Genomic DNA, 72,089 nt, shown 5'->3' on the forward strand with positions numbered 1-72,089 from the left:
CTCTCGACGCTCCAATTCTCAGTCACCTGCTGGGTAACAGTCACCAGCTGGGTAACCAGAGGAGTTGATAATAAAACTCCGCGTCGCTATTAGTTTGCCTTGTTAGTATTTGTTTACCAGATTAGAGTGAACTATGAGATAGAGTGTGCCAAGCGAAAGCCGAAAAGAGAGGAAAAATAAGGGTAATTTCCGCTAGGAAATCGCTGCGAACGTTATCCTTCCCTAGGTGCCTTTTTAGAGGCGGTAGAACTCGCACGCTGCGTAGCGTAGAGGTTAGTAAACTCGCTTCACGCGCGGAAGACTAGGGTTGGATTCCCGCTGAACGAACAATTTGTTTTTTTATTTTTATTTGAATTTAAATCACAGTTTGTTTTCGTGCAAACAAGCTGTGGTAGCAAAAAAAAATAGTCAACCGAAACCGAAACTGAAGTTTGTGCAGCGTCGTCTGGTTGCTGCCAGGGCTTCAGGGCTGGAATCTCCGTTACTCCGTTACTCCGTTACTCCGTTCTCCGTTACTCTCCGACGTTACTCTCCAAGCTCCGATGTGTGCTTTCAGCGGATGAATAAGAGAAACACGCCATTCAAACAGTGCTGGGAATTGTTTCGTTCAGCTTGACGTCTGCGAGCTGCACAGAGTGCGTCACGCAGACGTGCGGTGTCACGGAACGAAGTTTTCCACTGCGAGGTGACTGTAGTGTTTTCTTTCAGCTTGTGAAAGGCGGAAAGTAAAGCACAACTGGATCAGCTTAGACTTGGCGGCGGCACACTGCACGCAGTGCAGAGAACGTTGCGTTGTCAAGGGTCCTGCAGCCACCGGTTAGGCATATGTCAGCCGATAGATGCCCGAGCTGCATGATTGTGAAGCATGGACGGCTCGGTCATAGACAAAGTGGGCACTCTTCGTTCTATTCACTGTGGAAGTATGAGTGAACACACAAGTGCAATCAGTCCGCCTTATGCCGAACTGCAGTGCAGCGTATGCAACAAGGATAGCTTAATTTATTCAGAAACATGGGCGCAGTTATACACTTAACTGCATGAAGAAAAATATTGCAGTAATGAAGACATAAGAGCATCTTCGCACATCAGGCTACAATGAGAGTGCATACATGTGTGCAGCAGAAATGGAAGAAAACGCGGCTAAAGTAGATATTGTTCATTATTTTCAACTCGAGAATGTTTTACATAAATATTATTTATTTCCTTTCAGTGTGCAGTCAATAGGAGGCAAGGAAAAAGGCTATTTTAATTCGGCTTGAGCCCCCCAAACTCCACAACTTCATCTTCAAAGGGGGAAGGAACAAAATTGCTGCGTTTCGCATTTTCTCATACATTGGTAAATATAGATAACTACGTGGTAATCAACTAGGTACCGGGTGAACAGACTATGATTTTGCGATCACGAAGACATACAGAAACTGCAATAGCTGTTTGTTCAGTCGCTGGCACTCCGGCTCATCGGGAAGGCTAGTATGGTTAAGAGGCACATGTTAATAAAACCGCAAAGAAGTCATTGCAAGTCTTTGTACATGTTACGTGAGCACTAAATTTACATTTCCTGTTTAACAAGCTCAAAGAAAGCACACTACAATCACCTCGGCAGTGACGGTGCCAAAAGTAGGCGAGTGGTGGCGGCCGCCACACCACAAATTTACTTGACCACATTGCAAATTTGCCTACCGTTTCAGGAGGAATGTAATTGGAAGAAAAGGGGCACATCTACAACCTTCACTTACCATGTGACACCACTTTTGTGATTACGATGTGGCTTTTATGATTAAAAAGAAGGGGATCACATGCATTAGTGATATAGATGTAGCTCTGCGACATGATGCATTTGCTATCTTGAAACGTTCTTATGAATACGTCGCTGTGCCGCCAAGACTTCTTTCTTCCTTTCCGGCGTCCGACTCCCAATTCTGGGTGGGGCTGTTGTTGTGGCTTTTATTATTTTGTTTGTTTTTTGTGGTTTTATTTTGGTTTTGTTCTCTTACGTTTCAGGTTTTGACTGCTTTTGCGTACGTCGAATTCATGGCACTGGTTTTGCTGCGATTGAGTGACAATGCTATTGCTAAGATTTTGTTTGGTTTATCTTTCTATTATAACCTAGTGCTTTGTGTAATCTTTACATAAGCCAGGGCTTTAAGCGAATCGTAGATAAGCCTTCTGCGCTTTGTTTTTAATCTTGTAATTTGCATATTACTTGTTACTGGGTTGTGAGCGATAGAGCGGTGGCATACGGTAAATGTGGGTTATAAATGTGCCCCTTTTGTTCCAATAAACAGTTGGTAGTGTGAGCATGTGTCGTCTTTTTCTTCCTTGCGTTGTCTTCATTGCGACGCTGTTTTTTCAGTCGTGCACCAACTCGCCCCGCAGGCCGTTATTCTAAAGTGAAAGTGCACGTCTGCATGACGCACACTGTGCAGCTCGCAGACGTCAAGCTGAACGAAACAGTTCCCAGCACTGTTTGAAGGGCATCTTTGTCTGGCTCATCTGCTAAAAGCACGATAGGAGCTTGGAGAGTAACGTCGGGTGTGCTCTAAACGCCCATTCATATTGGCGCTGCAGATGGCACGGAGGTTCCGGCCATTATATTTCAGCGGCAGGAGTAAGACGGTGCTGCACAAACTTCAGTTTTGTTTTCGTTTTACTTTCTCTTGCTACCACGGTTTGTTTGCACTGGAACAAACTCTGATTTTAATTAAAATAAAAATCAAATTCTTCATTCAAGAGGAATCGAACCCTACTCTTCCGCGTGTGAAGCGAGTTCGCTAATCACTACGCGACACAGCGCGCGGGTTCTGCCCCCAAACTACCACTTTGTTAAGATTGTGGTCATGATGGGTTTCTTTGATTTGGCTGCACTCTCTGCACTAGTTCTGTGAAGTTCCGCGGTGGTGCCAGCAGCGTGCAGCGTCAGTTCAGGCAGTTCAAATGCAGCTTGGCACTGGCCGCTTCCAAAACGAATGGTCGAGTGCAGGCCCGATTGTCTGATAGTCTTGCTGTCATCACGAAATTGCAGCCAACTGCACGCCGCTGACACCAACAGCCACCAAAATCCTGAAACTCTTGCAAAAATTTTCAAGCAGAAAGTCGCAATGAAGTTTCACCATCAACCTGCTCTAAGAAATCGTCATTTCACCGAAAAAAAAAAGTTTTATGTATACACACAGGCGACTTATGAATTAGCGCTGAGATGCTGCCCATGCGACTTGACCACTTAAGCTTTCATTACGACCCCTCAGTCACTCACTTCCTCCATGTGTAGGTCGAAGAAGCAGAGAAGGTATGGCACGAGGTACTTAATGAAATGATGACAGTTATTTGCTGAAATGTTATGGTTTATGGGGGGAGGGGAGGGGTTTAATGTCCCAAAGCAACTCGGGATATGAGGGACGCCGTAGTGAAGGGTTCCGGAAACTTTGACCACCTGGGGTTCTTTAAGGGAGCATAGACACCTAACTTTTTGGTGCGTGTTTTCTTCTTTGTAATGTAATCACGTCACTGCTGTGGCTCAGTGGTTATGACGCTCGGCTGCTGACCCGAAAAAGGTGGATTCGATCCCGGCCGCGGGGGTCGAATTCTGATGGAGGCGAAATTCTAGAGTCCCGTGCACTGTGCGATGTCAGTGCACGTTAAAGAACCCCAGGTGAGCGATATTTCCGGAGCCCTTCACTACGGTGTCCCTCATAGCCTTAGTCGCTTCGGCACGTTAAACCCCCATAAACCAAACCAATCTTTTTTTGTAATGAGGCGTAAGAAATTATTATACACTGATTACCACGTGGTATGCTCCTATGGCTGCTAAATAATTTATAACTGAATTTATTTCTCGCGCTGTTTAAGTATCAGTTTCAACAGCTGAATGATGACTATGACCTCAAAGACAGGTTGTAGTTCATGTGAGGTGTGAAACACTCCAATATAATTGGTGCTTCTACATTTGTTGTCATTCCTTCTCTTGTGTAAGGCTGGCTTCAGCACTGCAGTAAATTAAAATGATAAACCAGCAATTATATCAAATTTTTTCTGTGCCTTTTACGACCTAAAACCTCTCTTTGACGTCACAGCTCTCCTTCGGCTGTTGAAACCTGAACAGTATGACAGAAACATTCGATTATAAATTATTTAGCGGTCGTAGGCGAATACCAAATGGTGATTTATGCATAGTAGTGTCTTCTGTATCATTATAAAGAAGAAAATATGCCACCAAAATTAGGTCTCTATGCCCCTTTAACGTGCGCTGACATCGCACAGTACACGGGCCCCTAGAATTTCGCCTCCATCGAAATTCGACCGCCGCGGCCGGGATCGAACCCGCGTCTTTCGGGCCAGCAGCCGAGAGCCGTACCCATTCAGCCAGCGCGGCGGCTGATTATGATTATGTGACTATTTCCTTTGCATTGGGTGGGCGACAGTTTTTTGTACTAGCCATTACGTATAAAGAGGAAACAAAAAGGAAACGTGGAAATATTCACTATTAAGAGAACTGCTTTCACCTACAGACCCCAAATGAACAAAGCCTGCCTGTATAGTGAACAAAGCAACTAGGCTGTCCCGGATCTAGCAAATTATAATTTTGAAAGTGGGCCCCCTGCGGTGAAACTGGCAAAGTTTGTGCCCCTAGACACAAGCAGTGGCGAGAGGTGAGAAGCCACAGACAAATGTATGTAGGACAGGTAGCTGAGTGAGGAAGTAGTTCCCATAATTGAAGAATACGTGAAAAGACAAGGACGAGACATGTTTATGTTCTTCTTTCTATGTTTGTCCTTTTGTTTTCACAAGTTAGGAGTAGATCTTTGTTTTAGATTCAGTTTTTGAGGAAAATGGTGAGGGGATTGTTCTTCATCTTGAGACATGCAGCCGAAAAGACAGAGCACAGGAGTGACTCACACAACATTAGTGTTTGCGTTTTGTTGCTACTGTTCTGTGTACTTGCACTCCTTGCCCCCAAATGAGGCATTGGCATGATCTTGCATGGTGCTATGCTGGCAAAGGATGTGCGCTGCATGCATATGGGTGTGTGGCGTTCTGATTCAAGCACCAACACCCGGCTTCAAGTGCAGTAGGGATTATGGGAGGAAAAAAAGCCTCAAGGATGTAGATGAATAGTTTAGCTCTTCAGTTTGCCTTTTCTGAAAAATTCTGTGGCAGGAGGTTTTAATACATGTCAGCCCACCGCTCATGTAATACTCCCTTGTGGCCTTTGAGGTACAAATAAATAAAAAAGTAATGCCCTTTCAAACAGTATAATTCGCAGCTTTCGTGCAAGATTTTCGGTGGCCCCTTTAGGGAGTGTTTGCCCAGAGCTTGTAGTGATTGCTTAATGGCACTTTGTCCCAAGAACTAGAAAGTTAACCAATTGCCCTTGTGTCTCTTGATGAGAAAATCTGAGAGGTCAAAATGACAATTTACCATAGCTGTGAATAGAAATGATCTGGATGCATTGCCGAAGAGAACGGAGGACATCTACTTGACAGTGGTAAGAATTTGGGTTGGTTAGAGCATAGATGGCTTAACAGCATCTTCTATATCTTAATAGATGTGGCGTTGTTGACATGTGTAATTAAAAATTTGTTTCGGTGTGTGCTGCTGGTGAGCTGTCAACTCGGGCATGACAAAGTTGTAAGCTCAACCAGAAGTATCTGTGCTGTTTGAGCTCACGGCAAGAGCTTTAATCGAGGCCACTGCCCTACGTCCTTGTTGTACATTTGGCTTTCGTGGTGCTCCAACTTCTTCTTTTCCTCACCTCTGTTAGGAATTTCGCCATGGAGCTGAGCGGAAGTGAAGTGGTGTAATTAGAGCAGTGGCATGGCTGTAAAGTCCATCCGAACTGCCCTGCGTAAGGCTTGTTTCCTGGTTTGGGCCCGCTGTCAGAACTGAGGTGAGTTATGAGTGGGCCACCGTGGGAAAACACAGTAGAGCAGCGGAAAGCATGCCACGAACGGTGGAGAGCTACAGTTTGGAGGCAACCTCTGCTGCCTGTGTTGCCATTGTGGTCAAAGTTATCAGTGAGACCATCCAGGGCAGCACCTGTTCTGAACGTATCGCATAGCAATAGATCAGAACTTCAATTTTATAGTTGGCTCATGGGCCTTACTGCAGGAGGTGTATGAATCGGTTCAGATTTCACATTGCGGCGCATCAAATTCAGCAACCTTAGTACTCACAGGTACAGCGTCGTCCAATCTTTGTTAGAATGTCGCCCTGCGCTCCCGGGGTTCCGCGGGGCGCCACTGGCGGGCGCCGTAGAAACTATTACGCAGTAGCAGTGAGAGCCGTAGGCGGGGATTCGTGCGTGGTCTGCTACAGTGCAGGCGTTTCGCTTTGCTTTCAGCACGCACGACCTGCTTCTGTGAAGAAGTCCTTCTCTTTAGGCCAGCTTCGTAAAGGCCGCGCTTGATTGTAGTGGCAGAAATATGCTCCAAGGATAGCTCCACTTGCAGCTCCCGTACATAGGTCTTTGGGTCGGCCGCCACAGCAGCTTCTACCGCTTTGTCTTCTTCATCTTTTGTCACCCTGCGACGAGGCTGCCTAGGGGCATCTTGAAGCCGGCCTTCATTCCACTACGCCTTAAATATTCTGTTCACTGTATAAATTGCCCGATTAGTTTGCTCTGCGATTCGTTGCTGCGAGTATCCCCTAAGACAAAGATCCACAATTAGCCGCCTTTCGTCCTCAGGCACTCTTCACATTTCGGTTTAGCGCAGCCCACGAGCAGAAACCATTAAAGTGAACACAAGCACCTGTACTCTCGGTCTAGACAGGTTGAAATCACATTTTAGGTCGCAGTTGTGATAAAGCAACGTTCTTGTAATCTTAATCGCCGAATGACTCGAGAAAGCAGTTGCACTCACCGGCAGACAACAGGGCGACCTCACCATTTCCGTCTATAGGTAAACTTCGTCGTGGAAATTTCGCAGCCGGGAAGTTGCAATGTCACGGCACACCGGAGAAAAAGATTACACTTTTAGCGCTCCTCCGCAAGGCTTGATGAAACGGTTTGTGGTAGATTGAAAGGCGGCTTATTAAATTGTCCACATACCTGATTCAAAAGGTTCAGCCTCGATACGCCAGCCACACTTGGAACTTAGCGGGAGCAAAGTGCGGGATTCTTATGCTACGGCGACCTGTGAACCGTAATAAATATCCGTTTAGAAACTACTCAAAGCCATGCGAAGATGAATTGAGGTCCTGGTAATCCGTACGGATTGTTTTCAAATGCCGGTGAGTCCACCTGGCCGTCTGCCTCAACCCGTACGAAGCTAAAATAGCATTTATTACCCGCTGCTCAGCAAGAGGCCAAAGATTTAAAATGTTTGCTGATCCTAGTGCTGCTGCAGTATTAGAAAGCTTCGACTATTACGTGGCGCGCATTTTCTCCCAAGTGTTCTTATTTGTGGGTTTCAACTTAACCAGGCAAGCCGAAGACATTGCTACAGTTGCTGCAGCAAGATAAAAGCCGCTGATAGGCTTCTCAGCAGTCTTTTGGTTAGTCAGAAGCATTTCACCGATCGGCGTTTTCCGGACGCAGCGCAAAAATTGAAGCCCACTTTACCGCAATACAGGGCGCACTGCAGCAGACGATGCGCGAAGCCCCGCCTACAGCTCTCACTGCTCCTGCGCTAGTTTCTACGGCGCCCCGCGGAGCGTCGGCAGCACGGAGTGACATTCTAAGAGTGGACGACCCTATACAGTAAAACCTCGTTAAGGCGCACCTCGCGGCACTGCGGAAAAAACTATGTGCAAAGCGGCAATATTGCCACAAAGACGACGAAGTTGGCAGTGGTGCGGGAACGAAAATGTCGCGTTATAGTCGAGAGGCCATTAAAATCCCTTCGCTTGCATCATTCATCGCCGCTTATTATTCGGCCGTTCGCCACGTAACAATATGCCAAAACTGAATGCAGCCTCAGTATATCCGTTGACCTGGTAAAATATGATGCCTGAGGCATTTCAAAGAATGCGCAGGTGAAACCTTTTAATCGCATGGCTACTAGCGTAGCCTCGAAGGCACACCATCAAGGTCCCGGGTCCCGGGTCCCAGCTGCTCTATTAGGCCGTATTTGAATGAACAAGCAAGTGTCTAGCACGCATGCAGTTTTTTCCAACAGTACGGGTTTAGCTGTCTTCAGCTTCCATGTAGGCGTTACTTTCATTGGATGGTGTTCTGCGTTTGATGGAAGTAACAGTGTCAATATCAAATATTGGTGAAGAAGTCTTGGACTGCAGTGTCTAATACATCACCAATCATGCAAAAAAAAAAGACTCTGCACAATGCCTTCTCTGCAACAAAATTCATCCTGTAAACAGGAGATATTTAAGAATACCTGCTCTATTCCGAGGCCTGGATTGAGAACAGTTGGGGATAAGGGTTAATGGAGAACACCTTAGTAATCTGCGATTCGCAGGTGATATCGCTAAGTCGCTCAGGAGATGAACTGCAAAGCAAGATCAGTGAGCAGAATGGTGGGTGGCAGTGGGTTTAAAGAATTCAAGGAGTATAGACCCCTAACTTTCGGGTGCTTGTTTTTTTTTGTTTGTAATGATGCGTAGGGCGTTGTTATACATGGATTAACACCTGGTATTCTCCTATAACCACTAAATAATTTATAATCGCATTTCTTTCTCGTGCTGTTTCGGTCTCAGTTTCAGCAGCCGAATAAGGACTGTGACGCCAACGTGTGCCTACAGGTCACGTGATGCATAAAAAGACTGCAATATAATCGCTGCTAACACATTAGTTGTCATTCCGGCTCTTGAGAAAGGCTTGCTTCAGCACTGCAGTAAATTATAACGATAAAGCAGCGATTATATGGGCGTTTTTAAATGCCTCACGTGACACAAAAGTACTCTTTCACGTCGCAGCCATTTTTTGGCTGTTTATCCGAAACAGCATGACAGAAAGATTCAATTATAAATTATTTAACCGCCGCGGGCAAATATCACAAGGTGATTCATGCGTAGTAGTATTTTCCGCATCATTATAGAGAAGAAAACATGCCACTAAAAGTATGTGCCTATACTCCTTTAATATGAAGAAAACCAAATGGGAAATGCTCTTGGCCATTCCCTCCATGTGTGTGGTGTGTAATATTGTTACGTGTTGGCCGGCCAAAGAGTGAGGCGCGATGAACGATGGCAGAGATGTGATTTGCATGGAGGGAATGGCCGAGTTGTCTGTAGAGAGTGCTCTGTACCGCACCACCGCCAGCTTAGTCGTTTTCGTCACAATATTCCTTTTTCTTATGGAAATTGTCACATGTAGGAAACTGGGTGGTGCATCATCATTTGCGTAAGAACCTAAGGACACTGAAAAGTTTCCTAGGCAGCCGCTGACCACATGCCATACATAGCAAAATTACTGTTGAAAAGTAATTAAATTTCATTATTAATTTCTTTCCAAGAAATCTCACAGAAGGAAATAAATTATATTGAAAATTACTGCTCTCAAGAAAGTAATGACATGGCATTACAATTGCCTGCCTTAAGTAATGAAAATTATTTCTTAGTTTTCATGCTAAAATGTTCCGCATTGGTCATAGTTTGTGCAATATTTCCACAGTTTTTTGTTTGCAATGCCACTGAGCTTGAAAATGGGCGTCGGAAATTTGGCCCTATTTAGTCGATTTGAACAGCCGCTTTGCTGATGTAGATGAGGCCTCTTTCATATCACTCTTCAATCAGAAGTACATCATTCAATGTGTAATATGGTCCACCATTCTGATTTTGAAGAATTTGTCATCCGCGTTAACAGCTTGAGTACATTGACTGCTTATCCACGCATCATCCCAGAAGTGCACAGGGGCACAGAGAAGCTGCCAATTCTGCTGATGTTCAATTGATTTGTTCTGGAGGCAAGTTGGTGGAAATAAACTGCATGTCTCTGGGGCACTGTTGCCTGTGTTGCCCTTGAGTTAGCAATAGGGCCTCAAATGAGGCCGCAAAACACCGACAACTCATGACCAACTCTCATAGACGTGTCAGCTGAGACTTCTTCTCACTGTGGCGACGTCAAAGTACTTGCTCAAGCACTCGCAGTGCGTCTGTGCGAAGGTGTCATATGGCATGCCTTGGTCATGAATCTCTTCTGCTGGTCATGCAGTGCGTTTGTGTGCCAGACCGTATGCAGTGCAGGAAGATGCGTAGCAGTCCTGTGACTGATATGCAGACCTTTCACCAAAGCAGTGCTGACGCCTGCGTGCACATCACCTCTCGTCCGCGTGCGCCGCTTCCCTGGGGTGCTGGCAATTACTGGTTGCGCGCTTTCAAGGCAAAAGCCTTAAGTGACACATTAACTTCAATACTCGGCGTCGTTGTCGATGTCCTGGAAAGGTGGGCGACAACCCAGTGAGATCATCAGCAAAGAGAAAAATTTCTTCCTAGGGGGCATATAATTGAACCAAGGGCCTTCAGATTGCGAGGCGATCGCTTTGCTTCGAGGCGAGTAATGATTCATTTAATGTATGAGTTGCCCTATGACTGTATGCTAATGAGTAGGTGTGTCACTAGAAAGGAAGGAAACAATATAAATTAAAAAGTGAATGTTTTTCGCCTTCAAAGCATGGAAGTTGTCTCTAGTGCCCTCCGTAGTTTATTCTTGCTTTGGGAGTCGCCGCGGTGGCTCATTGGTTACATGGTGCTCGGCTGCTGACCCCAAAGACTGGTTTGATCCCGGCCGCAGCAGTCTCATTTCGGTGGAGGTGAAATGCTGTAGGCCCGTGTGCTGTGCGATGTCAGTGCACGTTAATGAACCACAGGTGATCAAAATTCCCGGAGCCCTTCACTACGGCGTCCCTCATAGCCCGAGTCGATTGATTTGGGACGTTAAACCCCCACAAACTGCATCTTTTCTTTGTATATGCTCATCTCAGCAAACGCGAGGCCAAAGCATGGCAGATACGTGGAGAAGCACTGACTCGGTGAGCAGCAAAAGTAATATCGATAGTAATTGATTACTTTTCCGTGAAATTACTGCTTTTAAGTAATGAATTACAATATAAATTACCGAGAAAAGTTATTTAGTTACAGTGATTTAATTACAGTAATTTAATTTTTGGCTAGTCTGCTACACACCCACTTCAAGGTGATTGCACACATTTTTGCAATGAATGCGAAAACCTGACATGATAGCATCTTCAAATGATACGAGACAAGGCCTTTGGGATTTTTAAAGCAAGGATTTTTGCCACCTTCCTTTTTATATTTTTGTCTCGCCCCCTCTCTCTTTTCCTCTCTTTCTTTTTGTTTTGACGTTATGAAGGCAGTGTTTTAGCAACAAGCTTGAATTAGCACCTTCAAAAAAATTTGTTTGCTGGTCTGCACGTGATTGTCTCTATGCCCAGGTTTTGCGCCATTTCCAAGTCCCCGGCATTTATACGCACTTCCCTTTCACTTTATTAAAACATTTGTAAATGTGCTGGTAAAAATTTCGGAAAGTTCCTTTTCTAGTGCTTGCAAGTTGTTTCCATATTTTCGTTTTCCGTGGGGTTGAAGTTTCATGGCACGTCCAGTCCGTCAACTATTTCTTAGCGTTTTCAGATACTTTGTCCCGTTACACTTCTGCATTGTGGAAGATCCGCAACTGCTCTTAATAAGCTTTGTCTTCTTGCCTTTGTGCAGAGCAGCAACGGCCTCTTTTTCGCAGTACTCGAGTGCATTTGGGCAAAGCATCCAAAAATGATGACTAGCTTGGCTGGCATTTTCTCATGGTCTCTGAATGCATCGTATGGTCAGAATTTGGCAAAATTATGGACATGTATACCAGGGAATCGTTTCAAAAAGTTATCCAGGATTTGTGTTGTGATTAAAATTCGCACAACACGCATATTCTTTGGATTTGTGAAACGGCACATTACACGAACCAAGAACAGAACAGGAAGGTCCTACTGTATTTCTTTGAAGGGCTGTGACGGTTTTAAAAGGTGTTTAGCAATCTAGAATTGTCAAAGGAATTTCGTTTACCTGAAAAGATCGGAGATTTTGAGAGATACCATCAAGAAAGTGGCCAAGTCTGGGAAATGGACGGACTGAAATCAACGCCGCGGTCTGGCATGAGTTTTAATGGCACTGTGAGTGTCCAGCACATGGTCCGTTCTCATTGGCATGACATATTTTTGCTTCTAACGAGTATTAGGCATGGGAGCCTGTCTGTTTTAGCTGTCTCTTTCTTGCCTTCAATTATGTGAGCAATGTATATACTGGTTGCTTCTGTAGAGGTTGCCACACTACTCATTAAATTTGGGCTGGTGCATATGAATAGACGCAGCTACGTTCAAAAGTATTTTCTGTGGAATAAGCCGTAGTCATAGTATTGTGCAGTATTCATGCACTTTCAGTACGCTGATGCGAGGTTCCACGCCACCCTAGCGTGGCATCAAAATTGACCTGTAAACCTCGCTCTCAGGCCTCGTCAATCTTGTAGGCTATTGCAGAAACAAACAAATAGAAGCTAGTTTCTCTACGGTTCGAGCTGTGATGACGAGGTTATCAAAAGCTGTTACTTTTTGTGGAAATCGCTTGGTGCTTGTCCCGCGGCATTGATGCTGCTGTCGAAAGGAATGCCAGAGTGTGCCTTCATTGGAAAGGCAGTAAAAGGCAGTGCTTCTCACTTAGGAGAAAACCAACCTTTGTCAGCCCTCTTGTTCAAGGGTTCCTTCTTGAAAGCCTGAAATATTCTTCGCAGTACAATGAGCAGTGTATGAGGCCCCTGAAAGCATGCAGAGTGTTCCGTTTAAAAATTTTCCAGAATTTTGAAAGAGTAGAGTTGTTTTTTTCTGCTGTTAATGTACATTTAATGTCAGCACTAGTGACCACCACTCTTATGAACCATTAAAAGAAGGCAAAAACTGATCAGCATAGCTTTAACAAACTTACAAATCTAAGAGTCCGGATCAGTAAGGGATTTTTCGTCCAGTGAGAAGGAAACAGCTGCTGAAATTCCTGCACAGATTCCCAGTTGAAACGTGCCATTATCTGTGGGTCCGTTACGGTCAGGGATTCCAGTGTGGTGAAACCCATACACCAGAGTTAAGCGGGCCATGTCCCGTGAATAATGCTGCATCTGGGGAAGCATTCCACGGCTGGAGGTGTCACAAGGGAGTGTGGGGATATCACGGAGCCTTGGGGTGTGCCTTTGCACGGGGTGGTGAAGGTGTCGCTTTTTAGCGCCCCCAGCCCTACCGTAGCCGTTCTGTTGGTTAGGAAGTCCTTGACGTAGTCGTGTACTTTCCTTACACAGTTGGTGTTGTTGAGGACTTCCATTATGGCCGCGTGGCTGACGTTGTCGAAGGCGCCTTTGATGTCGAGCGCCATCACAACGTTTTCGCCCGCCTTACGCATTGTGTCGAGTACCTCTTCTTTTAATTGTAGGAGGACGTCCTGCGTCAAGAGGTTCGCCCTGAAGCCGTACATGCTGTCGGGGTACCATCTTCCATTCTCCAGGTGTTGCTGGATTCTTTTGGTGACTACTCTCTCGTACCGTTTTCCCAGGCACGACGTGAGCGAAATTGACCTGAGGTTCTCGATTTGCAGTTTCTTGCCCGGCTTGGGTATCATGATCACAACGGCGTGTTTCCATTCCGCCGGGACCTTCCCCTCTTGCCAAAGCGTGTTGAGGTACGATGTCAGCTTATCGACTGCCTCGTCGTTTAAATTTCTTATGAGCGAGTTTCGAATCTTGTCCGCTCCCGCCGCCGTGTTCTTCGTGGCCGCTCTCACGGCCTCGGTAACTTCCTCTATCGTGATTGGTTTGTCCATGTTCGAATTTTCCTCGCCGAGGTATTCCCCTTCGTAGCCTTCGATTTGATCTTTCCCGTAGCACTTTTCTCGGACTTCTTTCAGGAGCTGCTCGTCAGAGCCATCGTACTGGTGGACCAGTGTTTGGATCGATTTGCCGGTCTCCGATTTGTTCTTGCTGGGGTCCATTAGGGCCTTGAGGATGCGCCACGTTTTGGCCGTTCTGAGGGTACCGTTTAGCGAGTTGCTAAACTGTTGCCACCCTTGTCTGGCCAGTTGCGTCGCGTATTCCTCCTTTTGTTTAGGGATGTCCGCTTTTTTCTTTTTGAGTTTCTTGTTTAGCTTTTGTCTCTTCCATCTTTTGGTATGTTGGGGTGGACGATATGGACGATGGAAGATATGTTGGTGTAGACGAGGTTTAAGTTTTCAATAAAAGGCATGAGTTCTTGCTCTGTGTAAGTCCATATTAAAAAGATGTCATCCAAGCAGCGTTAGTATAGGGTGGGCTTAATGGGGCAATCTTTCAGAAATTTAGATTCAATACTCTGCATGAAGATATTGGCGTAGGTGGGGACCATCCTTGAACCCATGGCTGTGCCGTTAATTTGAAAATAGTGTTGATTGTTCGAATATAAATATAACGACTTCGTATTTAACAACTTCGAATTTTTGCTGGCGGAAGTACAGGCTGAACTAGTTGTTCGTGGTTTCTAATCCCAATTTTCACGCTGTTCATGGGACTGCCATAAATCATGCGGATATGTGCGTCGGTTTCAATTATTCTCCAGTTGCAAATCAGTGATTTGAGCATCTTTTTTTCTTTTCTCACCTTCCTTAATTCATGCATACTAACCTACCTAAGCGCACACCTCAGTTGTGTGAATCGAAGAGAGGGAGTACACTCATTGCGCTCTTCGTCAGGGTCATCTTGTACGGGTCCCACAAACGAGCAAAATATTGGATTAACTATCCGGCACCACTCTTTGGTCCCAGAATGAGTCAACGACGTACAGTGTCGTTTCGCACCAGATGTGTCTGAAAAAAAAATCTTTAAAAATTCAGGAGTAGCGTGTCATACTTTATCGTATAGATTTGACCGTATTCCAGGAGGCACACATAGTTCTCGATACCGAAAGAGCCTGTAATGTTGAAACTGTCTTCCGAAGTTAAGAATGCTCAAGGATATTTTACAAATGAAAATTCTTCGCTGCAGACCTACAGAAATGTTTCTGAATTTGCACGACACTCGCACTCGTGGTCATTTGCCTTCTTATGGCAACTTTTTAACACAATACCTGCAACGTGCCATTAACAATTTTTGCTGCATATCGTCATGAGCTTCGGGTGCTTTTGAACACAAAATGGTAGCCACTGCTAAAATGACTATAAAAGAAATTAACGCGAAATTTTCGCCGAGCACTGTCAAGAAAAGAGAACTTCAGATGCAATAATTGGTGCGCTGAACAGCACGAGGAAGGAAATATGACCACCTGGGCTTCTAACTTCGACACAAATGTTGCCCGCGCATACTCGACGATAACTGCGTCTTTTTCAGGTATTCTAAACTCGCATGGGCACCCCCAACGCTGGGTCCACTCTCAAGAAACCGAAGTGCCTGAAAGAAAAATGCCGAAAGAAGGCAAAGAACGCTCGACCACAGTTTCTTTCAAGTAGTTATAATCACATTTTATTGAATAATTAACAATAAAATAAGTGGTCCTGGATTTCAGGCCTCATCCCTGCTTGTCACAATAGAAACAATTTCCGCACGTGTAGTGCCCCCGGAGTCGGCAACCCTATTGCGATCACTCCCAGCTTACGTGGATGGATATGACATCTCCGCGAACATCTCCATTGCAACGACCACAATATTCTTGTTGACGCGAAGTCTGCTGTGACCAAATCTACTGCGAGCTCACTTCGCTGTGTCCATGCCCCCCTGGACCGCAGCCGTCAAGGCAGCTGTCGCTCGTAGAGACTCCATGGCTGGTGCCAAGACAGGGTCCGGCGCAGCGTCGGCATGCACGCAGCAGGCACTGCGTACGCTGGTGGGCCAGAACTCCAAGAGCCGGACGAACAAGTCGGTGCACGTTTTTCGACCACTGAGTTCATCTCCGACGCCCCTCTCGAGAGTGCATTACGCGCACAACTGTGCCCTCGACGTCTACGGTGGCACGTTGGTGGATCAGCAGCAGCTGCTGCAACTGCAGGCGCTGACTCTCCCTGGAAGCCCACGTAATCGCGGCCACCACCAGGAGGCTGAAAGATTTGGCCGAGAAGGGCAACATTTTCGGGAAGTTGCGCTTCTCGACGGTGGGCAGAACCAGGCTCACGTCTTGTATGGGCCTTTAGCAAGACGTGCTGTGCGTGGATTAAATCAGTGGACGACGCGGCCGGTTTCCACAGCGACTTGATGCTTTCGGCCAACTTCCTGGATGCCATCCAGATGCTTGCACGGAACTTTTTGTGCATTTAGTTGACGCTTTAGATGTCTATTTTGGCAGCGACAAACTACAGCAAGTTTCGTAAGCGTTTCTTGAGGAATAAAAATTTTCCTCTTTGCAGTTTCCTCTCCCTGGCCGCCCATTTAGAATTTCGACTTAGTGACGAACGCAAACTGGTAGTTCCTTACAGTGAACCATGCCCTAGCATATCAGGTCTCAGGTGTCAGCATTGTAGTTGCCAACAACCGCCATCGCCGCTACACGCACTAAGCAGGTGAAAGCTCTGAATTTTATCATGCCTAGGCAAGCTATTCATTTGAACTCGTCCCGCCACGTTTTGAGTCATTCATTTTGGTAGATGCCAAAGTTTTCACGTCGCCACCTGTGTCTCTCTGCAGGTGTTACAAATGAGGAATTTTAGGCGCACCTATGCTGACCTTTATGCTGAATTAGCCGACGATTACGCTTCTCGGAAATATGATTTTTGAGAGTGCAGCTGCTGCGGTACTGGTACCGTAGGTGACCCTATGCGGAAGACGCAGTACTCTTGCGCGCTCTTGCTTACTCTTCACGCTGCCGCCGTTCCCTCCTTTTCCGCTCTCCTCCTCGCGACATGTTCGCGTCGACTGTAGGCAGAGAGAGCCTGTAGCACTCTGCACAAACTCCATAGTTGCCAACCGTCTGATAGTGGCGCTATCTGCGGATCTTATTGATCACGTCATCGGCGAGCAGGCGGCGGCGCGCACTTCTCTTCTCTACAGCCAGTGACCATTCCCTCTTCCTCCTCGTTCCTCCTCACACTCTTTTCGCAATCGTAGTCTTTCGTCCTCCGCTGCGCCCTGCGTTGTCTCTCTTTTATCCTCCGATGCGCTCGTTTGCTCGTTACGTCGAGGCACACCGCTGAACTCAGGAACTTTTGCTTAGAAGCTGCGCTCTAAAAGGCGAGACTACGCATAAGATCTCTCATTGCCCTTAGGCTCTGCGTACCCCACATAAGGACAGAACGAACGCCAGCAGTATAAAACGTAGGTATGGCCACTGGCCGGCCCGATATACGGCATAGTGCAGTAGGTGTTGAGCACATGCAGAACTTCTGCCGTCAACTATCGGAACTGCTCGAAAGATGACGCAGGCGCCTTAGGCGCTCCTTCCACCGCTCGCCGCCCTCCGTGGGCATCTTTTCGTGGTGCTGCAGTGGCAAGTAAGTACGAGCACGGGGTTAAGGCTTTCCGAGTGCGGTGTTCTCACGCTGCCAAAAGCTAGCTGCGGAGGCTGGCGCGTAGCCAGGAATTTTTTTCGAGCGGGGCCCAAGCTTCTTGCTTGTATCATATCGGAGGAGCGAGGGAGGATGAGTTAGATTTCGGGGCTCGGGCCCTCTCTCAGATTCGTGCGTGGATTGCGGAGGTCTGGAAACGACCAGTTTGGTCTCGCCTCGCGCTTCTTGTTACTTTCTTCTACAGCAGATGTCCAGGTGGATAGTGCTCTTCGAAATCGTATGCCTGAAGAAGTTTTGATATCGACACGGAAAGGAAACTGTAGTCATTTTGCTTTTCCTAATGTTTTTGTGTTCCTGAGTGCCTTTATATAATCAAAACTGTTAAAGGGTATCCGCCGACGTCGTTATGCAACGTGGATTAAAAGTTATTTGCCAAGGTTCTTTGGTCTGGTCCGCAACTTTTAGCTTTAATTTATTAGCGCTGCACCAAGTCTGCGGAGTTAAAGGCAGTATGCTCGAAAAGCATATCCATATCGCATGTTTGGAGAAGGAGACAGTGTCAGAGGAGGTTGGTCAAGTGGCTTTTATTCAGACTGACGATTATAGTTTTCAAACTTACAGGGTGCAAGTGTTCGCGATGTCTTGCTTAAAAGCATGAAACTATACGGCTATGCTACGCTATACTACAGTGTACTATACTACTAAAATTTTACTGCACGACTGATTGTTAATGAAAATCTTTGCAAACCTATTCCATTCATTCCACGCCCACATGGCCAATATGTGATTCGCAAATTTGCGCCGATTATCACAAGCTTTCCGCCTTTTTTTACACAGAATTAATCACATAAATAAAAGTTTTCTCTCTCTCTCTCTCTCTCTCTCTCTCTAACCATTTGTAAAGAAACGTTGAAATGCTGCAACGCAATAATGATGATGATGATAACGTTTATTAAATGTACCTAATATTATTTGCGCATAGCAGAGTAACGAAAAGAGGAGAACTTTAGATGCTGAAGAGTGCCACGGAGGAAATCGAATCATCCGACTTACTTGCATCGACACACACGCTGTGAAAACGGTAGCCGTATCTTTGGAGGTATTCTCCCCGCGCGTGGGCGTCACCAACCATGGGTCCAGTCTCTAGAACCCGAATTGCCTAGTGAAAAAATCCTGAAAGAAGACAGAATGTACCACCACGAATTCTTCCAAGTGGCACGACAGCGTAAAGAAAGTAATTATAGTCATGTTTTAATAAACAACTACAAACAAAATAAATGGTCCTGCGTTTCTTGCCTGAAAGGTCCTTGATATAGTGCAAACGCTTCCGGCGCACGTGATGTGCCCACAGGTTGGCAGCCATAGTGCGATCGCTGCTAGCTGACGTGGCCGGCTGTGGCATCTCTGCGAGCATCGTCATTGCAAGGACTACAGTATTCTTGTTGACACGGGGTAAGCTGCGACCAAACCTACTGCGAACTTTGTTCGACACGTCCATGCCCGTCTGGATCGCAGAAGTCAAGACAGCTTTCGGCAGCGGAGACTCCATGGCTGGTGCCAAGAGAGGGTCCGGCACAGCGTCGCCACACGCGCTCCAGGCACTGCGTACCCTGGTAGGCCACAACTTCAAGAGCCGAGCGAACAAGTGGGCGCATGTTCTTCCACCACTGACTCCATCTCCGACGCCCCTCTTGGGAGTGCTGTGCGTGCACAAGTGTGGCCTCGACTCCATCCAGAATGCAGCTGCCGTCTGCGGTGCACGTCGGAGGGTCAGCAGTAGCAGCTGCAGGCACCGACTGTCCCTGGGAGTCCACGTGGTCGCGGCCACCACCGGGAGGCTGAAAGATTTTGTCGAGAAGGGCAACATTTTCGGGAAGTTGCGCTTCTCGATGGTGGGCGCAACCAGGCTCCCGTCTGACATGGGCCGTTAGCGAGACGTGCTGTGCCGGGACTAAACCCCAGCGCGACACGGCGGGTTTCCACAGCGACCTGATGTTTTCGGCTAACTTCCCAGAGTCCATTTAGATGCTGGAATGATGCTTTCTGTGCATTAAGTTGAAACTTTATATTGCCTTTTTGGCACCGACGCACGGCAACGTTATTCATTATTTTTTTTTGCTCTGGATTAAAAATTTTCCTTATTGCAGTTTGTCTTCTCCCTGTCCAGCCTAAGCATTTCGACTTAGTGACGAACGCATGCTTGTTGTGTTTTCTTAAAGTGAACCATTGAAAAGCTTATCAGGTCAGAGGCGTCAGCGTTGGAGTTGCCAACAACCGCCATCGGCGCGACACGCACTAAGCAGCGGAAGCTCTCTATTCTCTCGAGCCTAGACAAGCTATTCACTTCAGCTCGTTCCGCCACCTTTTGACAGTCTTGCAATTCGGCAACTGCCCGAGTTTTTTGCGTCGCCATCTGTGTCACTCCACAGCTCTTAGATAAGCGGTATATTTAGGCCGACCTATGCTAAACATTTAAAATATTAGACGACGATTACGCTTCTCGGTAATGTGATTTTTGAGAGAAGCTGCTGCGGTACTGGTGCCGTAGGTGACCGTGTACGCAACACGCAGTGCTGAACGAAGGCGGCTCCGGGTTTTGACTTGCAGCCGCTTTGCAAAGCGTTCTGGCGCCGATTGGCCTCACCTCAGGGGAACGAGTGGCGCGCTCTACTCTACTCTCACGCTTACGCCGTTCCCTCCTTCTCCACACTCCTCACGTTCTCTTCGCTATCGTCCTGGTCCATCTAGGAAGAAAACCTCAGGAGAGGCCCTACCCCGTGGAGGAAGGAAAGCTTTTTCCTTCCGTCATTCCTGCCCCTAAACACCCTGGGAGAAAAGTCAGAGCAAGTGTGGAGGCCAAAGCCAGAGAGATCCAAACCTCGTGTTCGGCCCTCTTTGGCCTTAGGTGCCCTTGCGCCATAAAAACCTAGCATCGTCATCAAGTGTGGAGAAAATCACGTGGTTTTTCTCGATAGGGAGGCCTGTTTGTCCGTGCGCATCTAAGCAACGGCGTCGTAGTTGCTGTTTACAAACCAGGCCGCAGCAGCGGGCCGCGGTGTACCATTTGAGGTGCGACGTAGGCGTTTTGTATTTGGTGGGGCTCACAGGCTGACGTTGAGGCCGTTCACTCATAGCTCAAGGTAGAATTCAATGTAAAAAACTTGTGCGTGCGCGGATTTGAACGCGCTCAGCGGCAATGATAGCAAGGACTTTTCGTCTACTGCGACACTGCCCGGAGCCGTCGTGAGACCGCCGCTGTTCACTGAGGGCATTCGCGCTGCTCGCTCACCAGTTATCCAATAAGACGCACGATACAGAGCGGTCGGTCGTTGGCGTATTGCCCGATCGTTTCGTGTTTTGTGCATGCAGTGTGCTATTCGCGTTCCCGTTTCGATCAGCAGTGAAACCTCGTTACTAGTTATGCGTGTTCTTGCCACTCTCCAGCGATATCAACTGGTGTTGGTTATAATACAACTGCCATTTTTTTTCGGCGATTGCGCCAGTGGGGGGGGGGGGGGGGGGTATGGTAATGACGTGGGCGGAGAGCGATACTGTAAAGGAAGCAGCTGAGCTCGCTTTGCTCTTAGTATTTAGAAACATTGCTGCATGCCCGTTTGAAGTGTAAAAAATTTGAAGCGTCTAGCGAGCTGTTTGTCTTTGAGAGGTGCAGGGCGCAAGTGTATTAGTTCATATCGAGGTCAAGTCTATATTCTTGGTCTCGCGCTATTTCTAGATCCGCTTCCTGTAGCAGGTTGTGTAATTGCTTTTCTGGCAGAGGTCATGCTCAAGGAGTGCTAAAAATGCGAAGCGCAACTAGTAACACAGCCTACACTCATCGCCGGAGATACTGCTAACATTCTTGACCTCATACTATCTAGCTACCCCGACAGCCTCAACGCTATCACTTACCTCCGTGAAATCAGCGATCATAAAGTTATTCATGCATGTTTTAACTTCTCTCCAATGACAAAAGAAACTTCCCAAAAAACAATTTCTCTTTACAACAAAGGAAACTATGAGGCCTTCAACGCGGAATTGGAGGCCTTTTTTCCGTCTTATCAGGAATCATTTGACGAACAAGACATCCACACAAACTGGTCAATGTTTAAGCACAAAATGAATGAATTGACTAACAAATATATCCCCAAATGCAGCTTCCGCGCTAACCACCACAAACCATGGTTCGCCAAGACTTTGGAAGATTAGAAAATAAAAAGAAACGCCTCTTCAGAAGTGCCAAACTGAGGAGAGCAGACTGCGCATGGGAAAAATATTACGGTGCTGAAAAGGCGTATTTGGTCGCACTAAAATACGCTAAACGTTCCTTTTATCATATCGACTTGCCAAATATACTTACAAATAACCCGACTAAATTCTGGCAGCTTCTAAATCCCCAATCTTCGCGCGTTGTTACCCTGACTGACAATTCTGGACGTGTTATTTCGTACTTTGAGTGCGCTAACATATTTAATTCTGCCTTCGCATCTGTATTCACTAAAGAACAAGAACCACCACCCCTCATGACAACCAATGACCCCACAACTGCAATGCCAACCGTTACGTTCGCAGAAACCGGCATATCCCTTCTAATAGATAAATTAAAATTTTCTACATCCACCGGAATTGATGGAATTAACACAAAAGTCCTAAAGAACACTCGCCATGCATCTGCCAAGTTCTTATGCTTACTGTTCGCGCAGTCCATTTCAACGGGTATCATACAACACGACTGGAAAGTGGGGAAGGTCGTTCCAGTCCACAAGTCGGGTAAAAAAGATTCGCCACTTAACTACCGCCCCATATCACTAACCAGCATACCCTGCAAGCTCATGGAACACGTCATTTACTCTTTAACAATGCAGTTTCTGGACTCAAATAATTTCTTCCATTCATCACAACACGGATTTCGTAAAGGATACTCCTGTGAAACGCTATTAGCTATCTTCGTTCATGACCTGCATGCCAACCTTGACGCTAACCTCCAAACCGACGCAATCTTCCTCGACTTTGCTAAGGCTTTTGACAAGGTACCCCACAACCGCCTATTTCTGAAACTTTCCGGCCTAAGCTTGCATCCTGACATACTAGCATGGATAAAAGAATTTTTGACTCACCGTTCCCAATCAGTCGTCATTAATAATCAAATGTCTAACTTATTACCAGTTTCCTCAGGGGTGCCCCAAGGATCCGTCCTAGGGTCTCTTTTGTTTCTAATTTATATTAACGACCTACCTCAGAAATTAGATTGCCATATTCGGATGTTTGCCGACTATTGCGTTATTTACAAAACAGTTACTGACTCCGTTAACCAGCAATCCCTACAAGATAACCTAAATCTGGTACAAAACTGGTGCAACGACTGGCTAATGACACTTAATATAAACAAATGCAAGTATATATCTTTCAACCGTCGCAGTAATCCTCTCCTGTTCCCCTACTCTATCTCTAACGTTCCTATCAACCCTGTCAAATCATATAAATATCTCGGTGTTCATCTTAGTCATGACCTCACGTGGAATAGCCATATCGCGAACATTATTTCATCTGCTAACAAAACGCTTGGCTTCTTAAAGCGTCATCTCCACTCTGCCCCCCAGCATGCTAAGCTACTCGCATACAAATCACTAGTTCGATCAAAATTAGAATACGCATCGCCCATCTGGTCTCCGAAACAAGTATACCTTACTAACTCACTTGAATCAGTTCAAAATAGGGCAACTAGATTCATTCATTCCTCATACTCTTTTGATATCAGCATATCAGCTCTGAAATCGCAGTCCAATCTACCTACTCTTGCACTTCGTCGCCACATTGCTAGTTTATCCATATTTCATAAATTCTTTTATTCCCAGCTATCACAGGAACCCTATATCTGCCCTCCCCCACCGCGCTTTTCTCTTCGCACCGGACATCAGCAGCAGGTATCTCGGCCACGAGCACGCACAACAACTTTTTCTTCATCATTCTTTCCCCGGACTGCTAGCGACTGGAACGGCCTTCCCCATGAACTTGCTGCCATCACATGCCAAACTATGTTTCTTAACCAAATTACGCGTTTGCTTGCATCACGATACTCATTTTTCTTTGTATAACTCGTTCAAGTTTTGTGTACTTTTTCTGTTGTTAATCTATAAGTGTCCCACCCCTTATGTAATACCCTCACACGAGGGTCTTTAAGGAAATACAGTGAAGTGAAGTGAAGTGAAGCATTTTCGAACTTTGTGAAAGCCATTGTTTTTCGACTTTCAAATACTTTCTGGATTTCATTTTCCACCTCCGTATATTGTGTGAACGTTATTGCTCTGAGTTTTCACAGTGTCTAACTGAATTTGGAGGCTTTTTCTCACACGTATTTATTGTGCCATGTCCTTTAATAGTGTTATTTGTGGTAAAAAGTACTTGTGAACTGTGAATGCATATGTGCTTTGAATTCCAATGATGCCTGTGGTTAAGTTGAAGGAAAATAATTCGATAATTCGAAGCGATCATTACGTAAAGTAAAATGGCTTTAAGTATGTATTGTGAATCACTAGCAAAGTGTGCTGCTAGGCAGTGACATTACAAGGTAGTATTTCACCAAGTAGAGAAAAGTGGTGCGTACGGCTGCAACTCTGCACATGAAACATGAAACATAGCATTGAAGTAAAGCACACCACTGTGAAGCTTATACTGCAGCCACGGAGTACTCCTAAACTTCTAGAGGCAGACTTAAAATCTAAGGCCATGTACATCATGCACCGCACTAGATCTGTTAATGTGAAACATGCTATGTTTCAGTGCTACAAGGATGGATTTATGGATCATTCTTAAAGGGGGGCAGTCCCAATTGATACATGTATATCTAGGACCCTTTCATTGAGAAAAAGGAGTTCAGGCTGGTGTTCCTACGTAAAATTTCAGGCTTTGGAAGAGGGGGCGACACCCCCTCATAAATCTTCCCCTGATGTGCTACTATACGCACTGTCAGCCCTCTCCATGTCTGTGGCCTCTATGAGTGGCTCTTGCAGTTGTGAATATAAGGCTGTTGTTGGCACGGCCACCAATATTAACAGATTATGATACTAAAATTTGCATTCAGGATCAATAACTCAACTTCTTAGTATATTTGCACATCCTCAGTGCTGGATGAGAAAGCATTCCTGGCTCCGCCAGATGCATGAAAACATGCTATGAAGATAAATGCAGTATTCAACACCAAAAACAAAATACTGCTGGATATTTTTGCCCTCATTGCTTCAGCAGAAGGCACAGTCGAAACAGCCAGCTGCCCAAATATATGCAGTGGAGGTAGATTGCAGCATTCACCGAGAGCACCATTAAAAGGCAGGTTGAACAAAAGCTGCGGTGTGACCATGCATGGCACATTGTTCACGACTGAGCCAAAAGCAGGCACATGCACACTCACTCAGCATAAAACTGAGAGGGCTCTGCTATCCACCAGAGAGCGTGATTGAAGTGTGGCCAGTATGTGGGCCACTTTTACGCAAGCATAGCCGGCAAACAACTCAACACTAAAGACCTTGCATCAAGTTGTAAATTCATTCTACCAAAGGAAGATTTTTTTACGACTTCATGAGCGCATTTTACAGCTGTAAACTAAAAAATCGTTATGCTCTCAGATACAAAATGTTGCAGAGGGTCATTTAAGTATAAGCCTCGTGCCAGCAAGCTGGACGCGGAAAGCTTCCAGGATAGCCGTGTACAGCTTCATTTTAGGAACCTTAAGTTTAAAAGCAGTACATTACAGTTCGTTACAGTTGGGATAATTGGTTTGGAAGCATCCGGAAATACACAGCCTGGTACAAGATACACAACACATACACCTCTCAACAGTACAAAAAATATCACTAAAGAAAATTTACTATGCATTGAAATAAAACATGGAATGAATAAATAAAGATCAAAACAAACTCGAAGTGTTCCTACCCCCGACTTGAAAAAAAGTTCCGGAGTGCCTGGTCTGAAGCATTCTTCGTGAGATATAAAATTATTCGTTGTTAATTTTGATGTGAAAGCATTATATGTCCTATTAGCACAAAAGCCTTCTGCCATCCGCCGCCACCTATGGCATGAAATTCGGATGATGCTGTGCTCCCTTGTACGCCACAACAAATATAAGCGAACATGTATATTCGTCAATGATGAAACTTAACGTACGATGACCTATTAAAGTCATAAATTGTAGTCATAGTCCTGACTCACTCTGCAATGTATCCTGATTCAGCACTTTACGAGTAACGTAATGCAAGGTGTATAGTGTTTGTACAACGTGTGTAGTCATGAGGCGTACCCATGACTCATGACTCATAATCATTTTGTAACGAAACATGGCTCGGCACTTCACTTCTGCACCGTATACGACTCAGCAATGTAATGCTTTCGCATTCTCATACGTTTCATTCTCATAAGCTTCTCTGCCGAATTTTTAGGCCATGAACCGCTGCACTTATTCCAAATCGTCCATTCGACATGGTAAAAAGCACAGTTTCGGCCGCTCCTTCCAAAGTGCCCATGTCACTGAAACCGAGCGCCCATAGCAATTTTTAAATCGAAACGTCCACAAACATTTCACAAGGCGTGCAGCGCGGACGCGTATTTTTTTTTATTGTTCTTGCTTCTTTTTTTGTCAGATATTATCTTGTGCTCGGAGTTTTCTGCTTGAAGGCAACAGTGGCGGAATAAAGAAATATATAATTATTTCATCTGCGCGCTTATAGTGGCAAAAAGACACTGATGTCGGCAGCAAGAGCACCGACGCAGTCACGTTGGCTAACCTTGTAAGTTCCTTTCTTATCCTAATACCTACACGTGCGGAAAGAGTGTCGCATTAAATAATTTGATGCACTTGTGAACTGATAACAGCATCGAATGGCCTGCTCGAAAGTGGCCATTCCCCGCATTGGGTGCTGTCTGCCTTCCTGCCCGCCTGCCTGTCCGTCCGTCCGTCCGTCCGTCTGTCTGTCTGTCTGTCTGTCTGTCTGTCTGTCTGTCTGTCTGTCTGTCTGTCTGTCTGTCTGTCTGTCTGTCTGTCTGTCTGTCTGTCTGTCCGTCCGTCCGTCCGTCCGTCCGTCCGTCCGTCCGTCCGTCCGTCCGTCCGTCCGTCTGTCTGTCTGTCTGTCTGTCTGTCTGTCTGTCCGTCCGTCCGTCCGTCCGTCCGTCCGTCCGTCCGTCCGTCCGTCCGTCCGTCTGTCTGTCTGTCTGTCTGTCTGTCTGCTTGTCTGTCCGTCCGTCCGTCCGTCCGTCCGTCCGTCCGTCCGTCCGTCCGTCCGTCCGTCTGTCTGTCTGTGTCTGTCTGTCTGTCTGTCTGTCTGTCTGTCTGTCTGTCTGTCTGGCTGTCTGTCTGTCTGTCTGTCTGTCTGTCGGTCTGTCTGAAGACGGTTTTGTGACAGGTTGCTCACCTGCTCACCGGATGGCTTACTTGCCATGGTGTAGCCGGTGGTAACCAGACGAGAAAGTGGAACGCTAATTAGGAGGCACCAACCCTAAGCGCACCGAGCTAAGCGGAATGAGCCGCAGTGGTTATGATGAGAACGTGATCCCAATAATGCTTGCACAGTAGGTAAACGGCAGAAGTTGGGGTGGTGATTGGGTGGTAGCTTGGTACCACCTAGTAGGTACAGCTCCAACCGACAATTGATGTAATGCTAGCGCACATATCCGCATTTGGCCTAATTACCCAAATCGACTCGCATTTTCTTCCTGTCCGAAGATGTAAAGCTGATTATCGAGAACTTTGCCATCCCACCATTTACTTCGTCTTACTTTTGAGGACTACTTCAGCGGTATCGGCACTGGCCTCTCTGCAGCACTGTTGCTACTGGAATGCCCTCTACCGTGGTCGGCATTAGCTGCTGTGTCGCTCTTGGTTTCTTTTAGGGTGGTTCTGAACCTCATCTTTCAAATAAAACGTGAAATCTCTGCATGTCTAGGGCTGCACGTAAGAAAATCTGGTGTGTATTTGGGCTGGCAACCGTGGGTTGTGTCGTGCTATCCAGAAAGCTGTCCCAAGGAATGACGGATAGGCTGATGACAGCGCCGGATTATCTGCAGACAAATCCGGCAGCCCTACATCTGATGCCTGAACCCTCTCAAGTGTTTAGGAGAGTTAATCTGCGTAGTGCAGAGATAATTTTTTTTCTGAGTGTCAGCCAGATTTATCTGTTGATCACGTCCCACACAATTTCGCGAAATTCTCGGACTCTTGCGAAGCAGAATACCTCTTGCAACGCGCATCGATTTAGAGTAGCTTCTGCCACCGCCGGTCCGGTGGCGCCAACCTTTCGTCCATGTTTTGCGCATAAAATAATAATAAGGGCTTCAAATTCAGTTGAAAATTTTTTAATATGGTTCAAGCCAAAAATGAAACTAGACGTAATGATTGAACATATCCACTATCAACTCGTGACTGGTGTGTCCTTTGAGATCGAGCTCAGAAAAACTTGAAGCCCTAACAATTTCACAACCGTTTGTTGCTCTTGGGTTGTGGGTATGTAATCGCGGGTGACATTATAAATACACGTGCGATATGAAACACCCCTTTGAGGGTGTGTAGAAGCAAGTTGGTTATATATCTCGGTTTTATGTTTCTGTTGTGCTAGATGGGCTGTTGTAGAGTGGACTCGAGAGAATGATGATGATGATGATGGATTTTTATTGTGCAAGGTCGCCTATGGCCAAAGAGCGTTATGGCACAAGGTATTTTTCGATTACTCAAGGTGGTGACAATTAAAGACCCATTTTCCAAGCATTTTCCAAGAATAGGTCTTCACTGCCAATACAAGTACGCACGTCGAGGTAGCGCCCGCGCGCGAAGAGAACAAATGTCATATGTCGCACATGCGCTGTACTGGCCACTTGTGTAAGATCACTTGGTTCGAAGCAAGTTGAGCTGCTGATTTTGGCGTCAGAGAATCTTTTTAGGATGACGTCCTGGAAGAATTCACCATGAGGAAAAAAAAATTCCAGTCATCACCTGTACAAAAAACGGATTGAGATGCGAAATAAGGTTACTAGCAGAATTTTTGACACACCGCCAAGCATACAACTTGATTCACTCTGCTGCTACAGCGCTCAATGCAAGCAAGTCGAATTTCTTCGTTTTTCTATGCATCATCCTGGCATTCAGACATCTCGATAACGGGATCTCCGGCTTTAATGCTAAGCAGGCCATACAAAACAGCGCCCTCGTTATGCACAGGAGCAACGTATAGTATTCTTTGAGGAAGATCGCCACACTTCGGGCGTGTTATCGAGACACTAGCATTGCATTTGGCTGTCCGAGATATCGGCGCCTTGGGATGTGCACCGCTCATTTTTCCTACCGCGGCCTTTCTAGGAACCTATTGTATGAGGGACTGCAGCTCACGTGCTGTACTCTTACTTGGGTCGAACGGGGAATTGGAAGGGGTCGTTCGGCACCAGCTTCACAGTGATATTTTCTGCTGTTTATTGTTTTCATTGCTGTTTCATGTTACTTTTTGTTTACCGGATTGTTATAACTACTCTCCATATCTGCGCTCTATTCAGGTATATCTTCACTTGGAAATGAGCGTTTTGAGTATCTCTTTTGTTGTTTGAGCTCACCCGCCTTTAAGCTCTGTTACTTTACTCACGTATTACTAACATACCCAAGCGCACACCCCACTCAGTTCTACGAATCGAGCTGAGGGAGTACACTCGATTGTTTCGTCAAGGTCACCTTGTCTGAGTCCCAACAGGAAGGCCTCAGGGCAAAATACTCCACTAACGAGCTGCTGTCGCTTATGGACCTCAGTGCGAAACAATGAAACAATAACGAACAGTGTTACTTCGCGTCTTATGTGTCAATGCAAAAAGAAATTGAAATATTCAAGAGAGTCATGTTACAATTTAACAACATATTTTTGCTTATCTATCGGTTGGAAACTCAAAGCATCGACACCACGAACGCTTCTAATAATAATGAACTTGCATTATGAAGTTAATAAACCCCCGAATTCTTGCCAAATGAAAACTCTGCTACAGAAATGTCTCTCCAGTTTCGTGATCCTCTCAGATCTTTATCTCATAGTTTATACCTGTTAACTTTCTGACTCCAATACGTGTCAATATGTCATTCGTAATATTTCGCCGATTATCTCCGAAAAGCAATCCGCACCTTTTCAACGCAGAAAGTTAATAATAGCTCAGAAAGCAATAAAGCGAGGTAACGAGATAATGATGAAAACATTTTTTAATTGCGCTTAAAATTGCTTGCACCGAGCAGAGCAATGAAAAGATGAGACCTTCAGATGCGATATTTGGTGTGCTGAAGAGTGCCACAGAGAAAATAAAATCCCCTGGCCTACTTAGATCGGCACACATGTTAGGGACGCTTCTTCAACGGTAACTGTGTTTCTTGCAGGTATTCTCAAAGCGCATGGGCGCCTCCAACTCTTGGTCCAGTTGTTGTTGTTGTTGTCCTCCGGATGATAATGGCGCATACCCACTGCGGTGGTTTAGTCAAGACACAGGCGGCGACTCCCGGAAACCGAAGTGCCTGGTGAAGAAACCGTCAAAGGAGACCAGAAATATACCACAACCCTTTCTACCAAGAATCACGACAGCATCGAGAAGGCAATTGTCATCACGTCTTAATAAACAATTGCCAATAAAATAACTTAGCCGGCGTTTATCTCTGCTTAAACCGATATGTGACGTGCGAAAGTGCGGTGACGTAAATTGTGACGCCACAAGCGAAACCATAGCAACGAGATGGCGCTAATCTCAAAGCCGCCAACTACTTTTCCGGGTTTTGAGCGGGCCAAATTTTGAAAATGACCCGGGCCAAATTTTGAGGTCGCCATCGTGCCAGGCACAATCAATTATGATTTTTGTCCAAATGGTCCAAGGTAAAATTTGGGGGCTACCCGCCGCGGCGGCTCAGTGTGGTTAGGACTACTGATTCGGAGTTCCCGGGTTCGAACCCAGCCGCGGCGGCCGCGTTTCGATGGAGGCAAAGCGCAAAGGCGCCCGTGTACTGTGCGATCTCAGTGCAGGTTAAAGATCCCCAGGCGGTCGAAATTATTCCGGAGCCGCACACTACGGCATCTCTTTCTTTCTTCTTTCACTCCCACCTTCCTCCCTTCCCTTACGGCGCGGTCCGGGTGTGCACCGAAATCTTAGACAATTACTGCGCCATTTCCTTTCCTCAAAAACTAATATTAAATTCTTTCAAATTTAGGGCGTGGGCCGGGCAAATTTTTGACAATGGTCCGAGCCAAATTTGGAGGCCACCATTGTGTCGGGCACGATCAATAATGGTTGAGGATTGATTTTGGTCCAAATTGTCCAAGATCAACTTCGGGGGCCGCCCGGGCCAAATTTGGAGGTCGCCATCGTGTCGGGCACATTCATGTATGGTCCGAGATCGATTTTGGTCCAAATCGGCCAAGATCAAATTTTGCGGGTCGCCCGGCCAAATTCTGGCCGCTTGGCGTCACAGTTGCTATGGCAACGACCCTTGCACAGGCATGATGCGCAAGTAATATTTTTGCTCGCTCTTGATGATTGTATCACTGCCTTCAAACTAATAAAAAGCCGTAGGTTTCGGGCCACTTAGCTCGTTGGCATACTGCAAACACAAACACTTCCAGCGCACGTGAAGGGCTCACAGGCCGGCAGCCCTATTGCGATCGCTCCCAGCTGACGTGGACGGCTCTGACAACTCCGCCAGCATCGCCATTGCAAGGACGACAATAGTTTCGTTGATGCCGGGTCTGCTGCAGCGAAACCTACAGCGAGCTCAGTTGGCCATGTCTATGACCGCCTGGACCACAGCTGTCAAGAAAGCTCTCGCTCGAGGAGACTCCATGGCTGGTGCCAAGACAGCGTCCGGCACAGCGTCGCCACACGCGCACCAGGCACTGCGTATGCGGGTAGGCCACAACTCCAAGGGCCGGGCGAACATGTGGGTGCACGTTCTTTCACCACGGATTCCATCTGCGACGCCCCTCCGCACAAGTGTGCCCTCGACTCCATCCCGAATGCAGCTTCCGTCTGCGGTGGCACTTCGGTGGATCAGCAGCAGCAGCAGCTGCAGGCGGCGACTGTCCATGGGAGTCCACGTCCTCGCGGCAACCACTGGGAGGCTGAAAGATTTTGTCGAGATGGACAACACCTTCGAGGAGTTGCGCTTCTCGATGGTGGACGCAACCAGGCTCACGTCTGTTATGGGCCGTCAGCCAGGCGGGCTGTGCCTGGATTAAAACCGAGCACGACGCGACCTGATGTGTTCGGCCAACTTCTCGGAGGCCATCCAGATACTGGAACGGCGCTTTCTGTGCTTTTCGTTGACACTTTAGATTGACAGTTTGGCAGCGATGCACTGCACGTTATTCGTTATTGTTTCTTGAGGAATAAAAAGTTTCCTCGTTGCAGTTTGTGTTATTCTTGCCGCCCATAGCATTTCGACTTAGTGACGAACGCACTTGTCGGACTTTCTCATATTGAACCATGCACTAGTAGGTCAGCTTTGAGGTGTCAGCGCTGAAGTTGCCAACAACCGCAATCGGCGCGACACGCACTAAGCAGCGGAAGCTCTCTATTCTCTCTAGCCTGGACAAGCTATTCACTTCAGCTCGTTCCGCCACCTTTTGACAGTCTTGCAATTTGGCAATTGGCCGAGGTTTTTGCGTCGCCACTAGTGCCACTCCGCAGCTCCTAGATATGCGGTGTTCTTTAAGCCGACCTAAGCTAAACATTAAAAAAATCTGCCGACGATTACGCTTCTCGGTAATGTGATTTTTGAGAGAAGCTGCTGTGGTACTCGGACCGTAGGTGACCGAATACGGAACACCAATGCCGAGGTGCCTCAGGCTTCTGACTTGGGCAGCTTCACTCAGCGTTCCGCCGCCGATGGGCCTCGCCCCGGATTATTGTGAGTGCAAGGCGTTCGCTTGCTGCTCCATGTTTCTTTTAAAGTTGTGTATCGGCGCGAGTGAGGTGTTTCTGGGTTTCCGAGCGTGTTTGTGCAGGGTTTATGAGAAAGAGCCGCCAAGTGTTGCGGCTCGACATCTGTCTTGCTGCGCTGTTGCATTTACCCACTTAGTGTCGGCTTCTGGGTTTATAAAGAGCTTTGTTCTTAGATGTCTTCAAGGCATTTCTCGCTGTTTAGCTCCAGGTCTCTATAACAAAACTAAGGCACGTCGACATTGACTACTTGGTTTTCTACAGGATCATGGGCTTCCTTTTTAACTACACAGCATATGACTGCTAATGCAACCAACTCTCAAGGTTTTCCAACCCTTTCAGGCATGAGTCAAGAATGTGCCTTAGCATGTTTATTGTATCTAACCTGCATTAGGAGTTCATTTAGTGTTGTTTCTAGTTCTACCAGTTTTTGCTGCTAATTGTTCTGATAGTTCTGACATTGCATAACTTCGGACTGAATTCAACAACACTGTGTAATGCTTTCTCTAGAGTGTGGAGCTTTACTTTTTAAAATTGAGCATTTCTAATAACCAGTCACCCTGTCCCTATTATTTAAAAAAAATTGTCACCTTGACTTCTCCCTAGCATATAAGTACTTTGGCATAGATATTGTAACCTTTAACAAAAATTCGTGGAAGGCTAATACTGACTACCTGACATTAAAATCTAGTTGCATGCTGATGCATTTATTGCACAATTTTTCCAGTGAAATTGAAAATGCCTACCTGTCTTGCTTAATCTGCGATATCCTTGTCCTATGAGGGCTATGGCTGGCCTCCTTATAAATTCCCTCGAGAATGTGCACACTTGCTCAATGCTTTTCATACTGTCTGCTTAGCATACTGCAAACATCATAGACATGAAAAAAACCAAATATCCCCCCCCTCACTTTTTGCCGTAAGGTGTCTTCTGTCTTTTTCAAAAGACCACAACTGGCTCTGATCGCACTTTGTCACACCTTCTACTTCATGTCTGCATGCACCAACCACCCTCATGAAGTCAGCATACGTCACCCAATATGGTGATATGCACATGCTCATTCGTGTTGAAAGCATGCTGTGATTGGCACCACTGTCCCGCTGCATTATTTTTGGATACAGCTTAAGAACGAAGCGACAGATGTCCCTCCATCCAAAGGCGGGGATTGACTATCATGACACAGTGGTTAACCCCCTTTCATCTACGGCGTCACACTAGCTGGCGCAAAGGGAGTATCACCCATGTGATGAGAATCTGTTGGCACTAGTGGATGGAGGGCCTGCTTTGAGAAGGCATTTGCCACTTCATTCCTGAGTTTTATCCGAATGCAGCCACGAGCCAACATTAATCACTATTGCTCTGCACCTTCTAACTTCTTTTAATTTCATTTCAAAAGTATGGTGTCATATATGTACTTGAAATAATCACACGACCAACGCCATTGCCGAGCATGTGCAAGAGCATACTCATACGATTGACTGGGACCACGCCACTGTCATCGCGAAGGAAAGGAACGTGTCATCTCGGCGGCTGATGGAATCTCTAATCATACAATCGACAGCAGCTACCATGAACCGGGTGCAAGGAACCATGCCACCCATCTACGCAGGCTCCTTGCGCCACGTGTTACGTATATAAGTCGCGACCATTTCTTGTCCCGCTCAGTGATCAAGGAACCCGTACGAGGTTCCGAAACGTCTTTGAATTTCACGACATGGTCAGTGACCGCATTCCTTTTTCTTTGTCGTCCTTGTGTTTGTTTGCTGAGGCTTGGGTTTCTTTTTTCATGTGAAGCATTCAGGCTTTTACATGCGATCTTTGTACTCTAAAACCCCTGTCTGCATTTAGTCTTACCTCTGGTAAGGATAAAGGTTATGGTGGATGCACGGTTGTGCACGTTTTTTGTCCATATTTCCTGCTGTGTCATCACTACTGTTCAACACAATGCACTGTTATATTCACAGGTCTCCGAGGACCAGGAGTAAAAGAATGGACAGCAACAGACGCTGGTGATTATGGCTACTGGGAAATAAAATATGGCTGAGGGCAAAACAAGTGATTGTATTCCTTGATGTTCTTCCGTACTCAAAGCCTGTGCCTGTGCATATTCCTTGCCTGTGTACTGCCTCGAAATGGAATATTCTGAAGAAACGAGAACTGCGGCTGTTTGATTAACCTTGTTTATTTTATGCGCTGTACAGCTTACAAGAACAGAATGAGTATGATGAAAGATAACAAAGTCACAGAGAGCGCAAACTAATGACTTCACTACGCATGAATGTTCTGTTTTGCACGAACTGGAAATGACGTTTCAGGTAACATGCATACCAAGAAAATGACACTTCTTTGTGACTTGTTTTTGTAATTGCATTGATCAGAGCCCATTGTGTAATGTTCTCATAAGCACCTGTTATTTGAAATGTTATTCGCAGATCATGTGCAAACTATGAAATTTTCCTGTGCAGTGAGCAAATTTTGGTTTTTGCTTTGTATCTCTTTGTCATATGTTCCATCATATTTGTTTTTTTTCTGCAAGCTGTACAGCGCACAAAATAAATGGCACAGCATCCAGCCCCCAGCCTGAAAATAGATTGGCTGAATATCTGGTGAACATTCTCTGAATGTCTAGGAATCGTCACATCTGGGCATAAGATGAGCATTATATGGACGTCCACTATGATCAAAATGAAGGTTGTATGGGGTTCATATAGACGTATTATGAGCATTTGTGAACATCATATGGACATCTAATGTCTTGTGGAGGATTTTATATGAATATCCACTTGATATAACTTGGTTGGCTGAGGATCTGCTTTACCCGATCGAAACCTCTCTCGCAATGCTCCGCAGCAAGATTGTAACAGACGCGCGCTTCGCAAAGTTCTAAGAACATTAGATATGAGGGTTGTGCCCCTTGCGGGCCAGCGACTCCCCAGGCAAGTTAGCGCGACGTCTCAGCTCCATCCATTGAGCACCATATGCAGTCCTCCTTTGCCACGGGTCACCTGGCTGCATTTGAGAGCTCAGGTAATTCCGGACTTCCTCCTGTCCTTATTCTATTTCATGTATTATTTTCGCTTTTTGCTAGTCTGAAGTAGTTCATTTCTTTCCATTGGCAACAGTACGATATATACGACTATGCATCATGCAGTGTAAATTCTTATTTTGCGGCATTTCTAGCCAATTCAAGCAATTGATGCAATATGGATGTTTTGAGCACGTTTCTTTTGTTGTAAACCGTGCAAAAGTTACTGGTTATGCAGCAGACAAAAGGTCCTAACGGCATGATAGAACGGGGCGGACAGCACGCTTTTAGATTTCGAAATCGAAACTGATGATTCTCTTTGAGTAATATGTGGAAGCCGGCTTAGACTTTATAAGTATTTGCTGCACGCTGAGACATCCCAAAACATGTTTTTTTTTTGCCGTTAGCGAAATAAAATTTGTTGCTCAAATCTCGAAAAATAGATGAAACAGCATGATCGGGCGCCACGCATAACAGTCTCCCAGCCATTGAAACCAAAATTGAGAGCCATCTTTTAGCGCCGCCTAGCGGCCAGTCTGCGCAATGTATAGGCAATTTCGGGGCCCATTAAAATCGAGGAGACGCTTCAGGCATGTTCTTCAGGAGGCATTGCTGCAGCACTCACTTTACCACAGCCACCATCACAGTCTCGCATTCGATCCTCTCGGCGCTCCAATTCTCAGTCACCAGCTGGGTAACAGTCACCAGCTGGGTAACCAGAGGAGTTGATAATAAAACTCCGCGTCGCTATTAGTTTGCCTTGTTAGTATTTGTTTACCAGATTAGAGTGAACCATGAGATAGAGTGTGCCAAGCGAAAGCCGAAAAGAGAGGAAAAATAAGGGTAATTTCCGCTAGGAAATCGCTGCGAACGTTATCCTTCCCTAGGTGCCTTTTCAGAGGCGGTAGAACTCGCACGCTGCGTAGCGTAGAGGTTAGTAAACTCGCTTCACGCGCGGAAGACTAGGGTTGGATTCCCGCTGAACGAACAATTTGTTTTTTATTTTTATTTGAATTTAAATAACAGTTTGTTTTCGTGCAAACAAGCCGTGGTGGCAAAAAAAAAGTCAACCGAAACCGAAACTGAAGTTTGTGCAGCGTCGTCTGCTTGCTGCCATGGGCTTCAGGGCTGGAATCTCCGTGCCACGCAGCGCCAATTTTGAATACGCGTTTAGAACACACCCGACGTTACTCTCCAAGCTCCGATGTGTGCTTTCAGCGGATGAGTAAGAGAAACACGCCATTCAAACAGTGCTGGGAATTGTTTCGTTCAGCTTGACGTCTGCGAGCTGCACAGAGTGCGTCACGCAGACGTGCGGTGTCACTGAACGAAATTTTCCTCTGCGAGGTGACTGTAGTGTTTTCTTTCAGCTTGTGAAAGGCGGAAAGTAAAGCACAACTGGATCAGCTTAGACTTGGCGGCGGCACACTGCACGCAGTGCAGAGAACGTTGCGTTGTCAAGGGTCCTGCAGTCACCGGTTAGGCATATGTCAGCCGATAGATGCCCGAGCTGCATGATTGTGAAGCATGGACGGCTAGGTCATAGACAAAGTGGGCACTCTTCGTTCTATTCACTATGGAAGTATGAGTGAACTCACAAGTGCAATCAATCCGCCTTATGCCGAACTGCAGTGCAGCGTATGCAACAAGGATAGCTTAATTTATTCAGAAACATGGGCGCAGTTATACACTTAACTGCATGAAGAAAAATATTGCAGTAATGAAGACATAAGAGCTCCTTCGCACATTAGGCTACAATGAGAGTGCATACATGTGTGCAGTAGAAATGGAATAAAACGCGGCTAAAGTAGATATTGTTGATTATTTTCGACTCGAGAATGTTGTACATAAATATTCTTTATTTCCTTTCAGTGTACCTTCAATAGGAGGCAAGGAAAAAGAATATTTTAATTCGGCTTGAGTCCCCAAAACTCCACAACTTCATCTTTAAAGGGGGAAGGAACAAAATTGATGCGTTTCGCATTTTCTCATACATTGGTAACTATAGATAACTACGTGGTAATCAACTAGGTACCGGGTGAACAGACTATGATTTTGCGATCACGAAGACATACAGAAACAGCAATAGCTGTTTGTTCAGTCGCTCGCATTCCGGCTTATCGGGAAGGCTAGTATGGTTAAGAGGCAGAGGTTAATAAAACCGCAAAGAAGTCATTGCAAGTCTTTGTACATGTTACGTGAGCACTAAATTTACTTTCCTGTTTCACAAGCTCAAAGAAAGCACACTACAATCACCTCGGCAGTGACGGTGCCAAAAGTAGGCGAGTGGTGGCGGCCGCCACACCACAAATTTTCTTGACCACATTGCAAATTTGCCTACCGTTTCAGGAGGAATGTAATTGGAAGAAAAGGGGCACATGTACAACCTTCACTTACCATGTGACACCACTTTTGTGATTACGATGTGGCCTTTATGATTAAAAAGAAGGGATCACATGCATTAGTGATATAGATGTAGCTCTGCGACATAATGAATTTGCTATCTTGAAACGTTCTTATGAATACGTCGCTGTGCCGCCAAGACTTCTTTCTTCCTTTCCGGCGTCCGACTCCCAATTCTGGGTGGGACTGTTGTTGTGGCTTTTATTATTTTGTTTGTTTTTGTTGTTTTATTTTGGTTTTGTTCTTTTACGTGTCAGGTTTTCACTGCTTTTGCGTACGTCGAATTCATGGCACTGCTTTTGCTGCGATTGAGTGACACTGCTATTGCTAAGATTTTGTTTGGTTTATCTTTCTATTATAACCTAGTGCTTTGTGTAATCTTTACATAAGCCAGGGCTTTAAGCGAATCGTAGATAAGCCTTCTGCGCTTTGTTTTTAATCTTGTAATTTGCATATTACTTGTTACTGGGCTGTGAGCGATAAAGCGGTGGCATACGGTAAATCTGGGTTATAAATCTGCCCCTTTTCTTCCAATAAACAGTTGGTAGTGTGAGCATGTGTCGTCTTTTTCTTCCTTGCGTTGTCTTCATTGCGACGCTGTTTTTTCAGTCGTGCACCAACTCGCCCCGCAGGCCGTTATTCTAAAGTGAAAGTGCACGTCTGCATGACGCACACTGTGCAGCTCGCAGACGTCAAGCTGAACGAAACAGTTCCCAGCACTGTTTGAAGGGCATGTTTGTCTGACTCATCTACTAAAAGCAGAGATAGGAGCTTGGAGAGTAACGTCGGGTGTGCTCTAAACGCCCATTCGTATTGGCGCTGCAGATGGCACGGAGGTTCCGGCCATTATATTTCGACGGCAGGAGCAAGACGGCGCTGCACAAACTTCAGTTTTGTTTTCGTTTTACTTTTTCTTGCTACCACGGTTTGTTTGCACGGGAACAAACTGTGATTTAAATTAAAATAAAAATCAAATTCTTCATTCAACAGGAATCGAACCCTACTCTTCCGCGTGTGAAGCGAGTTCACTAATCACTACGCGACACAGCGCGCGGGTTCTGCCCCCAAACTACCACTTTGTTAAGATTGTGGTCATGATGGGTTTCTTTGATTTGGCTGCACTCTCTGCACTAGTTCTGTGAAGTTTCGGTGGTGCCAGCAGCGTGCAGCGTCAGTTCAGGCAGTTCAAATGCAGCTTGGCACTGGCCGCTTCCAAAACGAATGGTCGAGTGCAGGCCCGATTGTCTGATAGTCTTGCTGTCATCACGAAATTGCAGCCAACTGCACGCCGCTGACACCAACAGCCACCAAAATCCTGAAACTCTTGCAAAAATTTTCAAGCAGAAAATCGCAATGAAGTTTCACCATCAACCTGCACTAAGAAATCGTGATTTCACTGAAAAAAAGGTTTTTTGTATACACACAGGCGACTTATTAATTAGCGCTGAAATGCTGCCCATGCGACTCGACTCGACCACTTAAGCTTTCATTACGACCCCTCAGTCACTCACTTCCTCCATGTGTAGGTCGAAGAAGCAGAGAAGGTATGGCACGAGGTACTTAATGAAATGATGACAGTTATTTGCTGAAATGTTATGGTTTATGGGGGGAGGGGAGGGGTTTAATGTCTCAAAGCAACTCGGGATATGAGGGACGCCGTAGTGAAGGGTTCCGGAAACTTTGACCACCTGGGGTTCTTTAAGGGAGCATAGACACCTAACTTTTGGGTGCGTGTTTTCTTGTTTGTAATGTAATCACGTCACTGCTGTGGCTCAGTGGTTATGACGCTCGGCTGCTGACCCGAAAAAGGTGGATTCGATCCCGGCCGCGGGGGTCGAATTTCGATGGAGGCGAAATTCTAGAGTCCCGTGTACTGTGCGATGTCAGTGCACTGTGATGACCCCCATAATGCGCAGGTCCACACGGGACGAAGAGGCAAAGAGACACCGTATGGCTCAGTTTAAACAAACAGATATATTCAATAATTACACATGATTAAGATTATACATCAGAGGCTGGGGCGTCCGAGCTTACGTGCCGACGACTTCATGGGGGCGATGGAGTGGCTCCGGAGTTGGGCTCGAGCGGTTGCTGGCAGAAGCTGCACGCCGTCGGGCTTCGGCGCTGAAGGCCCTCTTGGCGAACGATGTCTTCCTGAGCGTGCTTCTTCCGTACTGCCTGTCGATTTTTATATCCTCTTCTCCACGCTCCCTAGGGTGAGGACGCCCACGCCGGAGGGGAAGAAGGGGGGCTAGGGCTTTCACTTGGGCGCACAAACATACCACCGCACTTATGGTCTCGCCCCCCCTCACGTGTTGAGTCCGAGGGAAAGAAGGTTGTCTTCGAGGTAGCGCATAGCGTCGGCTGTGGTAAGGCGCGCTCTGGCCCGCTGACAGTTCCCGCGGGTCACCGGCCGGGAAAGTGGTCCCTTGTCCTGGGATGTGCTCGGGAGGCCTCTCCTGGAACCGCCACGGCAATTGGGGAGGATAAAGCCCGTTTCCCCGCGCCGGCGGCGGCGGGTCCGGTTGGGTCCGGTTGGGCTTAAACCCCTTCGTTCTGGTCGTCACTCTCAAAGAGCATGGCTGGGTAATTGATGATGCCGCTGTCATCTGGCTCTCCGTCTACGCCGCGCCGTCGAACGCGGAACCTCGTAGCACACACAAGGAAAGTCACACTCCACAAGGAACGTCCCACTCGCTCACCCTCCAGAAGAATGTTCTCCGAACATTTGAGTCCATGCAGCTCCCCTTGTCTTTCTGAATCGCCTCGCACAGTGCGTCCGACAAAACACTTTTCGCTGCACTCAACACCACTGCACAACACCATATGCCTCCGCTGTCATAACTGGCGTCTCCAGGGGCAGCTCATTAGCTTCCTTTTCAGGGCCCCAAAAGCATTCTCCGCGTTTTCGTCCCAGCGAAAGGCGATATTTTTGGCTGTTAAGGCGGTGAGCGGCTTAGCGAGCTTGGCGAACTCCTCTATGTGCCTTCGGTAGTAACCGATCAGGCCGAGAAACTGCCGGACATGGCGGACGCTAGTCGGGGATGGAAAATCCGAGACACACCTTAGTTTCTCAGGGTCCGGTCGCACGCCGTCAGCTGAAACAACGTGTCCGAGGTATTTCACCTCGTTTTTGAGGAATTGGCACTTAGAGGGCTTCAGCTTGAGACCCGCTGCTCTTAGTCGCACCAAAACCTGCTCAATATCGCGCAAATGGTTCTCAAAACTGTCACTGTATATGATAATGTCATCCATATACACGAAGCACAGCCTCCCCTGAAGACCTGCCAGGATAACATCAGCGGTTCTCTGCCAGACAGCAGGGCTGTTGGCCAGACCCATCGGCATTCTTTTCCATTCATAGTGCCCTGAGGGCGTGTTGAATGCCGTTTTCTCGGCATCTGCCGGATCCATTGCTATCTGCCAGAATCCCGCCGCCATGTCCACTACCGTGAAGTACCTGGCAGAGCCCAGCTGAGAAAGCGTCTCCTGTATATTGGGGATGGGGTATGGATCGATGCGAGTTACGGCATTTAGTTTGCGGTAGTCCACTACCAATCGATACGAGCCATCTGGCTTTTCCACCAATAGTGCTGGTGCTCCCCAGGGTGACTTTGAGTGTTCGACAATGCCGCGATCAATCAGGTCCTGCACCTGCCGCTCCATCTCCTCACGTTGGGAGTAAGGAATCCTGTACGCACGCTGGTAAACGGGCGATGAAGTGCCGGTTTCTATCCTGTGCTTTATAACGCCACAGCAGCCCAAATCCAGGTTGGACGCGGCGAATACTTCCGAGTAGTCGTTCAGCAAACCAGCCAGAGCCTGCCTCTCCCTGGATTTTACGTGAGAAAGATCGAACGACACCTTTGGAGCAGCCGAAGGACTAGCATGCTCTACAGTTGCGAGTACCGTATCGGTGGGCTCACGTTTCTCTATCGCAGAGGTGAAGAAAGCCAATGTTTTGTTCTTGGGAAGGCTCAGTGGCTGCTGGCTACAGTTAACCACCCGTAGGGGCACTCTGTGGGCGTCATTAACTGTCACGAGGCACGCGGCTGCCTTCAGGCCATTGCTGAGAGAGTCGACCGGCTCAAGCACTCCCACGGCGCCGCTCTCTACATCTGAAGGCACAAACGCGTACAAAATGTGCTCCGACCAAGGAAGGACGACCGCCTCATCGACCAGCCTGACGGCAACCCGCGAATATACCTTCTCCAATGATCCCACTGTTTGACGGGTGTCAATATCGGTAATGCGAATCTCAGCCCCTCTCCTGTTCAAAAACGGAACTTTTGATCCGCCCGCATTAACCTCTTCCTCAGAGAATGAGACTACTACCTTCCCTTTTCTCAAAAAATCCTGCCCTAATATACCTGACACTCCGTTTGGCAGAGACACCGTGTCCGGGCATACGTAGCAGGGGTGCTCCAATGCAATTCCGCCGAGAGAGAAGTGTAACCGGTAGAGTCCACTTATGCCAAGAGGATCCCCCGTTATGCCTACAAATTTGGTTGCCATACCACCAGACGCTTCCAACACCTCGCGGTCCCCCTTCCTTCGAAGCGTGTTAAAACTGCTCTCCTTAAGCAATGTCACCTTTGACCCCGTATCTATCAACAATTCCATGCAACAACCATTTAACTTGCAACGCACAACAGGGCATGCCTCGTCGGCCACACAAACTACCACCACCTCATCATCCACTGCTCCCTCCCCACGCTCCTCAGGCTGGGGAGGACTATCTAGTTTTTTGTCTCGGTATCAGGAGCCCCGCTGTAGGCTTGCTTAGGGCGTGTCTCGCCTGCTTCTCTTTGTGGCTCCCCACGGCGCACGTTTTGGCAGAACCTGGCGATGTGTCCGCGACCCTGGCAAGCGAAGCATACGATTTCTTCAAAATCTCGCATACCGCGCCTGTAGCTTTGTGGCGGTCTCCAGTTTCCAGCGAATGGGCGCTGTTGAGCGCGCGCTTCAACCTGGCGTTCTACCTGCTGAGATAGCAGCTGTTCTAAGCGATCTAACCGCTCTGTCAAGAGAGCAACCTCAGGGTTGAGCACCGCTCTCTCTATGACGCGTACTCTCGCTGCGGCTGTCGTTAACGCCTCATTTTGTTCCTCATCCAATGCGGCCTCCACAGCTTGGTCAAAATTGCTCGGCTTGCGCGAGAGCACGAACCGGCGCACGGGGTCTTGCAGACCAGCCACGAACAAAGCGGTCATTTCCTCTTTAAGTATATCCTCCGCGTATTTCTTCTTAAGCTGGTCTCCTTCCTCCTCCCTGCTTAACGTATCGCGCGCTAAGCGCTGAAGCCGCGACGCAAACGTTCGCACGTCCTCCCCTACCATCTGTCCGGCGTCACGGAACCTCTGTACTCGCACGTGACGTGGTTCAGTGTCGAAATGCTCAAACGCGAGCTTCTTAAATTCCGCAAATGATTTTGTGGATTTTACTTTTTCGTCTCGCCATGCAAAATCATGAGCAGCTCCTGCCATCTTACACCTCGCCATTCCCAGCATTTGAGCATCGGACCATCCCCCCATTTTCCCAATCTCTTCTAGCATGGAAAAGAAATCGCAGATTGGAGCCCCTGTTTTATCTCCCGTAAACGTCGGAATGACGCTTCCTAATGCCAGCATGCTTGCTCCGAGCGACGGCTGTGGAGTGGGAGCTCCCTCAGATAAAGACATTTTTTTTTCAAGCCCTCCGGTGCCTCAAGCCTCTCAAATGGGGGTAAAAGTCCCACAATAAGTGCCGTGATTCCCTTTTGATTACAATTTTGAAGTCATGAATGTCGCAGCATTCAGAGGACATTTGCTTTTGAGACCCCACTTCTGACACCAGTGTGATGACCCCCATATTGCGCAGGTCCACACGGGACGGAGAGGCAAAGAGACACCGTATGGCTCAGTTTAAACAAACAGGTATATTCAATAATTACACATGATTAAGATTATACATCAGAGGCAGGGGCGTCCGAGCTTACGTGCCGACGACTTCATGGGGGCGATGGAGTGGCTCCGGAGTTGGGCTCGAGCGGTTGCTGGCAGAAGCTGCACGCCGTCGGGCTTCGGCGCTGAAGGCCCTCTTGGCGAACGATGTCGTCCTGAGCGTGCTTCTTCCGTACTGCCTGTCGATTTTTATATCCTCTTCTCCACACTCTCTAGGGTGAGGACGCCCACGCCGGACGGGAAGAAGGGGGGCTAGGGCTTTCACTTGGGCGCACAAACATACCACCGCACTTATGGTCTCGCCCCCCTCACGTGTTGAGTCCGAGGGAAAGAAGGTTGTCTTCGAGGTAGCGCATAGCGTCGGCTGTGGTAAGGCGCGCTCTGGCCCGCTGACAGTTCCCGCGGGTCACCGACCGGGAAAGTGGTCCCTTGTCCTGGGATGTGCTCGGGAGGCCTCTCCTGGAACCGCCACGGCAATTGGGGATTATAAAGCCCGTTTCCCCGCGCCGGCGGCGGCGGGTCCGGTTGGGTCCGGTTGGGCTTAAACCCCTTCGTTCTGGTCGTCACTCTCAAAGAGCATGGCTGGGTAATTGATGATGCCGCTGTCATCTGGGTCTCCGTCTACGCCGCGCCGTCGAACGCGGAACCTGGTAGCACACACAAGGAAAGTCACACTCCACAAGGAACGTCACAGCACGTTAAAGAACCCCAGGTGAACGAAATTTCTGGAGCCCTTCACTACGGTGTCCCTCATAGCCTTAGTCGCTTCGGGACGTTAAACCCCCATAAACCAAACCAATCTTTTTTGTAATGAGGCGTAATAAATTATTATACACTGATTACCACGTGGTATGCTCCTATGGCTGCTAAATAATTTATAACTGAATTTATTTCTCGCGCTGCTTAAGTATCAGTTTCAACAGCTGAATGATGACTATGACCTCAAAGAGAGGTTGTAGTTCATGTGAGGTGTGAAACACTCCAATATAATTGGTGCTTCTACATTTGTTGTCATTCCTTCTCTTGAGTAAGGCTGGCTTCAGCACTGCAGTAAATTAAAATGATAAACCAGCAATTATATCAAATTTTTTTTGTGCCTTTTATGACCTAAAACCTCTCTTTGACGTCACAGTTCTCATTCGGCTGTTGAAACCTGAACAGTATGACAGAAACATTCGATTATAAATTATTTAGCGGTCGTAGGCGAATACCAAATGGTGACTCATGCATAGTAGTGTCTTCTGTATCATTATAAAGAAGATATGCCACCAAAATTAGGTCTCTATGCCCCTTTAACGTGCGCTGACATCGCACAGTACACGGGCCCCTAGAATTTCGCTTCCATCGAAATTCGACCGCCGCGGCCGGGATCGAACCCGCGTCTTTCGGGCCAGCAGCCGAGAGCCGTACCCATTCAGCCACCGCGGCGCTGATTATGATTATGTGACTATTTCCTTTGCATTGGGTGGGCGACAGTTTTTTGTCCTAGCCATTACGTATACAGAGGAAACAAAAAGGAAACGTGGAAATATTCACTATTAAGAGAACTGCTTTCACCTACAGACCCCAAATGAACAAAGCCTGCCTGTATAGTGAACAAGGCAACTAGGCTGTCCCGGATCTAGCAAATTATAATTTTGAAAGTGGGCCCCCTGCGGTGAAACTGGCAAAGTTTGTGCCCCTAGACACAAGCAGTGGCGAGAGGTGAGAAGCCACAGACAAATGTATGTAGGACAGGTAGCTGAATGAGGAAGTAGTTCCCATAATTGAAGAATACGTTAAAAGACAAGGACGAGACATGTTTATGTTCTTCTTTCTATGTTTGTCCTTTTGTTTTCACAAGTTAGGAGTAGATCTTTGTTGTAGATTCAGTTTTTGAGGAAAATGGTGAGGGGATTGTTCTTCATCTTGAGACATCCAGCCGAAAAGACAGAGCACAGGAGGGACTCACACAACATTAGTGTTTGCGTTTTGTTGCTACTGTTCTGTGTACTTGCACTCCTTGCCGCCAAATGAGGCATTGGCATGATCTTGCATGGTGCTATGCTGGCAAAGGATGTGTGCTGCATGAATATGGGTGTGTGGCGTTCTGATTCAAGCACCAACACACGGCTTCTAGTGCAGTAGGGATTATGGGAGGAAAAAAAGCCTCAAGGATGTAGATGAATAGTTTAGCTCTTCAGTTTGCCTTTTCTGAAAAATTCTGTGGCAGGAGGTTTTAATACATGTCAGCCCACCGCTCATGTAATACTCCCTTGTGGCCTTTGAGGTACAAATAAATAAAAAAGTAATGCCCTTTCAAACAGTATAATTCGCAGCTTTGGTGCAAGATTTTCGGTGGCCCCTTTAGGGAGTGTTTGCCCAGAGCTTGTAGTGATTGCTTAATGGCACTTTGTCCCAAGAACTACACAGTTAACCAATTGCCCTTGTGTCTCTTGATGAGAAAATCTGAGAGGTCAAAATGACAATTTACCAGAGCTGTGAATAGAAATGATCTGGATGCATTGCCGAAGAGAACGGAGGACATCTACTTGACAGTGGTAAGAATTTGTGTTGGTTAGAGCATAGATGGCTTAACATCATCTATATCTTAATAGATGTGGCGTTGTTGACATGTGTAATTAAAAATTTGTTTCGGTGTGTGCTGCTGGTGAGCTGTCAACTCGGGCATGACAAAGTTGTAAGCTCAACCAGAAGTATCTGTGCTGTTTGAGCTCACGGCAAGAGCTTTAATCGAGGCCACTGCCCTACGTCCTTGTTGTACATTTGGCTTTCGTGGTGCTCCAACTTCTTCTTTTCCTCACCTCTGTTAGGAATGTCACCATGGAGCTGAGCGGAAGTGAAGTGGTGTAATTAGAGCAGTGGAATGGCCGTAAAGTCCATCCGAACTGCCCTGCGTGAGGCTTGTTTCCTGGTTTGGGCCCGCTGTCAGAACTGAGGTGAGTTATGAGTGGGCCACCGTGGGAAAAGACAGTAGAGCAGCGGAAAACATGCCACGAACGGTGGAGAGCTGCAGTTTGGAGGCAAACCTTTGTTGCCTGTGTTGCCATTGTGGTCAAAGTTATCTGTGAGACCATCCAGGGCAGCACCTGTTCTGAACGCATCGCATAGCAATAGATCAGAACTTCAATTTTATAGTTGGCTCATGGGCCTTACTGCAGGAGGTGTATGAATCGGTTCAGATGTCACATTGCGGCGGATCAAATTCAGCAACCTTAGTACTCACAGGTACAGCGTCGTCCAATCTTTGTTAGAATGTCGCCCTGTGCTCCCGGGGTTCCGCGGGGCGCCTCTGGCGGGCGCCGTAGAAACTATTACGCAGTAGCAGTGAGAGCCGTAGGCGGGGATTCGTGCGTCGTCTGCTACAGTGCAGGCGTTTCGCTTTGCTTTCAGCACGCACGAACAGCTTCTGTGAAGAAGTCCTTCTCTTTAGGCCAGCTTCGTAAAGGCCGCGCTTGATTGTAGTGGCAGAAATATGCTCCAAGCATAGCTCCACTTGCAGCTCCCGTACATAGGTCTTTGGGTTGTCCGCCACAGCAGCTACTACCGCTTTGTCTTCTTCATCTTTTGTCACCCTGCGACGAGGCTGCCTAGGGGCATCCTGAAGCCGGCCTTCATTCCACTACGCCTTAAATATTCTGTTCACTGTGTAAATTGCCCGATTAGTATGCTCTGCGATTCGTTGCTGCGAGTATCCCCTAAGACAAAGATCCACAATTAGCCGCCTTTCGTCCTCCGGCACTCTTCACATTTCGGTTTAGTGCAGCCCACGAGCAGAAACCATTAAAGTGAACACAAGCACCTGTACTCTCGGTCTAGACAGGTTGAAATCACATTTTAGGTCGCAGTTGTGATAAAGCAACGTTCTTGTAATCTTAATCGCCGAATGACTCGAGAAAGCAGTTGCACTCACCTGCAGACAACAGGGTGACCTGACCATTTCCGTCTATAGGTGAACTTCGTCGTGGAGATTTCGCAGCCGGGAAGTTGCAATGTCACGGTACACCGGAGAAAAAGATTACACTTTTAGCGCTCCTCCGCAAGCCTTGATGAAACGGTTTGTGGTAGATTGAAAGGCGGCTGATTAAATTGTCCATATACCTGATTCAAAAGGTTCAGCCTCGATACGCCAGCCACACTTGGAACTTAGCGGGAGCAAAGTGCGGCAATCTTATGCTACGGCGACCTGTGAACCGTAATAAATATCCGTTTAGAAACTACTCAAAGCCATGCGAAGATGAATTGAGGTCCTGGTAATCCGTACAGATTGTTTTCAAATGCTGATGAGTCCACCTGGCCGTCTGCCTCAATCCGTACGAAGCTAAAATAGCATTTATTACCCGCTGCTCAGCAAGAGGCCAAAGATTTAAAATATTTGCTGATCCTAGCGCTGCTGCAGTAGTAGAAAGCTTCGACTATTACGTGGCGCGCATTTTCTCCCAAGTGTTCTTATTTGTGGGTTTCAACTTAACCAGGCAAGCCGAAGACATTGCTACAGTTGCTGCAGCAAGATAAAAGCCGCTGATAGGCTTCTCAGCAGTCTTTTGGTTAGTCAGAAGCATTTCACCGATCGGCGTTTTCCGGACGCAGCCCAAAAATTGAAGCCCACTTCACCGCAATACAGGGCGCACTGCAGCAGACGATGCGCGAAGCCCCGCCTACAGCTCTCACTGCTCCTGCGCTACAGTTTCTACGGCGCCCCGCGGAGCGCCGGCAGCAAGGAGTGACATTCTAGGAGTAGACGACCCTTAAAACCTCGTTAAGGCGCACCTCGCGGCACTGCGGAAAAAACTATGTGCAAAGCGGCAATATTGCCACAAAGACGACGAAGTTGTCAGTGGTGCGGGAACGAAAATGTCGCGTTATAGGCGAGAGGCCATTAAAAACATCTCGCTTGCATCATTCATCGCCGCTTATTATTCGGCCGGTCGCCACGTAACAATATGCCCAAACTGAAAGCAGCCTCAGTATATCCGTTGACCTGGTAAAATATGATGCCTGAGGCATTTCAAAGAAAGCGCAGGTGAAACCTTTTAATCGCATGGCTACTAGCGTAGCCTCGAAGGCACATAATCCAGGTCCCGGGTCCCGGGTCCCAGCTGCTCTATTAGGCCGTATTTGAATGAACAAGCAAGTGTCTAGCACGCATGCAGTTTTTTCCAACAGTACGGGTTTAGCTGTCTTCAGCTTCCATGTAGGCGTTACTTTCATTGGATGGCGTTCTGCGTTTGATGGAAGTAACAGTGTCAATATCAAATTGTGGTGAAGAAGTCTTGGACTGCAGTGTCTAATACATCACCAATCATGCAAAAAAAAAAATGACTCTGCACAATGCCTTCTCTGCAACAAAATTCCTCCTGTAAACAGGAGATATTTAAGAATACCTGCTCTATTGCGAGGCCTGGATTGAGAACAGTTGGGGATAAGGGTTAATGGAGAACACCTTAGTAATCTGCGATTCGCAGGTGATATCGCTAAGTCGCTCAGGAGATGAACTGCAAAGCAAGATCAGTGAGCAGAATGGTGGGTGGCAGTGGGTTTAAAGAATTCAAGGAGTATAGACCCCTAACTTTCGGGTGCTTGTTTTTTTTTTGTTTGTAAAGATGCGTAGGGCGTTGTTATACATGGATTAACACCTGGTATTCTCCTATAACCACTAAATAATTTATAATCGCATTTCTTTCTCGTGCTGTTTCGGTCTCAGTTTCAACAGCCGAATGAGGACTGTGACGCCAACGTGTGCCTACAGGTCACAAAATGCATAAAAAGACTGCAATATAATCGCGGCTACCACATTAGTTGTCCTTCCGCCTTTTAAGGAAGGCTGGCTTCAGCACTGCAGTAAATTATAACGATGAAGCAGCGATTATATGGGTGTTTTTTCATGCCTCACGTGACACAAAAGTACTCTTTCACGTCGCAGCCATATTTCGGCTGTTTATCCGAAACAGCATGACAGAAAGATTCAATTATAAATTATTTAGCGGCCGTGGGCAAATATTACATGGTAATTCATGCGTAGTAGTATTTTCCGCATCATTGTGGAGAAGAAAACATGCCACCAAAATTACGTGCCCATACTCATTTAACATGAAGGACACCAAATGGGAAATGCTCTTGCCCATCCCCTCCATACAAATGCTGTGTGGTGTGTAATATTGTTACGTGTTAGCCGGCCAAAGAGTGAGGCGCGATGAACGATGGCAGAGATGTGATTTGCATGGAGGGAATGGCCGAGTTCTCTGTAGCGAGTGCTCTGTACCGCACCACCGCCAGCTTTGTCGTTTTCGTCACAATATTCCATTTTCTTATGGAAATTGTCACATGTAGGAAACTGGGTGGTGTATCATCATTTGCGTAATAACCAAAGGACACGGACAAGTTCCCTAGACAGCCGCTGAACACACACCATACATGGCAAAATTACTGTTGAAAAGTAATTAAATTTCATTATTAACTTCTTTCCTAGAAATCTCACAGAAGAAAATAAATTATATTGAAAATTACTGCTCTCAAAAAAGTAATGACATGACATTACAATTACCTGCCTTAAGTAATGAAAATAATTCTTAGTTTTGATGCTAAAATGTTGCGCATTGGTCATAGTTTGTGCCAAATTTCTACAGTTTTTTTGTTTGCAATGCCACTTAGCTTGATAATGGGCGTCGGAAATTTGGCCCTATTTAGTCGATTTGAACAGCCGCTTTAATGATGTAGATGAGGTCTCTTTCATATCACTCTTCAATCAGAAGTACATCATTCAACGTGTAATATGGTCCACCATTCTGATTTTGAAGAATTTGTCATCCGCGTTAACAGCGTGAGTACATTGACTGCTTATACACGCATTATCCCAGAAGTGCACAGGGGCACAGAGAAGCTGCCAATTGTGCTGATGTTCAATTGATTTGTTCTGGAGGCAAGCTGGTGGATATAAACTGCATGTCGCTGGGGCGCTGTTGCCTGTGTTGCCCTTGAATTAGCAATAGGGCCTCAAATGAGGCAACAAAAAACCGACAACTCACGACCAACTTTCATAGACGTGTCAGTTGAGACTTCTTGTAACTGTGGCGACGTCAAAGTACTTGCTCAAGCACTCGCAGTGCGTGTGTGCGAAGGTGCCTAATGGCATGCCTTGGTGATGAAGCTCTTCTGCTGGCCATGCAGTGCGTTTGTGTGCCAGACCGTATGCAGTGCAGGAAGATGCGTAGCAGTCCTGTGACTGATATGCAGACCCTTCACTAAAGCAGTGCTGACGCCTGTGTGCACATCACCTCTCGTCCACGTGCGCCGCTTCCCTGGGGTGCTGGCTATTACTGGTTGCGCGCTTTTAAGGCAAAAGCGTTAAGTGGCACATTGACGTCAATGCTCGGCGTCGTTGTCGATTTCCAGGAAAGGTGGGCGACAACCCAGTGAAATCATCAGCAAAGAGAAAAATTTCTTCCTAGGTGGTATAGAATTGAACCAAGGGCCTTCAGATTGCGAGGCAATCGCTTTGCTTCGAGGCGAGTAATGATTCATTTAATGCATGAGTTGCCCTATGACTGTATGCTAATGAGAAGATGTGTCACTAGAAAGGAAGGAAACAATATAAATTAAAAAGTGAATGTTTTTCGCCTTCAAAGTATGGAAGTCGTCTCTAGTGCCCTCCATAATTTATTCTTGCTTTGGGAGTCGCCGCGGTGGCTCATTGGTTATATGGTGCTCGGCTGCTGACCCCAAAGACTCTGGTTTCATCCCGGCCGCAGCAGTCTCATTTCGGTGGAGGTGAAATGTTGTAGGCCCGTGTGCTGTGCGATGTCATTGCTCGTTAAAGAACCCCAGGTGATCAAAATTCCCGGAGCCCTTCACTACGGCGTCCCTCATAGCATGAGTCGATTGATTTGGGACGTTAAACCCCCATAAACTGCATCTTTGCTTTGTATATGCTCATCTCCACAAATGAGAGGCCAAAGCATGGCAGATACGAGGAGAGGCATGGACTTGGTATGCAGTAAAAATAATATCGCTACTAATTAATTAATTGTCCGTGAAATTACTGCTTTTAAGTAATGAATTATATTAGAAATTACCGATAAAAGTATTTTAATTGCAGTGATTTATTTACAGTAGTTTAATTGCTGGCTAGACTGCCACACACTTACTTCAAGGTGATTGCACACTATTTTGCAATGAATGCGAAAACCTGACATGATAGCATCTTGAAATGGTACGAGACAAGGCCTTTTGGATTTTTAAAGCAAAGATTTGTGCCACCTTCCTTTCTAAATTTTTTCATGCCCCCCTTTCCTCCTTTCTTTTTGTTTTGATGTTATGAAGGCAGTGTTTTAGCAACAAGCTTGAATTGGCACCTTTGAAAAATTTGTTTGCTGGTCTGTATGGGATTGTTTCTATGTCCAGGTTTTGCGCCATTTCCTAGTCTCTGGCATTTATTGGCACTTTCACTTCATTAAAACTTTTGTGAATGTGCTGGCACAAATCTTGGAAAGTTCCTTTTCTAGCGCTTGCAAGTTGTTTCCATATTTTCGTTTTCCATGGGGCTGAAGTTTCATGGCACGTCCAGTCCGTCAACTATTAGCGTTTTCAGATACGTTGTCCCGTTACACTTGTGCATTGTGGAAGAGCCGCAGCTGCTCTTAATATGCTTTGTCTCCTTGCCTTTGTGCAGGGCAGCAGCGGCGTCTTCTCCGCAGTGCTCAGTTGCATGTGGGCAAAGCATCCAAAAATGATGACTAGCTTGGCTGGCATTTTTTCTTGGTCTCTGAATGCATCATATGGTCTGAATATGGCAAAATTATGGACATGTATACCAGGGAATCGTTTCAAAAAGTTATACAAGATTTGTGTTGTAAATAAAATTCGCACAACACGCATAATCTTTGGTTTTGTGAAACGGCGCATTACACGAACCAAGAACAGAACAGGAAGGTTCTGCTGTTCTTTGAAGGGCTGTGACTGTTTTAAAGGGTGTCTAACAACCTAGAATTGTCAAAGGAATTTAGTTTACCTGAAAATATCGGAGATTGTGAGATATACCATCAAGAAAGTGGCCAAGTCTGGGAAATGAACGGACTGAAATTAACGCAGCGGTCTGGCGTGAGTTTTAATGGCACTGTGAGGGTCCAGCACATGGTCTGTTCTCATTGGCATGACATATTTTTGCTTCTCACGAGTATTAGGCATGGGAGCCTGTCTGTTTTAGCTGTCTTTTTTTTTGCCTTCAATTATGTGAGCAAAGCATATACTGGTTGCTTCTGTACAGGTTACCACACTCCACATTAAATTTGGGCTGGTGCATATGAATAGACGGAGCTACGTTCAAAAGTTTTTTGTGTGGAATAAGGCGTAGTCATAGTATTGTGCAGAATTCATGCACTTTCAGTACGCTGATGCGAGGTGCCACGCCACCCTAGCGTGGTATCAAAATCGACCTGTAAACCTTGCTCTCAGGCCTCGTCAATCTTGTAGGCTATTGCAGAAACAAACAAATAGAAGCTAGTTTCTCTACGGTTCGAGCTGTGATGACGAGGTTATCAAAAGCCGTTACTTTTTGTGGGAATCGCTTGGTGCTTGTCCCGCGGCATTGATGCTGTCGAAAGGAATTCCAGAGTGTGCCTTCATTGGAAAGGCAGTAAAAGGCAGTGCTTCTCACTGATGAGAAAACAAACGTTTGTCTGCCCTCTTGTTCAAGGGTTCCTTCTTGAAAGCCTGAAATATTCTTTCGCAGTACAATGAGCAGTGTATGAAGCCCCTGAAAGCATGCAGAGTGTTCCGTTTGGAATTTTTCAGAATTTTGTCAAAGTAGTTGTTTTTTTCTGATGTGAATGCACATTTAATGTCAGCACATTTGGCAACCACTCTTATGGACCATTAAAAGAAGGCAAAAAATGATGAGCATAATTTCAACAAACTTCCAAAACTAAGAGTCCGGATCAGTAAGGCATTTTTCGTCCCGTGAGAAGGAAACAGCTGCTGAAAATCCTGCACAGATTCCCAGTTTAAACGTGCCAGCATCTGTGGGTCCGTTAGGGTCAGGGATTCCAGTGTGGTGAAACACATACACCAGAGTTAAGCGGGCCATGTCCCGTCAACAACGCTGCATCTGGGGCAGCATGCCAAGGCTTGAGGTGTCACAAGAAAGTGTGGAAGAGGTCGTCTTGTTAATGCTCTCACTCTTGTTGTAGCTTCAACTGCTGTTCATCGATTCTTTGTGTCATTTTATGTTTCTAAACAATGCAACATCACGTCATATGCCTTTTCAGTGCCTCATCTGTGACAAGAAGAGGATCTCCACCGCAGCCGTTACCTCGTGCTTGAGTGCTCACCTCGGTTACGGGAGGCCGTGGGTTCGATTCCCACGGTCTCCGGCCCACCAGCTGGTTAATCCAATGGGAACAGCCGGTCCCCCGACCTAGTGCTCGGCTCTCTAGGGGTACACCGCGCGGAAAGGGTAGCCTGCGCCTCAACATTCCCATCAAATGCGGGCACAAAGGCGACTCCACGTGGTTAAAACCCGCAGTCCAAAACTCTCGCCTTGTGCCAGTTACAAAACTTACAACGTTCATGAATTGTTCACTTTTCTAACCTCACGAGAGATGTGCCATAGCACTCTCCGCTCACAAACCTCCTTCGAGCAAAGGGCAGCGGTATTTCCTCGCTACCGTTGTGGCTGGCTCACACGCATCGGCAGGTGTGCATGACGGGTTAAAAAAAAAATTGGCGGTGGTTTAGCTTTGCTTAAACCTGGAGTGACGCGATAGCTACAGCTGGCCGAGTGGAACTTGGTCACGTGAACAACCACGTGATCAGCCACGGCGCCACGCCTCCGGCAGCATCTCCGCACCACGTGACAGCATGGCGGCGCATCCACATGGTGGCGGCGCCGCCACGCCGAAGGCTCGAATTGCTACCGTAGTGTAGCTATCGCTACAAAATGATGGGCTTCTACCGCACGAGGAGGATTATTTAGGGTTGCTTGACGGCGGAACTTATCTCTGATCCGTCAAGGCAACGGTTTGGTCGAAGATTCTTTTCCCAAGCATCTCACTCTAGATGAGCCCAGCACCATGTCGGGGGAAATCTTGTACCCATTAAAAAACCAGTGGGTACCCGGCAGCACTGGGAATCGAACACAGCACCTCCCTAATGTGAGACGGATGCTGTAATACAAGGCCGCGCTTCAGTGCTATGACCTTTGCCAAAAGGCCTAGAAGTGGAAAGCCGAAAGATTGTCGTTCGGCAGCTTACAAAGTCAAACTGTCATGTTTTTTTCCTGAACACAATTATCGCTCAGACAAATTGCACTATTCTACATGACTTCCCCTCGTTAATTGGGATACTTAATAAGCTTTAGGATGTGATAAATGATGAGGAGGAATAAAATATTTGTGCAAAATATTTCTTTTCATCACTGCATTTTGTGGAAACATGTTTGTATTGTAATTTCAAATATCTGTTTTAATATTTGAAATACTCGGAAATAAAGCATAGCGCAGTACTGTCCGGCATTTCGAAATGCCCTGGTATGCGCAGCATGTGTACGAGAGCAGATGATGCAGCGGTCCCCGTGACACTACTTTGGTAGCCCACTTGACCAGGTTTGCTGCTCTTCCTCGGTAGTGACGTCATAACGCACCCGGACTCTCAGAAACCAAAACCGAAATTTGGCGTCACGCACCGCCGCAAGCGATGGTGTGCATCTTATGCAGACGTATCGGACCACTCTCACCATGGCGTCTATGTGCTCGGGACCCTTAATGCCAGATTTATCTTCGCTTACCTCTCGGCTCGACTGGTTACCTAGCTGGGTGGCAATACCAGGCTCCCGAACGATTACATGTGGTGTCTGCAAAAATGTCGAGTGCTGTACGGCATGGTCAAAAGTTCTCTTTGAAGGTCAGCACAGCTTGCATTATGCAACACAACGTATTCATCCACACTCAGCTGCAGGACCATGACACCACCGGTGAGTGGTGATAATAGCAGGAGCATCAACATCTTAACAAGGAGGACACAGCACCATTTGGATTCTACCTGAAAAATATGAAGTTTATGATCAGATGCGTGTGGGAATCGCACTCACTGCCGGGGTTTTCACGTGTAGCTATTCCACAGGCAATTAATGTACATATTCTCTTCTTCAAGTATGATAGCGTGCTGTTAGGGAGCTGGTGAAATCATCATTTTGGTGTTCTTCTTTGAACAGGACCATATTTTTGGCTTTCAATTTTTTTGTGGTATGCATGACAATAGAGATCACTTTTCTCTGATGCTGCAATTTTCGTGACTCAGGAAGTGCGCCAAGTGTTTTCCGCCTACCGTCAAAAAATGCCGTTCCTTGGCATGGTGCCTCCTTATGTGTTGTGCTTGACACAACGTACATTTTATTTAGTGCTTCAGTTCAGGGAAGGACAGGAAGGCAGCAAAATGTTTTCCTTTTAGCACCAGAGCGTTGACTGGAGATGCTTGCACCAGTGCTTTTCGGTTTGTTTTGGTGTTTGTGGAGAGCCAGCTGTCCACAACAGGCTCACCATAGAGCATGGTTGCTGTGTCTAGTCGTTTACAGCATCTCTTTTTCAGGGAGCAATACATCTTATGTGGCACTGTTTGTGTGATAAGATCGCAAAATCCTTTGACTCGTGGCATTTGGTTGCCTCTGTGTGCTTTCTTTAAACTCCTTCTGTCACATGCGGAATGCAGTTCTACAGCAATGAACTATTTTTCTTGTGGTCAAAGGCTGGCAATTGTTGAAGCGAAAAGCTTCACTACACCAGCTTTTCGAGCAATCAGCGGGGCCGCCAAGCTTGACCTAGAATGTCGCTAGAGGTCAAACGAGGAAATTACGCCTGCCTCACATATCTAGGTGGAGGGAAGTAAAGTGAAATAAAGTTGGTTTTAAGGAAAGGAAATCATGCCTGTCTTGCATTGGGCCATTTACTTTCACCCAAAAAAACAATTTCTTTTCAGAGTGGCTTTCTGAATATATCCGCAGGGTTTGCGCGCGCTCTGGAACCGGATTTGGTTTCATATCTCCGCATACAAAGAGTAATAATACAGCTGTAAATATCACCGAAGCTACATGAAATATATACTGTCTTGTGAGAGCACCTTTAATGTCGTTTCGAAGAAAGCAAGATGTTTAACAATTAAAAAAAAAAGCCTGCTACTGTGTGCGTGTGTCAGTATGGCTATCTATGGAAACCGCCAGTCACTCGACCACGAACGTAGCCAGGGAGACGCAGCTTTTCGCTTTCGACCAGGGTTAACCAGAGCCACGGTGGAAGAATAGACTAGGTGCCCGAACGAGGCTGCCGCGCCGGCAATTTTTTTGGTCGTGGTTTACGTCTCTTTCGGCAGATGGCGTGGATCATTGCAGGGGGGTAGTGTTCCTTTTCCGTGCGCTCCAGTTGTATATATTTTGATAGTGTGCAGTGACAGCAGCCTCCAACTATGACGGGGTGCAGTGCGGCAAACTGCAAGAACCGTACCGAAAGCGGCAATGCTTTTTACGCAGTGCCGTCCGGACGGTCAGTCGTACGTCAGCGATTGCGCTGGCTTTTGCGTAAGGGACGCGTGAAAGCAGCTCCGAAAGGAACTCGAGTATGCGAGGTAAGAGAATAAACAGCACAACTTTACCGTATTTGCATGACTCACTTAACCACATAACCTCCATTGTCTCATACCTCCCTCCGGCGTTGCAACCATCATTTGGCTATGTGCCTAGTCTGATAAAAATTACAGTTCAATATAAATTATAAATCGTTCAGCAGGCACGCTCAAACTCCATGCGGCGACTCATGTTTGCCATCAACAAATTATCTTCATTTTTCCTGCAACGCTACACGTTCCAAATGAAAACGTGAACAAAGGTTCTGTTCCTAACCTGGCTGCACGTGACAGAGCATTTCTCATGTGAAGCCGCTGCCAGTCCGTCTGCTTATTCTGCTGTCATCTCCAACATTTTGCAGAAATGGTTTGTTTTGTGAAATAAAGAATGTTTGACAAGCAAACTGTATGTGAAATTTTGTTCTAGTCCCAGTTTACTACACAGAAGTGGGAGGCCAGTCTCTTTGCACGAGAACAAGCTTTGCCTAGACTTTTTAACTATTTTATTTGTTAATAATACCCCTAAGGTTCCACTGACAAGGATATTAACACTGGAGGAGAGGGGAGCAAAAATAGCATGAAATACTTGAAAAAGCAAAATTGGATATTCAGATAATTATTTTTCCTTGAGTAAAAACATAGAGCAGTCCAAAACAAAGATATTTCAGAATGCAGTGAGGGTACATATAATTCATGTAGGTCAAGAGAAAACGCAATAGTGCTTAGGGAAAAACGAGCCATTAAATAACAGCACCAGAAAGAGATATCACTTTTCGAGATCCTTGGAAACTCGTATACCACAATTCGACTGCAGTGACTTAAGGCAGGCTTCTCTAACTTTTCGATATTAAAGAAGTACGGCACGTGATGTGTTTGGCTTGAAAAGATGACCATGGCATAGGAAAAATGCAATGGAGGGCTCGAAGTCAGAGCGACAAATGATACGTATATTTTGTGAAAGATGAGCGCGCGAGTTTGCGATATCTGCGCCTTTGGTGGGTTAGATTTACTTGCATGCAAAATGCATAGCTTTAGACTGCCCGCATTCACATCGTATGCAGCGTGGTTTCACAAGCTTCGTACCACATCGGCTGTCGGAACCCTAAAGAATAATGTATTTCAATGTAGTTCTGCAGGGAGATGCATTACCGCACTTCTCTTCATCGTACAACTCACGCAGGTTTTTAATTTCCAAGCATTTCTGCGCCATTATTGTCCGTACTGCGAGCTATCGTTGTCATTCCGCGATCTTTCTGTCATGCTCTATGATATTTTCGGCAAATCAGATTATTTTTCGACGTTTTTTTCAACGAAGTATGATGGGCTTAGCATCGATCCCTGAGCACTGAGACAGTAAAAGGAAAAAGGATGCCCGCAATTGAGCGCCGTTTGTAAGCTTTTCAAAAAAAAGCGAACTGCTCTACAAATAAATAAATAAACACCAGCCCCGTCATAATACCAGCGCCTGTGCGCTCGAGGGGCTCCTTTCCCGCACAGCTTGGAAGAAAATGGCGGACCTTCGCGCAACTCTGCTGCCTGCGGGAGCATATACAGGAACGCTAGAGGGGGGGGGGGGGGGGGGGGGGGTCAACCACAGCCTCTGGCGCGGTGCGCGGGGTTCCTCAAACATGCGCGCGCGTTAAAGAATCGCTTGTAAATTATTCCATATATGCCTGTGTACCAGTCTAAGGTTCTGGCGAGCCTTTGGGAAGCAAAGTTAGGTATATCCTTTTAAATATCTAAGCTTAGTAGCCCTATCCAGACCTAAATGTGCTTCGCAACTAGTGATTCACTGTACAGACTGCGCGTTTACTATTGCTCAGCTTTGTTACGAATGCAAAACAATCCAGCTATTGCGGAATGCAAAATGCTTGGGAAGCGGTTTCTAACTGCAAGCGATTTGAATGTCAAGGCGGTCTCTAGCCGCGGATGTCAGATTAACGGGCTCCTCCTAAATAAAAGAAGGCGATCGCTGTTTCGTACACAATTTTCTCTATCGAATTATTCGTCAGAGGCATGTAGGTATCTTGGTTTGCATCTGGATATTAACGCAAAAATTACGACCCTGCGCGAGCTCCAGGTAGCCGCATTTTTCCAACACCTGCTTCGCCAATGCTGCGTGTTCACTGCGAGCGCACACGCACGCAAAGTAACATTTGCAGGCCGTGCCTTTGAAATTTCACGCAACACTTCCGGGGACACAGAAAAGGGACGTTTATTACTTCACACGTCATAAGCATGGTAGCACATGAGGAAACAGTTGTACAAGCTATCAATGATGTTCATCCTAGACAAGCTTAGAAAGCTTCCTGAGATGCTGCATGTTTGTCTTTTAGTCTATCTTTCTTTGTTCGCAGACCTGCGTCATCCTCATAGCTATATAATAGTGCAACAAATCTGCCATAATGTCTTCTTTGTGGTCCCTGCATGGGAACGAGAAGGTATGCTTTTCCAGCATAGCCTCTACTGTCAGCTCATATGCATTCCTGAGTGTGGCATGTTGCTGAAACTCTTTTTCAGCCACCTGCAAAAAAGAAAAAATTCTAATCTTTGGATGTAGGAGGCCACCTCTCGTTTTAAAATTCAAGAGTATGCTTTCAGGCTGAGCATGAATCTCACTCTCTTCTATGAGGCTCTGTCGGCACACTGAGCAAGTTGAATACTTGAGAATTTTGCTGCACATAAAACCAGCCAAGTAATAGACAATGCAGTCAACTGCCTCTGTCTCCGAGTAGATCTCGTCAAATGCCTCATCACACTCAATCTCAGCAGCAATCAAACCATCAATTTTGCATTTCAACTGCTGAAGACGTGTCTCTTGATTTTCGTCTGCCTGAAATGCAAACTTGAGATCAGCCAATGTGAGCACATGTGCTTCTCGAGCTTGCTCTATCTGGCAGTTTCCGAACTTTGGCGGTTTAATCAGAATGTACACTGAAAGCATATTGCACAACTGAAGAAAAGTGAGCAAGGAGGGATGGTCATTCTGACCTCCTGCTTGCCGGATAATCCCCCCCCCCCCATAAAAAAAATAACGCTCCAGTATATCTTGGTAAAATTTGCCAGTGAAGACATACTTAAAACCACAGTGTTTCAGCAAATACTGTGTTAGCTCTAAAACTGTAAGAACTGTGACACGCAGGCCTGCTGCAGTCTGATCGGTCAAAAGATGTGCACGGGATATCCTCCCAGCCATCACTTCTCCTTCCCAGTTGTTCAACCAGTACAAGAGGCAAGAACTCTCAAGTCCTTGCTTCCTGCAGTGATTCCTTCTTTAGAATAATTACGGTTAAGAGCATCGAACTGATCATTAAATTTCAAAGTGAATTCCACAGTTGTTTTAACATTCTTTAGTCCAATTGTCTTTCTGTGCGAGTAGAACTCCAACCCACTAGCCACGCTTCGACTGAACAGCTGGGTAGCGAGCTTTACTCGCATTTTCTCAGTGTTTGATGGATTGAGATGAGCATATGTGATCTAGTGGCCAACACACAAGTTTCCAGGCTGCTTTTCGTCCTCAACAAACAGCTTATCATAGTGTGCCCACTGGACATGACCATCATGAAAGTTCAAAACCTTTTGAGCATGCAAACGGTTCCGCACACACTTCATAAGGTGCGGAGCATCTGAAGAAAACAAAAATGCTGCGCTTGTCATCAACAGGGTGTGTGAAGGAGCTTTTGGTGCAGTTTAGGCTGTCACTTACTCCAAACTCTTTCCCCATATACCGGTTGGTGGCTGCTCCGTCACACACCACTGCATCAACTAAAGCGCCAACCTCCTCCAGCATAAAAACAGCTTTCAAAAGAAGCTGTGCAAGCCTTGTTCCTTTTGTCGGTCCTTTGCTGGCAAACACCGCAATGGGCTGAGAATACTGGTCTCCGAATACACGGAATGCAAACACGAGTCCGTGGTCAGTAAACACGAGTCCGTAGGTCATTGATTTCGAATGCACGCGCATTTCCTTTCTGACACACATTTCATCAAAGACCAAGATAGCGTGATGCTGATATTCGTCTTTGGTAGTCATCTTTCTTTTAAATGCAGCAAAAAATCTGCTACCAAAGCCGCATTTCACCCTGATCATGCTGAGATATTTCCGCACTGTTGTCACACATGAAGAGGGAGCACATTGTTTTCACGTAGGAATGTGTACGCTGATGGGCTTCGTATATGTAACAAGAGGCACATCAGGAGCCAATCTTCAGTGTAACGACGATTTTTCTTGTTGCCGAGCCTTGCTGCAGCTAAGCATTCCTTGATTGCAGTTAGTTGCACACTTGGAAGATCAAGCTTGCAAAGCTTGGTCTCGAGCTCTTCCTCAGAAATCTTTTCCAAACATTCACGGGCTTCCTTAAGCTGCAACGAAAGATCCTTAAAGCGGTGAAGAAGGCGGTTTTTTGATCTCTTCAGGGCATAATTGCCCGCCGCAGTGCAGCAAGTCTTTCACTGCTTTGCTGGGAACGCGAAAAGTGAATACCACCTGGATTTGAGCTGCTCTTTTTCTTCAGTGCCCGTGTTTGGTGGATCCGCAAAGTGTCTGACAGACTGAGACATTTTTGGCAAACTGACACCTCGCCACTCAGGAAGAATTCACACTTCTTGTGGCGCCACTTGCTGCTAATGTCGATGAAGGCACTCTTTGGTTCTGCTTGGGGGTATGCAGCAGTGCTTGGTCCACCAGCGCAAAGTTTGATATTTTGCACGTACTGCAGAAAAGACTTCACGTACCCAACTGTTGCCAAGCTGTTTGAATGTCGGAGCTTTTCAATGGAAACAGACCTCCCCATCAGTACTGTGCGGACCTCCATAGTCTCGTCAATTTCAACAAGCCGCGGAGCGGCGAACAAACCACCGGCGCCAACTCTCTGGAGGACATGCTCCCAATGTGCTTCGCACAGAAACCGCAAGTGCTGACTTGGAAGAGCAGTTCTGAGGGGTCCTAGTTCGCGTCAACTCTAGGAAGACGATGCTCTTTGCCTCACCCATTTCAATAGGATGATATCTCCATGATGATATCCCCACGAACAACATATCAAAAGCTGAAGGTACGACTGCCGCAGTAGGCCCGGCTTCCTCTTGAACTTCGGTTGTGTTCGTGCATCCATCACCGCGCACTGGTACTGATGGCATGCAAAGATCCTGGACCTCGTCGGAATTATCGCAACTAGAGCTGACGCACGATGGGCTGTTTTTCTTTTTCTATGGGGCGAGAAGCTGTCTCTGGGCTGGCCGCGTCCTGCTTTTCAGCGTTTTATACAGATAAGCAGGACAATCGGGAAACCTCGTGGGCACGGCGTCCTTTGCTAATAATGGTCGACGAGTTGCGCTTACCAGGACGTGTTCATTGTGCTTTGCAGTCCAAGTCTTTGAAACAAGGTGATGCTCGAAATGCCGCTCACACACGTAGTGTGTCGCCTGCAGTAGACGATCCTTTCTTGGGATGACGCGTCGCCACACGTGTAGTCGCTCTTCATCCTTTGGCGCTGAGAAGAGAGAGAACTTGTCTCGGCAGGACTTGTATCCCGTAGAGCAGCGGGGAACAAAACAGCTTTTGCCCATCACCACAGTGCACACGAATGCATGAAGAAAAATGTAACACACACACACACACACACACACACACACACACACACACACACACACACGTACACACACACACGTACACACACGTACACACACGCACACACGCACACACACACACACGCACGCACGCGCACGCGCGCACACACACACACACACACACACGCACACACACACACACACACACACACACACACACACACACACACACACACGTGGCGCTAAAGTGCAGCGATCACTGCTTCTCCACCAACTGCGGCCGCCCGCGCCCACGTCGCCGCCCGCTTGTGCTGCCTGCTGCCTGCTGACGATGGATGGATGGATGGAAGGTAGGAGCATCCCCTTTGAAACGGAGCAGTGGTTGTTGCCACTATGCTCAGTTTTTTTCCTTTATTTTTGTTTACTCTGCTGTAAGCTTATATAGTTCCAGAGTTTTCTTGGCCCCCCTTTAGTTGCATCGCGAACTTCAACCAGCCAGCGATCAGACGATTGCTTTATTTTAGCCTGGACGAGGACCTGCACTTGCTGTTTCTTTTGTCGATAAGATTCCCATTTTCGGCCTATTTCCTCTTCAGATAACTGCGCCCTCTTTGCTTCTCTGTGTTCCCGTGATGCCAACCGTCTTTGTTCGATGGCCTCCCTAATTTCCTTATTCCACCAACTTCGTGGCTTCCTCTTTCCTCTCCAGCGGTTTACTCCTTTTACTTGTTTTATTTTTGTACTAATGAGGAGTTCTAACTTATTATAATCCCACTTTTCCATGGGATGTGTCTCTATTGCTTCCTCTATGCACGCCGCTATTTGCGCTATTTGTTCGTCATTTAATTTTCCGCACTCTGTCTGACTCCCCTTCATTTCTCTTTTGAGCAGGGCTCCAAACTGTAGACTAATACGTTTATGATCACTACCGAGGCTCTACTTCCCCTCTTCGTCTATTTCCATCATTGTGAGCTTGCTATACATCCCCTACGAGGTTAAGCAGTAGTCAATGGTCGTTTGCCTGTTACGGGATTCCCACGTGATTTGTCCCTCACACTTAGTTTCTCTATTTACAATAACTAGGTTGTGTCGTTCACAGAAGTCTATCATCAACTTCCCGTTACAATCTATGTATCCATCCAGATCCTCGATGTGGCCATTCATGTCCCCCAACAGAATAATATTGGCGCCTTCTCCAAACTGCTTTATATCGTCATTGAGACACTTAACTAGATCCGTGTTCTCTTGCCTGCATTTGTCCTCTGTCCCTAAATAAACTACTCCTAGCCATGTGCTTTTACCGGCAATTGTACCCGATACCCAGACATGTTCTTTGCAAGTTGACTTTATTCTTTGCCAATTTGTTCCTTGATGTATCAGCATACCTACTCCTCCTCCCTTCCTCTCCGTTGTTGTTCTGTTGCTCCCTTCCCAGACGTAGCCATCAATATATGGTGGGTCTTCTAGATCCCTGAGATGTGTCTCGCATAGCCCGTATACACCTACTTCTTCGTCCTTCAACTGCTGTTCTATCTCTAACCACTTCGCTCTCTTTCTACCGCCTTGCATGTTTATGTACCTGATCGTAGTGTTAAATTTCTTTTTTGAAGTTTTCTTCCTGGACCTCCTAGTGGCCATTTTATTGGCGTCAGCCTTCATTGCTACACTTTCTACTTTGCTTCTATCTACCCCTATGCCTTAAGCCGCAGTGGACCCCCTAAAAAAGCTACTGTCCGGCCTGCCAGGCGCCACCCGATCTCGGCTCCTAGCCTTCTGTTAAAGTGGATGCCATCTCGTGTAAAGCCTCCGCCGAAGCCTGCTCTATGCACTTCCCTGTTTATGTCTGCCACTTCAAAGCCTTTCTCCTGGCTTAACTTTCATATTGCCACGCTGCTGACTTTCTCCCGGCGCCACCTGGAGGTCGAACTGTGTTCCCGAGCGCGTGGCCGAACGTCTTCTTTGTCCAGAACGAGCGCGGCGGTGTTGGCAAACCTCGCCCGAGTGAACAGCTTTGTTCTCTGTATTTTCGCCGGTGACATTTTTGGTGGAGCCGTGCTGGGTATCATCCCATGTACGCTGACCGGGACGATAGCCCTGACGCTTCTCCCCGACGAGCAGACGCCACACCTGTCCACAAAGCGAGCCGTCGCCTGCGAGGCCTGCAACCCGAATTTGAGCCACTCACGATTCCTGCTCGGGCCATGACTTCCGCCACTGGCAGCCAGACAGGTCAGTCCTTCGGCAGTGCCCCGCCGTTCGTCTTTCTTGCACCTCGGTCGCCACCATCCTTCCACGGCGACCGGTTCGAGGATGTAGAAGATTGGTTGGCCGGTTTTGACCGTGTGGCCGCGTTCAACCAATGGGACGACGAGCGAAAGCTGCTGAACGTGTACTTCGCACTGCAAGACTCGGCGAAAACGTGGTTCGAGAACCACGAGGCGTCCTTCTCTAACTGGGCAGCTTTTCGCCGCGAGGTGCTCGCCACGTTCAGTTCGAGCGAGCGAAAGGAGAATGCCGAACTTGCCCTTCGCTCCAGGTCACAGCAGTCCAACGAGAGCGTGGCCATGTTTATTGAGGACATGACCCGCCTCTTCAATCGGGCCGACCCAGCCATGCCCGAAGCTACAAAGGTGAGGCACCTTATGCGTGGGGTAAAGGAGCAGCTGTTCGCTGGCCTCATGCGCGACCCTCCGAGAACTGTCGCCGCCTTTGCCAAGGAAGCGACGACCATAGAACGTTCCTTGCAGGAACGGAGTGCCCAATACGGCCGTCAGGCAAATGTAGCGGCCGCTCAGTACTGCACGTCCTTGCCATGCCTCGGGGATGAGGCGCTGCGAGCGCTTGTGCGGAGCATTGTCCGCGAAGAACGGCGACACCACCACTTGAGTGCTCCGTCAGAAAGCGTACCTTCGACAGGCGATGTTCTCCGTGACGAAATCCGGCGAGCGGTGCAGCCACCCCCAGCACCCCTTTCGGAGCCGCACGTAATGTCCTACAGCGATGCCCTGCGCCGACCTGCCTCGGCGCCGCAAGCGTTTCGCCCCGTTGCCGAACAACCACCACCCCATCGTTACGTGCGTCCCATCGAGCAGCAGCAGGACCCGTGCCCTCCATTCCGCAAAGCGTACGTGTGGCGAACGTCCAACGATCGTCCGCTCTGCCACCACTGGGGGGAGCCCGGCCATGTTCTGCGGAATTGCCCGTACCGGCGGATGGGTCTGAGAGGATTCCCACCGGACGCGCCTCGACCGCGCTATGGTGAAAGACCGCGGGACATAGAGGAGTACCTGAACTCTCAAGTGCCGCCCCCGACCTCACAGCGGCGACAGTTGCGATCGCCATCCCCGAGGCGCTTTGCTACGCCCAGTCGGCCCTCAACCTCCGGTCAGTTCAGAGGCACGTCCCCTCGGCGGGAAAACTGAAGACGGCGTCCTCCGGGGGTAGGGCCGCCGCCGCTGCACGAAGTCAACAGCCTCCACCCGACGATTGGACGCGACGGCCCGAGCGTCAACGACCCGATCCGACGACCTCACCGACGTGCTGCGAACGATTAGTTTCCGCTGAAATTTTAGTAACCGTCGACAGTTATGAACTGACCGCACTCGTCGATACCGGCGCTGATTTTTCTGTGATGAGCACGGAGCTAGCCATGACACTCCGTAAGGTTCTGACGCCTTGGTGTGGACCCGTGATCCGCACTGCCGGTGGCCATGTCGTGACACCAATCGGCGTCTGCACTTGCCGCATCCAAATCCGTGGTCTTACTTTCACCGGCTCCTTTGCCGTGTTAGCTGACTGTTCAAAGGACCTCATACTGGGCATGGATTTCCTTCACGAGTATGGTGCGATCATAAACCTTCAGGAACTCATGGTATCTTTTTCCGCCCAGCGAGCCGTTAACACAACCACCGAGCCCTGTAAAGTAATGTTGCGCATATGTGACGACCACATAACAATCCCTCCGCGAGCCAGCAAGTTCGTCACAGTCGAGTGTACTGACAGCACCGGCGCTCTTGGCATTGCTGAAGCGAACATGTCCCTGCTACTCGCTCGGCAAGTTTGCGTCGCCCGAGGCCTAGTAGACCTTGCCAATGGTCGTACCGAAATCTTAGTCACGAACTTTACTCGTGAACCGCAACATTTGACGAAGTCAGAAGTCGTCGCTTATTTTGACGAGCTTGGAGAGTGTACGAGGCAGTGCTCTTTATCCACCACGTCAGACCTCGCCGACGCGACGGCTACCGCCATTCCGACTGACGTGAACCCGCACCTCTCGGCCAGTCAGAAAAACTGCGTGCAAAGCCTAATCTATTCCTTCCGCGACTGTTTTGCGGAAACTTCCAAGGTCCGACAGACGCCGCTTACCAAGCATCGAATTGTCGTTGCTGACGACCAAAGACCCATTTGCCAGCGCCCTTATCGCGGGTCTTCCAAAGAACGCGATGCCATCCGCCGCCAAGTTACGCAGATGCTCCAGGACGACGTCATCCAACCTTCCACGAGCCCCTGGGCATCGCCTGTTGTTCTCGTCACGAAGAAAGATGGCAGCCTCAGGTTCTGCGTCGATTACAGGCGCCTGAATACCGTCACGAAAAAAGATGTGTACCCTCTGCCCCGCATTGATGATTCCCTAGATCGCCTGCGCCATGCCACCTTCTTTTCATCCCTTGACCTCCGCAGTGGGTATTGGCAAATAGAGGTCGACGAACGCGACCGAGAGAAGACCGCCTTTATTACGCCAGACAGTTTATACGAGTTTAAGGTACTCCCTTTTGGCTTGTGCTCGGCCCCTGCCACGTTCCAACGAATGATGGACACCGTGCTGTCCGTTCTGAAGTGGCAGACATGCCTCGTATATCTTGACGATGTCGTGATCTTCTCTGACACGTTTGATGAGCACCTGAAACGCTTGCGTGCTTTTTTCGAGGCCATACGTTCCGCTGGTCTCTCTCTCAAGCCAGAGAAATGTCACTTCGCATTTCAAGAGCTGAAGTTTCTTGGTCACATTGTCAGCGCACGAGGTGTTAGTCCAGATCCCGAAAAGACGGCCGCCGTAGCTGCCTTCCCTAAGCCAACAGACAAACGGAGCCTGCGTCGTTTCTTGGGCCTCTGCGCGTACTATCGCCGGTTTGTTACCAATTTTTCCCGGCTAGCAGAGCCTTTGACCCGCCTGACGAAGGATTCTGAACCCTTCATCTGGGGCCAAGACCAGGACAGCGCCTTCACAGAACTCAAGTCCCGTCTGCAGTGTACGCCTGTGCTTGGCCACTTCGACGAAGAGGCCGACACTGAACTGCACACTGATGCTAGTAACGTTGGCCTCGGCGCGGTCCTTGTTCAGCGGCAGGATGGTCTAGAACGCGTGATTGCTTACGCCAGTCGCACTTTGTCCCGTTCAGAAGTCAATTATTCCACAACGGAAAAGGAATGTCTAGCTGTGCTGTGGGCCGTTACGAAATTTCGTCCGTACTTGTATGGCCGCCCGTTTCGGGTCGTGAGCGACCACCATTCACTCTGTTGGTTGGCGAACCTGAAGGATCCCTCGGGGCGGCTTGCTCGATGGAGTCTTCGGTTACAAGAATTTGATGTCACCATCGTGCACAAGTCTGGCCAGAAACACAGCGATGCTGACTGTCTATCCCGCGCCCCAATCCTGTGCCCCACTGACGAGTCCGACGACGATTCCGCTTTTCTTGGTGCTCTCACCACGTCCACCCTTGCCCAACAACAAAGGGCCGATTCTGACCTGCTGCCCCTCATAGAATACCTTGAAGGAATCGCCCCATCTCCACCTCGGCTCTTCAAGCGCGGACTGTCATCGTTTTGCTTGCGCGATGGGGTACTCTACAAAAAGAACTACGGCCCAACGGACACTGTCTATCTGCTTGCAGTGCCAGCTGCGCTTCGTGACGAAGTTCTGCGCGCGTGCCACGACGACCTTTCTTCGGGCCATCTCGGGTTTTCCCGCACGTTGGCGCGCATACGCACCAAGTACTACTGGCCCAAGCTTGCTGCGGTTGTCCGCCGTTACGTCCGAACCTGCCGAGAATGTCAGCGCCGGAAGACGCCACCGACTAAACCAGCCGGGCTCCTGCAGCCTGTCGATCCCCCGCGCCTCCCATTTCAACAGGTCGGCATGGGCTTACTCGGTCCGTTTCCGGCGTCTTCCATGGGTAACCGGTACATTGCTGTTGTCACTGACTATCTCAGCCGCTACTGTGAGACCAAGGCTCTTCCCCGTGGTACCGCCGCCGAAGTCGCAAGTTTTTTCATTCATAACATTGTGCTTCGTCACGGAGCTCCAACGGTCGTATTAACTGACAGGGGAACCCCGTTTACGTCGGCACTTACGAACGAGGTACTTCGACTCAGTGGCACCAGTCATCGAAAGACAACAGCGTACCATCTGCAAACCAACGGACTGACTGAGCGGCTTAACAAGACAATTGCCGATATGCTTTCTATGTATGTCGACGATGACCACGCGAACTGGGACCGGATACTTCCTTACATAACGTTCGCGTACAACACTGCGCTTCACGAAACGACGCGCTTCACTCCTTTCCATTTGGTGCACGGTCGCGAAGCCTTGACCATGCTGGACGCCATGCTTCTTCCGGATCCTACTCCCTCTCCTGTCGTGGATGCCGACCAATTTGTCCGTGACGCCGAAGTTGCTCGCCAAGTTGCTCGACAGCGAATCCGGTGCCAACAACAACGCGACGCCGAGCGTTACAACCTCCGCCGCAGGGAGGTGATTTACACACCCGGTGACCAAGTCTGGGTGTGGAGCCCAATCCGTTTGCGAGGGCGCTCCGAGAAGCTTCTTCGCCGTTACTTTGGTCCGTACCAGGTGTTACGCCGCCTCAGCGCGGTGACCTACGAGGTGCTCCCTCAAGGCACTGCCCGGTCCTCTCGACACCCGACGTCCGAGGTCGTCCACGTGGCGCGAATGAAGCCGTTTTATTCCCGTTAGCCCCGGACCCAACCCCGCCATTACTTTCCCCTTATTTTTTTTTCTTCCCCTCGCGTGCGGCATCGAGTCGATGCCTCTTAGATGGGAGGGGCAATGCCACGCTGCTGACTTTCTGCCGGCGCCACCTGGAGGTCGAACTGTGTTCCCGAGCGCGTGGCCGAACGTCTTCTTTGTCCAGAACGAGCGCGGCGGTGTTGGCAAACCTCGCCCGAGTGAACAGCTTTGTTCTCTGTATTTTCGCCGGTGACAATATCTCCCGATGAACAGCCACAACGTCCTTGGCAATTTCTCTGTTCCGTCCTTGCACTTCCGGCACTGTGCACACCACGATCTGGACTTGCGGTGCTATCGCCCTTAAATCATCAACTCCCTCCGCTAATCTTTCCGCTACTTTTGCGGCTTCACCATTCAAGACATCATTTAGTCCCGCCGCTATCACTACCAAATTGCGGTCTTCAACATTCTTAGGAAGTTCGTTTTTTCGCTCAGTACTGCGTCTATTTTCCTGCCTGGGAATGCCCCGACTGCTACCCGCTTATCACCCTTTATACGCTCCATTATAGTTCTTTTGCACCTACTCATATTTGAGTCACCACCGATAAGTACTTGGGTACTCGCTTCCTCCATCCTAACTTCCGGTTTATTATGCCGCTTCTTGTCTGTGGCTCGACCTCATTCCTGGAAGTTATCTTGTTCCCCTTCTCTCCATCTCCAACAGACTTCATAGCTGCCACGTGTGCGTAGCTGTTCCTCTCTGAACCCGCCTGACCTAACTCCTTATCGCTGTTCATGCCAGCGCAGGCCCCATCCACGTGGCTGGCGCTGGAATGTCCGCCAATGTCACTTCGCTTGGCGGTGTCAGCCATTATTGCGTTCAACAACTCACTAAGCCGCTCTTGGAGTTTGCGCTTCTCCGCCCTCTCTACCTGCAGCTCTTTTTCTTGGGCATCCATACGTAGCGCTAGGCTGGTGTTTGCTTCGTCAGCCCTGTCCAGGCGTGCACCTAATACGCAGCATTTGCACATAAAATTTGCGCCTTCGGCTTCCTCTACAGATTCTAACCACGTTTCTTTCAGATTCAGCAGCGTCTCACACTCCTTTCATTTAACCTTCAGTTGCTTGACCATCTTAGCATCACTCTATTATTCCTACCACAAAATGCTAGAGAAGAAAAAAAAAACCACTTGCAACCACGTGCTCAAATAAAATACTGCCTACCGCTAAAGCCAATAACCTATAAAGGAATACTAACTACCTGTCGTCTACTAACTAAAGGAATACTAACTACCTGGCTCACAAGTGAGCCCTGCAGATCTATAGCTGTCAGCCGGAAAAAGCCCGGCCGTTAGGTCACTGACCTGCTCTTTCGCGAGCACTTCACCTAACTAGCCCAGATCTAAAACTAGCCTAAATCTAAGCTCTCAAAATATTAAAGGAAATAATTCATCAATTTGTCGTAGTCACGCGCTCTCGCAGTCGTCCGTCCGTCAGGTCCCGATCACCACGCGTAATCTCTCTAACCTGCCAGCGCCATCTCACGGCACTTCCTGAAAACACGACCCGGTGGTCGTCAACATCGCCCGCTGGAGAGGCGGCGCCGTTCAGGCACCTAACCTATTTTTCCACCATTACCAGAGCTAAACCAGCAGCAAATTTGTTTCATGGTCATTATCTTCCAGATGAAAATGCGAGTCTTGAGCAGGGTTTTGACAGACTACCGATTCCCAGATTTTCTAATCGAATTGGGTACGCCTGATGGAAACCTATAATTTCTACTTTAATTCAGCTGGAGCTAACTGGAAGTATAATTTATTCAGCTGGACATAAGTTTTGTGTGACTAATTAAGCTGCAACAGACATTTTGCAGCTGCAATTGAATGGTTTCTAGCTGGAAGGGTATGATATCCATCTGAGTAATCGAACTTGAAATGGAATCTTTTTTTTTCTTCACCAGGACTTTCAGCCTTGTATGCCTGCCGCACAAGATCACTGCCCACCTGTGAAGTTAGTGGCACTGTGTTAGATTTCATTTTCATCGACTCAGCGATGTGCACTTTGCTCCATAGAATTTGGGGATGCTGTTTTGAGATTTTAGGGAAAATTTCAGACAACCTGCTTGTCCTGTGTACTCTTAATGTGATTGCACCATCAATGGTCAACATGTAGCCATTTTTCAGTTTAACAAAGTGAATGTTGGCTTCTTCACTTTGTCGTTTATGGAAGGCAGCTCTGTAAAAAAAAATTCATGTCT

Source organism: Amblyomma americanum, chromosome 1 (genome assembly GCF_052857255.1).
Source record: "Amblyomma americanum isolate KBUSLIRL-KWMA chromosome 1, ASM5285725v1, whole genome shotgun sequence".
In the NCBI taxonomy this organism is placed as follows: Eukaryota; Metazoa; Arthropoda; class Arachnida; order Ixodida; family Ixodidae; genus Amblyomma; species Amblyomma americanum.